Genomic DNA, 64,868 nt, shown 5'->3' with positions numbered 1-64,868 from the left:
AGTTCTTCTTGCATTGTTATACACCACTTTTCATCCATTTAGATATGTCTCCGATAATGTTGTCCAATGATAATCCTCTAGGTTGTTGCCACATTTTGTTTAGATCTTCATTTTCAGGATTGTTATCATTCTTCGCTTCATTTGTTGTCTTCGGCAAGTCTTCATCATTTCCTGCATCTGATTCATCTGACTCAAGAGGTTTTCCCTCAAGGTCCACAATTTCATCAAAGAAAACATGTACAGATTCTTCTATTGCAAAAGTTTTTCGATTAAATACTCTATAAGCTTTACTCGTTAGAGAATATCCGAGAAAAATACCTTCATCATCTTTGGAATCAAATTTTCCTAAATTTTGTTTTCCATTATTTAAGACAAAACATTTGCGTCCAAAAATTATCAAATGTGAAACATTTGGTTTTCTACTCTTAAAAATTTCATAAGGAGTCATTTCAAAATAGGCCTAATAAGCATTCTATTCAATACATAACATGCAGTACTCACAGCATCAGCCCAAAATTGTTTAGGAACATTATATTCATTTAACATAGTTCTAGCAAGTTCCTCTAAGGATCTATTCTTTCTTTCTACAACTTCATTTTGTTGAGGAGTTCTAGGTGCAAAAAAATTATGAGAAATGCCATGTTCTTCACAGAAAGTTTCAAATAATTCATTTTGAAATTCACCTCCATGGTCACTTCTAATAGCTCTTATATTTCAAATCCTTTTCATTTTGAACTAAAATTGCAAATTTTTTAAATTCTTTGAAAGCTTCACTTTTAAGAGTAAGAAAGAAAGTCCAAGTATATCTTGAATAATCATCAACAATAACTAAAAAATAATAATTACCACCAAAACTTTTTATCCTAGAATGACCAAATAAATCCATGTGCAATAGTTCTAAAGGTTTTAAACTAGAAACAACATTTTTGGAATGAAAAGATTATTTCACTTGTTTACCCTTTCGACATGCATCACACAATTTATCTTTGACAAATTTTAGTTTTGGTAAACCAATTACTAAGTCTCTAGAAATGAGTTTATTCAATTGTTACATATGAATATGAGCAACTCTCTTATGCCACAACCATGGATTTTCTTCTTTTATGACTAAACATGAAATTTTATTATTTGATGCATTTTCTAATTCTATCAAATAAATATTGTTATGCCTAATTCCTTTTAAAGCAACTTCAAAAGAATCATTTTTATAAATAGTGCAAGAGTTTTGTTCAAAGGTTACCTTGAGTCCTTTATCGCATAGTTGACTAATGCTAATTAGATTGTGCCTTAATCCTACCACATAAAACACATCTTTGATCATCAAGGTATCTTTACTTCCAATATCTCCTTTTCCAAGGATTCTTCCTTTATTGTTGTCACCATAGGTGAAAAAGCCTTGCTCCTTTTTTCAGAAGTTTGTAAATTTTTTTTTGTCTCCGGTCATGTGTTTTGAGCATCCACTGTCAAGACACCACATGAACTTCCTTGATTTTGATAACTCCTGCAAAAATAAAAAGACCAGGCTTCTTATGTACCCAACTACTTTGTATGGGTCCTTTTGGTTAGATTTAAATTATTTTGCAATCCAAACATATCTACCATTAGAAATATCATAATGCTTAATTTTACATTTGTTTGAAGTATGACCCTTTTTCATACAATAGAAGCATGATACAACATTTGTGTTCCTATAAGTTGTTCCTTTTTCTACCCAAGTTCTACGGGTTCTATTATTATGTTTATTTTTAATTTTAGGAACATACTTATTAATAGTCTTATTTTCATTTTTCTTGCTACATTCTCCTAAGGTTGTGTTATCTAGTAATTTATGATGATTCACACAAGAGGCACATTCATTACTACTAATATATTTACCTTTTTCATAAAACAAAATTTTATTTTCAAATTTTTATTCTCTTCAACAAAATTTTTAAGATCTGATTTTAAATTTTCATTTTCTTCAGAAAGATTTTCAACATTTAATTCTAAATTTTTATTTTCTTCAAGAACGTTTTTAAAGTTAAATTTTAATTCTTTAAAATCGTGTTTGAATTTCTTATGAGCTTTTTCTAATTTTTAAGATTCTACTATTAGAGCAGCATAAGTTTCATGCAATTCATCTTCACCAAATTGACTATAATTATCAGAATGGCTAGATGTACTTAGTTGGCTAATAGTGTCGTCGTCTACCATCAAACAAATGTTTGCTTCTTCATCAGATTCACTCAAATCAGAAATTGTTTCATTGTCATCCTCCCATGCAATGTAGGCCTTCTTTTTCTTGAATTTTTTCTTTTCTTTCTTTTCTTCACCCTTCTTTTGATTTGGGAAATCAGCTTTTAAGTGCCCATTTTCTCCGCAGTCGTAGCATCTGTAATTTGAGGAAGATCCTTGATTTTCTCTCTTTTCATATCTAAATCTTCCTTTGCCTTTTGATTTCATGAACCTGTTAAACCTTTTGATCACAAGACTTAAATTTTCTTCATCATTCGAGTCTTCATCTTCTATCCTGCTTTTGCTCCTTTCGACCTCGGATTTGAAAGCTAGCATCTTTTACTTAGTTTTTTCTTCTTCTTCATGTATTTTTCCAAGATCAAGCTCATGCTCTCTCAACTTTCCAAATAGTGTCGCCACAGTCATTGTGTTGAGGTTTTGTGACTCAGAAATTGCAGTCACCTTTGGTTGCCACGACCTGTCTAAAGATTTCAAAATTTTTATATTAAGTTCATCATTTTCGAAGGACTTACCTAGTCCAATGAGATGATTAACGATGTTGGTGAAGCGTTTCTGAACGTCTGAAATTGTTTCTCCTTACTTCATTATGAATATTTCGTATTCTTGAATTAGGGTATTCTTTCTCGCTCTCTTTACCTCATTTCTACCTTCATGGGTTACTCTCAGCACTTCCCACATCTCTTGAGCGATTTTACAAACAGAGATCCTATAAAACTTATTAATGGTTAAAGCAGATGAAATAATGTTTCGAGCTTTCACATCATTTTGAAATCTCTTCTTATCTTTAGCAGTCCACTGAACACGGGGCTTTGGTTCCTGCATATTGTTAGTAGGAATAAAAGGGTCAAATGCAATAGCTTCCCAAATATCAACATTAATAGACTCAATAAATATTTGCATTCTAACCTTCCAGAATGCATAATTTTCATCTGTGAATAGGGGTGGTCTATTGATAGAAGCACCCTCTGCAAATGTTTGATACGATCCTTCCATTTGAATAACTATCAAATCAAGCTCTGATGTCAATTGTTAGAGCGGTTGCCATGGAATGGTTAGTGTGAAATAACAAACCAAGAGGAGGGGAGGGTGAATTGGTTTTTAATAATAATGTGTGCCTTTTAAATTTTCTACTCAATTTAACTTACCAAAAAATATTAACGATAAATAAAAGAGTAAGGTTGAGAGAAATTTGCACAGATAATTTTATCCTGGTTCAGATCTTACAAATCCTACATCTAGTCGTTTATCTCAAATAAAGATAAATAGTTCACTACTCACAAAACAATTACAAATTACAATCACAAAGAAACAATTTGTAAAAGTTTAGAAACCACCTTTCTTGATAGCACAAGAGATGAACCTGCACCTCCTTTGAGTCTTCACAAAGGATGAAACACCTACTTTGAATACTTCACGAAGGATGACTTTCTCTTCCAAGCACTTCCTTAGATGCACCAAGGATGAACCAGCTATATCTTTGTCACCGCAGTAGCACTTCCATAGCTCCACAGACAAGAGTTTCTTTAGCTAAGGACAATCACACAATTCTCAATGATTTTTGAGTACTAGAGCACAAGGAAAGAGTTTTTTTTTAAGAAAAAACGAGAGCCTATTTATAGACTCAAGCAGATACTCTTCCGTTTTTCGTTTCCAACCATTTTAACGCTTTTAATTGATTAATATTCTTATTAATCGATAAAGATAAGTACAACAACTAGTTTTAATAGCTAGAAAGCTCCAACGACCACCTTTAATCGATTAATCCACATTTTAATCGATTAGCTAATCGATTAAAGCAAGTTTTAATCGATTATTGCATAGACAGTTTGAGTTTTCAGCTTTTACTCTGTTTTTAATTGACTAAAACAGTGCAATTTTGACTTAGGACATCAATTATATAATATGAAAGTACATGGAATCAAAACCACTAAAAAACTAAGTCCCAGATAGTGAACTACAATTATTACAAAAGCTTTTTCTATAATAATAATACAAGTCTTCAAATGATCTTCTTGAAATTTGATATTTCTTGACTTGATTTGGACATCATCAAAACTTCATCTTCATCATTTTACTAACACATAAGGCTAACTGTAACCCTTAGCCACAAGTCATGCTTTATACATCTCAATAGTTCCATCAGCTTTATGATTAATTTTAAATACTCATTTGTAGCCCACAGTTTTTTCTTCCCTCTTGGAAAGGACACAAGATCCCAAGTGTTGTTTTTTTCTAAAATTGTCATCTCCTCAACCATTGTTTTGGTCCATCTAGGATCTTCCAAAGCTTCTTGTATATTACTAGGAATAGAAACTGAAGATAATTAACATACAAATGATGCATATGACTGGGATAACCTATGAGATGACTCATATTTAATAATGAGATATTTAACTTTGGCTTGGAGGTCTGGTTCATATTTAGCTGGAGGTTGACCACGGTTAGAACGAGGTGGAAGATTACATTGAACAGTAGTAGACTCAGTGTTTGGTGTGCTGGTGGTCTTACACGGACAAGAATCAATTCCATGATTAATTTCATCTAAATTAGTATTATCAAAGATAGGATCAGAAGCTACCTCTAAAGAGTCAAACTGAACCTGTGGAGAAGATTGAGCCAAATTGGTTATGATCAGAAGACAATGTATTATCCAAAAAAGAAGTGTCCATATTTAGGATTGACTCACTTCCTGCAGAATGATCCTCACACAATAATTTATCTTCACAATATAATTTTATATCTGAGATATCAAAACATACTAACATCATGATTGTGCACTTCACTTTCATTGCCTCACTGCAGTGGAGAATCAACATAAAAAAATTCATGCTCATTAAATGTCACAACCATAGAGACATAAATTTAAAATTTCTTTCATGGTGGATGGTAAGCACAATAACCTTTTTGAGTTGATCCATACCCAACAAAAACACATTTGATCACTCGTTCTTCAAGCTTTGTACGTTGATGTGGGTGTAAGTGAACATATATAACACATCCAAAAATATGAGGTGGTAAATAAACTATGGGAGGAAGGATACAATGATCAGACAACACATCGAAAGGCCTTCGAAAGTTAAGCACACTAGAAGGGGTTCAATTAATTAAATAAACAACAAAGCTCACAGCCTCACCCCATAAATGAGATGGGACATTACCATCTATCAAAAGTGATCTTGTCACCTCTAATATATGTTTATTTTTCCTCTCAGCCACTCCATTTTGTTGTGGTGAATAATGTTGGAACAATTTTCCAAGAACTCAGGGAAACAAGATGAACAACAATGTAGACTTGATATAATCTTCTAAACGTGAATACACACTTTCCTAAAAGCAATATTTCGTCGCTTATAAAAGTAAAGGGGATCACAAAATCCGCTTTTGAGATACAAAGAAGAAATACACCAAAAATCTCACTTTTAGTATTAACGCCAAACAAGAATAAATTTATCACGAATTGATTTGTGTGTTAAGTGAATGACAGAATGTAGAGAAAAAGTCTCTTCAGTTCAATAGAGCACAGGATCCCTTTATATAGATGTTGATCAGGCATCTTTCAAATCTAAGAGATACCAGATTCTGATTAGTTACATTTCTTCATGACTGATTGTAAATTTTCATGAATGGTTGTAACTCCTCATGTAGTTACATTTCTTCATGAATGATTGTAACTTTTCACGAATGGTTGTAACTCTTCATGTAGTTACATTTCGTCTTGAATGATTGTAACTTTTCATGAATCTGAAAATTGTCTCTAATACTCTTAAAATCCAACAAATAAGGACATGCAGTTTGATGCAAGATGCCTTTAGAATTCATGAACTCTATTAATTCAGTCTTAAAATATTCCCCTCCATTGTCTGATCGAATGACCTTAATAGATGTGTTAAATTATGTAACGATCAGATGATAGAAGGAACGAACCACATCACACACATCACTTTTATGTTTAAGCAAATATACCTAGGTTACCCGAGTACAATCATCAACAAAACTAATAAACCCTTTTTTCCATTATGTGTAGATTGCGGGGCAGGACCCTAAACATTTGTGTGAATAAATGAAAAGGGAAAATCAGCTTTGTTATGGCTTAAAGGAAACACAACATGATGTTTTTTCCACAACACAAGTTTCACAAAAAAAATTTAGAAATATTGCATTTATGAAAAATGATGAAAATAATTTTTTTAAATAACCAAAAGAGGGATGTCCCAATCGTTTATGCCATAACCAAATTTCCTTTTTGTTTTTATCTTGTATGTGATCATTCGCAAGACAAGCTAACTCTCTTTTATGGGTTTGTTATGAGACATTTTCAAGATAATATAGTCCTTCACTCTCTCTACCACTGACAATCTTCTCCTTGAAATGAATGTTCAAAAAAAGACAATAGGTTGGGTAAAACAAGACAACACAATAATTTGATTTTTTTTGACTCTTGATACCATATTAAAAGGTTTAAAGAATAATTTTGATGTATTATTTCAAAGAGTAGAGTACCATATATATACATACAAGGATCCTATAATTCTTCATCTATTAAAGAAATGACAGGTGCACAAATCTCCACAAATTATAATAATATATAAATTATAACTAACACAACATTTGATTCCTTAATATCCGTTAATAGAATATTTGGCATATCTTAACAACTCCTCCCTACTTAGAAAAGGATTCTCTGTAGAAATGAAGTAACAGAACTTTTGACATTTGGAAGTGTACTTTTTGACATCAATTGATGTAAAATGGTCACTTCGAACATCAATTGACATCGAAAAGTGCACTTTTCAAAGTTCCTCGTGTGTTTTTTTAATAAAAGAATCGTTTTTACAATTTTACCAAACCTGAAGAGTAGAAAACCAGTTTTGGCATTTCATATACCCAAAACTCATTTTGAAATTTTCCTATACTAATCAAAACTATAAACTAAAATTATCATAATTCAAACTAAAAACTATAGCTATCAAAACACAAAGTATTGAAACTAAACTATTATATGTCCTAACTCCATCTCTCTAAAAGATATGTTGTCAATTTCTGTCGTATCTTCATCATTGTGGTCTTGTTATTGGTGATGGATTGTTGAACCATTGCAAAAACAAGACAAATTAGCAATATTTGCATTCTAATGTTCAAAGTTGAATGTGATTTGTAAGATGTGAAAGATATATTATTACCTCAGTCCAATCATCTTTAATTAATTATGGTCTTGATCCAAGACATGATGTAGTACCCTCATGTCCATGAATATGACTCCTTATTACACTAAACATGGAAAAGAAAATTGTCAAATATGAAGATCTAAATTTCACATTCAAAAATTAGTAAGTTAAAGATCAATGAAGCTCAACCTTTGGATACACTATTTGAATTTGTTGTGCTCTAGGCCTACCTACAACTCTAATTAAATTTGAAACATTAAACATAGGTTAATATATTAATATCATAATGAATTGATATGAAATAATGTAATATCTACATTTGTAACAAGGATTTCAAGTCAAGTTTCACCTTTTTGTAAAGGGAACAAAACCATACAACTGTGCATTGTCTTGGTATGATCACCATTAGTTGTCAATGGCTCTATCATGAATAAAAGTAAACCTTCATATAATTTTACAATCATTGACACATACCCATCAATGTTCAGTGCAAGGCACAACTCTCTTTTGGACTCATGCATCCATGTTTGCATATATGATTACTTGAATTCAACTATGTTTTCAGATAGATGAATGGTTTGAGGTTCAAAACATCCATAAATGGATGTCCAACATTGGTCCATAATGATGATCCACATAAATGCTTGAATTCAACCGTGTTATTTTCTAGGAGCATCTCCTTCAACAACTCCAAAAATTCTGTGAAACTTTTATCGGCATCCAATCCTTACTTTTAAACTAAGCAATTTCAAAGTTACTGACAAGCGTGCAAAGTTGATGCATTCTAGATACAACTCTTTCTCTGAATCGTTCTTAAGAGAATCATAAAAATGAGCTCTTCCAAAATTATCTTCACCAACATCACGTACCTTGTCCTCTAAATGATCACTCGTCCATTCGTTCACATAATTTGTTCCTTTTGATGTTGTAGGCTTGTGTAGTACTTCTCCATGCCAAGTCCAAACTATATAATTACTCATTATATCATAGATGAATGATCACACATGTTGTTCAAGTCTTGGCATATTTGATTAAGATAGCATACACAAGGACAAAAATATGTCTCGTTCACCGGGTTTGTGTGTTCTTGAACATATTGTAATTATACAATATTCATTCATTCAGTTTCGATTCATACTATTTTTAAAAAGTATATAAAAAATAAAAAAGCCAAAAATCAAATTAAAAAACTTATCTAACCTATAAGAAACATACAAATAAAAAAGACAAATACAAGAAACAACACATAAAGTATAATAAGGAAACTAAAAGTCAAGTATCGAATAATATATGACTACATTGCAATGTCTATCAAAACAATAAACTAACCTTGATAGTGGTAGTCGTTGGCAGCAATGAAGAGTGGAGAACTTCACGACATTGTTGTTAATTGAGGCGGACCTTCAATGGAGAACAAAAACACCAAATGAATTAATAAATAAAAACAAAATTGTAACCTCCACTTATGAAAACACATACATTTATGTTAAATAACAAAAAACTGACATATGTTTTTCCTTGCACTCTTGAACGAATTAGTTGGTTCACTTGGGGATAGAGTTTCAACTCGCGTAAGGACATCAATACTATGGGCAAAAACGGTATAAATAAGTCAAAAATAATAAAATAACCCAACAAAGTCAAGAACAAGAGGCAAGTGACAAAAACCTAACCTTTGTTCTTCCTCGCACTCGTCTTCGAAAGTGTAGGTTCAAGCATAATTGAAAGCACGAAGAAACAGTGTGTGTGGATTATGTTTGTGCAAAAAGAAAGTAATCTTGACATCTTATAGGTAATTGATGTCATAATCTAGGGCTCCAAACATCTTATGTAGTAATTTTTTACAACTGTCTGCCAAACGTTTTAATGAATTCACAAAATTTGAAGGACATATAATTTCTAAAAGGTAAATTTTCAATGTTTATTGATGTCGAAATTCCCCCTTTTCCAATGTCTATTTGCTACATGGACAACCTAAAGGTCATTTTAGGTTGACATGATTCATGCAACATATAACGTTTAAATGTTAAAACTCCACCACTAAATGACGTCCAAATCTACCTATTCAGACGACAATTAATCATATGACATCAGAATATGATAATTTATGACGTCTAAATAGAAGAATTATTTATAACAATGTCACTGATCATTTTTAGTGTTGACTGTTTTTAATACTAGCGTTCAACGCCAGACATGGGAGACTTATTTCACCCTAGTGAAAGATGTCAAATCTATCTATAAACAGATTACAAATTTTAAGATGTCATATGGTTATGCATCTAAATTGCAAGGTGTGAAAATCATGATAAAGGAAGTATGCACGACATGAAAAGTCATGATTTTTTATGGAGTGTGTTTACTCTCAATTGGTTTTCGGTTATTACATTCATTTGTGTGGAGTTCCATTGCTAAAATAAGTCATTTGTAAAAAAATTTATGTTGAAATACATTGAAGATGAATGATTTAATTTGAATGGTAAAAAATATACCAAGCATAGAGTGTAAGTTGGAAAGAATCTTTCCATCATACTTTTTTATTCAATGGAGCACCTTGTTCTTCATCTTCCTATGGAAGAAATGCTTGGTGGTCTTATTCAATACCGATGTGTATCCTTTTGAAAAGGTAATTTGTAGAAATCAAGATGAGTGGAAGATATAATTTGTATGATTCGTTCATCCTTTCACGGAAAGCAAGACATGTTTACTATGTCCCTTATCTGAATATATAAGAACTTCTGTGGCTGGTGCGTGGCAATCACAACAAAACCTCACACTACAAAAAAGAAGGGCATTACCGAAGGCCAGAAGCCCTCGGAAACAGCCCAAAATCGTCGGTAAAAGGTAATTACCGAAGGCTTATCGACGGCCAAAGAGCCCTCGGTAAATCCCTTGTCACTAACATTTACCGAGGGCTTTTGCCCTTCGGTAATTACCGAAGGACAAAAGCCTTCGGTAATTACCGAATAGCTGAAAAAAAAAGTATAAACTCAATTTTCGCACAGTGCTGCGTGAATGTTGTGTCAACTTGTGTGTCTTCGTTCGAGTTCAATTCTTATCCGTTTTCAATGCAATTTTTTTTCATAGTTTCGTCTGGATGTCTATTTTAATGTATAGTTTTTATTTTGCTCAAATTCCTTCTGTGTTGTTCCCAGTATTTTTTTTTACTCCCCTATGTCAGCTTAGTGCTTACTGTTTGAGTTACTTCTAATTTATTTGCATTGTTTGTAATACTTGTCATAGTTGGAATAACACACGGACAACATGTGCAAGTGTTCACGGTTTCTTAAATTATTTGGAAGATAGTTGATAGTTTGTTACATACATGCCACAGGAAAATGTATTTTGGCAAAGCATGTAGCAAAGCTACGTTGGAAATCACTCAAAGAGTTGAAGTGAAATGATGGAGGGACCACTTTGCAAGTGTTCACGGGTTATATGATGATTGGCAAAACAAATTCAGAAGAGTAGCTTGCATATGCACGTCCAAACCAAATTGAAAAGCATCCACATGAACAATTCTTTTGGCAAACATGGGAGCCACCACCTAGCATTGGATAACTTTTCTTTGGCATAAGGAAATTGTAAAATAAAATTGGGGTCAGCACTTATTAGAACCTCACCATTTTATAGCTAAAAGAAAACAAATGTGCTGCCACATTAGAATGAAGTGTATACGTGAAAATGGATGGAAAAGAGGGGACCCCATGTTGAAATCTCACATCCAAAAGAAGCTACAAAGTGCTGAATTTTATTCAAAGTTTCACGGCTGCAACTCCAACTCCTTTCTTTCAGAATTTTGCAAAGGACAAAGCTAAACACATGGAACAAAAGTTGGGGCCACCACATTCTATTGTTGGCTGGAAACGTGGTTTTCAATTGGTTTGGGAGAAAGCATTTCATTCTCTTTGGTGCTGTTATGAAAAGAGAGAAAGCTGCCACATCCTTCTTTGTTGGAACAAAAATAAATAAATGGCAGCAGAGAGCACATCCAGCTTGGTTAAAGACAGTCCAACACCTTGCAAGAAGCATCTAGCTGCGTGAAGAGAAGCCACTTGCAGCGTGAATGAAGTGAAGACAATTCCACCAGCAGCTGCAGCTACCTACATGGTCCAGTTTGCAGCAGTCCAGCCACGTAGAGAAGCTTCACTCACGGCCTTTGAAGGAGGGGAAACATGTCCATCAGCTGTAGCTACCATCACATCCAGTTGGGAAGAAGAAGGAAGCTCACGGTTTCTTTGAGAAGCATGGCAGCAGCTCACGTTCAAAAGAAAGGCTTCTATGGAGTGGAAGAGCTAAGAGAGAAAAGGAGATGAGTTCACGGCTGAATGGAGTTGGACGTGTGAAAGAAGAGGAATAGGGAAGGAAAGTCCAGCCACCACTCATGGTTGGCAAAGCTCCGGCTGCAACTCATTACTTTCAAAGTGAAGAATTTTGCAAGTTGGACAACACAAGGGCCACCACTTAGTTTGGCAAAGCTAACGTCCATGGCAGGAATTCCAAATTAGTGAAAGTGTTGACATGGCCTACATAGAAAAGAGCTACCACCTAGCATTAGATAATTTTTCTTTGGCCTAAGAAAAGTAAAACCGTAAAGTTGGATGGAGAAAGGGCCACCACATTTTATTTTTGGCTGGAAACGTGATTTAAAGAAAGCAGCAAATGGAGATGGAGAAGCCACATTCAATACGTAAAGAAGCAAGCTTCGGAGTTGAAATGAAGAAAGCACCACGCCCACATGAGAAGCAAATCACACGGTCCAGCAAGAGGGAGAGAGGTGGACAACAACGTATGCATCCAGCACATGTTTTGGAATAAAAGAGGGAGCTCACGGCTGAAGAAAAATCAAGTGGTTCATTGGCTGGAAAGAAGAGTAGCTCACGGCCATGGCAGCAGAGGAGGTGCTCACGGTGCAGCACCTTGAAGAAGAAGAAGTCCAGCAGTTTGGAGCAGCCACCATTCACGGTTTTCTTTGAAGAACATCCAGCTGCACACGGCCTATTCATTTTTCATTCACACGTCCAAGAAGAATCCAACTGCTGGTCCAAGTAGAGAAGAAGAAATTTTGAGGTGTTGTCACTTCTGGAGAAGAATCTTCACGGTCCAGCATGTAGAAGAGGGTGTCTCGGCCTAGGCAACGAAATTAAAACAGCCACCAACTTGTTTTGGAGAGTGAGGACAGGACGTGAGAAGGCAGCAGCAGAGAAAAAATTATTAGGATTTAGAATTAGATTAGGAGTAGTTAGTACCACTCATGGCTTGGAAGAGGCTTCTGCCTCTTCCTTTTTCCTTTCCCACTACCAAGCTCTCTTAGTTTCCATTTTCAACAGTGCAAAATATAGTGTTTTAAAATGCATTAGCAATCAAAATGCCAACTTTGAACAATTTTTGTATAACAAATCATATTGCACAAACTAATTCAGAGCATACATTGAACAAAGTCACAACAAAGGGCTTCTTAGCTTTTATACTTCATCAATGAAAATAACAACTTACCTCAACCATAGCCCCTTCAATAGCCTCTGAAGCAGTACTGGAAGACCTTGCCACGTAGCGACACTGCCCTAGTTACGCCGCCTCGTTTATTCCGCGTCGTCCAATATCCTCCCTCGACAATGGTAGCCTCCAACTCAGCCACCCACCACCTTCCTCAGCTCACAACACTGGAAAACGCTACAAGAAAAAAGGTTCCACCATTGACGGGTAATCGAAAACAGTAACAGGAAAACAGAATGAGATGGGAGAATGGGACACTTCACCTATAATGGAGGAGTGGGGAAGAAGCGTATCCCGATTGTGGTGAGGGTGGGAAGCAATCTGCAGAAGCCAGCCAGTGAGTTCGTCGATGAAGTTAGGGCAGAGAATGTGAAGATTGGGGAAGAATGAGTTTTCGCGAAATGAGGGCTTCGGAAATATCTCACTTTCTAATTTCATATACATTATTCACTTACCGACGGTCCTTTGCCTTCGGTAACCACTCATGTCCATTACAGACGGCCATCAGCCTTCGATAAAGTCATGTTACACAAGCCTTCGGAAAAGCCTTCGGTAAATCTAATTTACCGAAGGCCAAAAGGCCTTCGGTAATAAGCCGCCGGTAATAAATGTTTTTCCTGTAGTGTCAAGGTCATGTTGAAGTTGACGAAATTCAAAATTAATTATCATATCAAGCTTATGAAATGCCTAGTGTCTTACCAATGCCACAACTAACATATCATTAATAACCTTTATAACCGTAAAATTTTTAAATCCCGTACTCTTTTTATGCATGGACATCTAATAGTGGAACTTGTAAACATGCCTTATGCTACATTGTCATCTGGTATTAGACTAATTAAACCTAAACCCATAAAGTCACATTTCAAATGATGTTAATAACAATTTAGCAAAAATGATAACATTGATTCCATTTAACAAAAATTGAAACTCAAATAAAAAAATAATATCAAAATATCAAAATGAATTAAAGTCCTTAATATAAAAACCAAATTACTTATTAAACCAAAAATAATTTTCATATAAAAAATTCCATATTTAGAAACTAGTACCATAAGAAATGAAACAAGAATCTTTATACGTCAGAAAGGTCGAAAATGACACTTTAGAATGAACTCTTTTATTATTCGGAGCATTATATAATTTGTAACTTCTAAGCCACGTGTTACAGTAATTGTATATTGAGTTCACAAGACATATTAAGTGGTGATCATTAATTAATTAAGCAGTGTTTGACAATTAAGTACTTAAACACTGCCAATAATATTATTACTGTAACCATTTTGGAGATCACAGAATCTGCTCCATAGCATAACTCCACCATACTTTGAAGACTGTTTTATCTTAGGAAGAACCTGAGAAATCAACACATCAGAAGGGACAAAACCTCCACTTGGAGCAACTGCTTCAGCTGCAGGAAGCCCCATAAAGACTTGTGTGGCTGGCACAGTGATCATCTGGTTCCATGAACTGATCAAGTTGTCGATGTTTCCACCGGAGTATTGGCATGATGGGTTATTGTAGAACTGAACCCAGACATAGTCAAAAAGCCCAGTTTGGATGGCAGAATCCAAGCGTTCATCAGGGATTATGCACTGTGGAGCTGCAGACAAATACACCTTTCTTTGTGAACTGAACCCACTGAGTGCCCTGGCTAGTTCATCCCAATGTTCTCTACCACCAGACTCAATGTCAAAGTCAATGCCATCCAACACTGCATCACCTAATGGTCTTGACCCTGCATTACTAAGGAAACAAAATGCTGAAAACCTAATACTACCTTAATTTAACACTTATAAAGTACTGTAGAAAAACACAAACACTATACCAGATTGTCCTCCAAGGAAATGGTCCCAGAGGTAGGTTGCAAGTTGATTGGCTTCCTCAGCTGAGTTGAGGGAGTTTGGCCATTGCCAAATGTGGACAAAAAGGCTATGTTCACAAATTGGTAGTTTTTGGTGTTGCAAGTTTCTGCTAAGGAGCTTTCTCCACCGTTTTGGCCCCAGTACACAGCTATTCCTTCACCATGGGAATGACTGAGCAGGGAAAGGAACAAGAGAGGGAGTAAGAGGAGTGAGGCTTTGTTTAGAGATTCCATGTTTTTAGGGTTTCATGTGTTTGTTGTGTATGTTAGCTTGTGGTTTGGTTTGGTTTAAGATGCAAGAGATGGTACCAATTTATAGGTGCTTCAACGTGTGTGAACATAAATGTTGGGGATTACGAAAGTCTTTAGTTGACTGACGACACCCATGTATATAAATTCTAACATTATTTATAGTGCATCTTTTTTTAATATTTTTATACCTAATTTAAATTTATTAAGAAATATGAAGTAACGGAAGAAACATTTATACCTAATTTAAATTTATTAAGAAATGAGAAAAAAATTATAAAATTTAACCAATAATAATAAATATATTAAAAGAGTGATAATTTTTACATTTTTAATTAATTAAAACTTATTTAAAAAGACTCGTTATAAAATTATGGCTTATATATATATATATATATATATATATATATATATATATATATATATATATATATATATATATATATTAATTTTTTTAAAATATTTGATACAAAGTTATGATAAGTAATATATATTGTAATAATATATATATTGGTGTTAGAAAAAAATTACATCGTTTACACACACCCCATAAACTAATTTAAGTAGCATTGTGAAATTAAGATTTTGACTCTAATAAAGATGCATGACTAACTTGTTAAATTGGGATTAGGCATGATATTTTCGGGTTTTATTTTTTTAAAAGAGAAAGTAAGAAAATGAAAAAAAAAATTAGAATGAAAAGTAATTTTTTTTTTGGAGTAAGTAAAAGTAAGAACGAAAAAAGTGAAAAGTTTATTTTAATATGAGGAAACGAAAAAAGAAAAAGAGAGAGAGAGAGAGAGAGAGAGAGAGAGAGAGAGAGAGAGAGAGAGAGAGAGAGAGAGAGAGAGAGAGAGAGAGAGAGAGAGAGAAAGAGAGAGTAAATCCCAATTAGCTTTCAAAATTCGGTTTTTGGTTTTTTTCTTTTTTGCGATGTGAGTGTATAGTGGACTATATTCATTATGCTTATTAACTAACATAGATATATAGAATTTTAGTATTCACCAAATTGATTATATATACCACATATAAAAATTGTGTGAACACCATATCAAATTACAATATATTTTGTAGTAACATAATGATTTGAAACTAAATATTCATTTTTTGAACTATAGGTGATAATTAATCATCGATAATATGACAAAATAAATAAACATAGATGGGTCATAGATTGAGAGCAAAATAATTTCTTCAACATGCAAAATCCCGCGTGACTTTCACTTCATACTTCAACGTCTCTTTTAATTCTTTCATGTCCCTCCTCAATCAAAGTCAATAGATGCAAAGAAATAGAAACTTAAAGGACCCACATCCATTAAATTATGTTCCTTTTGAGTCAAGTTATTATGGAATAAAGCATTCAAAAGTTGATGAGAACTCAAAAGTTGAACGTGTCATATGGTTTTTCTTATGGTATAACGTATCCTATGGTCACATAATTATTCTCAACTACATGTTTTTCAGCAGCTAGGAAGTTTCTTTGTAGAGATTAAAATGTTTAACTTATATAAAATTAAGCTAAAGTATTTTTATTTACTATATTTAATGTAAGTTTTCTGAAAAATAGAGTATTAAAACTAAAAGCTATCTTGTAAAACCGAAAGATATTAATAAATTCTTATGAAATCAACTTAATTATAATATAATAGAAAATTGTATAAATTACTAAAATTGTATGATATGATTGTCTCATTAATTATAGATTGGACGATTAGTTGTTAGTTAGACACATAAACGAACTATCATATAGTTACGAAATCTGGTCAATGAGTTAATAGTGAGAACAATTAATTCTAATGTTGAACAACTTAAGATAAAGTATGATTACCACTAATTGGACTGTAATTAGGTCGTTCTTAATCAAAAGTCCACTTTGAAATTTATAAATATAGGTTTAAACTGTAATTAGGTCGTTCTTAATCAAAAGTCCACTTCAAAATTTATAAATATAGGTTTAAAGTAAAGAAGTATATGATTACAATTACTGCACATCATCAATATTTAAATTATCAAATGTCAAACTGACTTTGGCATTAGAATACTTTCTATAAATACTTTTCCAACGATTTGGACCATCGACAACAACAGATTTGGAGCAGAGGACAACTTTTGGACCTCTTAACTACTTTCTAAATATTGGATGTTGATATTGACCATACATCCCGAAATATGAATCTTTAGAAAAGCTAGAAATACTGATACAACAAAATATTATAGGAATGGAAGGAGTTTTGTATAGTTTGAAAATAGTATAAGAGATTTTATTATAATGTAGACTTCCGGACAAAGTACAAACATTTTTTAAGTGTTCAGTACACCATAGAAATAAAACACTGAAAATAATTATTTATGAAAACTTGAATAAAACGAAGTTTATGTTTAATTAGTAATTTAATTTTATATTTAAGTTTTTAATTTGTTGTGATTTTTAAATTTGTTTTTACTCTGTTGAGTCTCACTATATAATAAATAATAATTTTTATGTTAAATTAATGTTAAGACTGTGTCAATTTAATAAAAGACTTAGTAATTTAGTCTGTAATTTTTTTTTCAATTGATTCTTTACATTTTTTTTATAATGAAAATAATGTGATTCTTTTTCATTAACATGAATTTTGGAAATGAATCAAAAAGCCATAACTAAATTCATATGTTTATCTTGTAGTCGACAAAAACGGAAACCTTGAATCATTATGCTAGATCCGAACGAAACAATCTTGAATCTAAAAAAACAATACGATTGTATTGTCAAAGAAGAGTTTGGAGAGAAAGAAAAATATTTGAATTCACACATAGGCACTTTTTAATAATGTTAACGTTGATTTCATGAAAAAGACCATATTTTTTCTATATTAAAAATATATGAACTTAATTGATTTTAAAAAAACATAATCTAAATATAAAAATGAATTACTAATTAAGTCTTAGACACATACTCATCTTCTAAAAATATTACTCACATTTTTTAACATAAGGACCCACATTCACTTTATTTAAAAGTAGTAAGGATCAGTTGAATAAAAAATAATTATAAGAATCAAAAGAAAACAAAATCAAAATATTAATTAAGGTTTAATTTATTATTCCTACAAAATTAGGCGGAATGTCATTTTAACTATGTGAAGGATTCTAATAACATGCCTTTTATCACTTTTGTTTAAGAAAATTTTAAATGATTTTCTATATCTGTGGGATAAAAAATCATTTTCTGTATTTGTTTAAGTTTTATTGACAAAAATAGTACACTTTTTTAATAGCAAAGGTAATAAATATGAAAGAACGAGCGTAATCATCTACCTAGCTATTCGTGATACATGATACAGGCAGGGGATTACAATCCTCCGCGTGAGACGTCCTCGGGATGAATCTTTGGTTAATTCACATGTCTGGTTTTAAATTCTCTTAAACATTATTAAAAAAAATTTATAAAAAATAACATTAATAATAATATATGTAATTAAAATTTCATAACAATTATAATTGTTATTGTTTTTATAGATGTAAAAGGAAGAGTAATTGAAAGATAAGACTTACATTATGAGAAAATCCTTATATAGCAATTAATTTTAAAAATAAAAAATAATTGATTATTATAGTGATTAATTTATATATAAATGTATATTTTAAAAATTTATATTTAAAATGATCTTTATTATGATTAAAAAATTATAATTTATTTGTGAATTAGATTCTAAATTAGTATCTAACATTAGTTATCAAAGAGATTATTGTCTTAATTGTCTCTAATTAATTAGGAATTAATTTAGTCACAATTCCTTTATTAGCTTTAGCTAATATTATAGATCAATTTAAAATCTAATTTAAAAACAAATTATAATTTTTTAATCATTGAAACTATTTTAAAGCTTAAAAATTTTTAATTTATAAACTAATGTTTGAATTAGTCAATATAACAATTAATTATTTGTTGCCTCTAAATTGATTATTATTTAAAAAATTTATAGTAATGTTAGTAAATTTCCAATTGAATCATTAAAGGAGATAATGAAAAATCATCAAATAAAAGAACTGTTATTCAAATGAAATAAAATAAAAAATTAATAAAGATAACTTTGTTAAATTAACTAATAAACTAAAAACTAGAGTGATTAAATGTTTGAAATGACTATAAAATATTTTTACGTTACAAATAATTAATAAATATATAAAAAAGTTATAATTGATTAAATATGTGTTTTTAAAACAATTAAATATTGAGATTTATATTTACTTAAATTGAAATTGGATTCTATAGACATGACCCTCGGTTAATTCCTTTTGAAATTTGTAAATCAGTGTCCGTCTAATCGAAGCATGAACATTGCCTCCCTGTAAAATCTCAATGCACAAAACAGATCTTCAATATAACTATTTGAACTTCAACAACAATAAAAATCAAAACTTAAATACATATTACCTCTTTGTCTTGAACAACCAACTCCATGAAAAAAAGGAAAATTTTGTTTAGTGACACAAACCGACACCTTTGTCGCAACACTCGTATGCAAATTTGAAGAGAAGGAGTGAATGAAGAAATGTGTGAACGCATAAATATAAATATATAAATATAATAAATATAACTAGAAATAAAAATAATTAAATATAATATATGATGCAGAGATGCAGTTTTCAACATCTCAGTGAAGGCAAGAAACTCCTTTAACATATTTTCTAACACTAATTTAGAAAAGAATAATGATACTTTAACAATATTTTTTTGACAATATTTTAATAATATTTACATGTCATTCTGTGATTGGTCTATGTTGATGTTAATGATTATTATTATTGATTGTCAAGTAATTTGAGACCAATTATAAAATAATACGTAAATGATGTTAAAATATTGTCAAAGTATAGTTATTCTTTGAAAAAACTACAAATGTTAAGGAAAAAGGCAAAGGCACAATGGTATGAAAGAATGAGAAACTGGTGATGGGTTCGATGGTGTATTCATAGTGTAATAGTCAAGTTCAAATCTAAAATAAAAAAAATAATAAATTCAAAAATCATTTAAAATATATAATAATGGTGAAAAATAAACCTTAAGAGATATACATTTTACTTTCGAAACCAACAATAATAACATAACTAACTAAAAAATTTGGTTAAAATTATACGAAAATTCAAAACCCAATGATAGCCAAGTTCAGATCTTACAGAAAAAGAGCAAGAAATTCAAAAATCATTTAAAACAGTAATGGTGAAAAAATAAACCCTAAGAGTAAAAATTTTACCTTCGAAACCAACAACTATAGCATATCCAAATAAAAAGTTTGGTTAAAATGATGCAAAAATTCAAAAACCAATGACAACCAAGTTTAGAAGAGGAAGAAATTAAAAAATCATTTAAAACAGTAATGGTGGAAAATAAATCCTAAGAGAAAAACAGGATATACATTTTACCAATTATTTTGTTGCAAAGATGTAGTTGTGACCTTTTTGGGGGTTGATGGAGTCCAAAAACAACATCTAAATATTTGAAAAGTTAGAAGACCACTTTAACATGGGTTGTAACCGTTGAAGTTCGTTAATATTTATTGAGTTACTGTAGATATAAATTAAATTTAAGTCTATAGTTGGTGCTTTGAATAATCTTATCTTTTTAGGGATTTAGATAATGCTTTTGTGGTTATTCTTCATGTTAATAAGTTGTAAAATGAGGGTTTCGGTTTGTGTGTCTGTTATGAGAAAAAAAAAAGATGAAAATTGTGTATCTTATTCCATCATATTAGAAAAGAATACAATTGATATATATATATATATATATATATATATATATATATATATATATATATATATATATATATATATATATATATATATATATATATAACTGTTTAAAACAATATAAAAATAGAATATAAATATAAAAATAGAATATAAATATATGAACATAAATGCACATATATGAATGGAAAATAAATTAAATCCAATATCCCCTCAAGTTGTAGCATATATATTCTTAATGCTCAGCTTGGACAACAAATATTGAAATTGTGTTGGATGCAAAGCTTTAGTATGAATGTCTGCAAGTTGGGCTGAAGTAGAAATAGGCAGGAGCTTAATTACACCAGCTTGAACTTTATCCCATATGAGATGACAATCAATTTCAATATGTTTTGTCCTCTCATGCATGGCTAGATTTTGTGCAATTTGTATAGCAGATTGATTGTCACAAAATAGAGGAACTGGTTGTGGTAGAGGTTGTTTCAAATAATGGAGCAAATACAAAAGCCATTGAATTTCACATGTTGTGGAAGCTAAGGCTCTATATTCTGCTTCGGTTGATGATCTAGATATAGTACCTTGCTTCTTGGATTTCCAGCTGATTAAGGATACATCATAGAACACATTAAAACCAGTCACAGACAAGCCGGTTTTGTGGGGTTGAGTTAGGCTTAAAACCCACTTTCTAATATGGTATCAGAGGCATGATTAGAGTCTATCCTAGCGAGTTCTAAGTGGGCATTCTATTCTTCTATTCCATCCGCAATCGGCCGTTATCGGACCACCCAATTTCTACTATCACGCACGAGATGTCTATACCTCGGCGTGAAGGGGGTGTGTTGGAAGTCCCACATCAACTAGAGATAAGGCCAAAATATAATATATAAGTGAGGTGCAAACCTCACCTTACAAGCCGATTTTGTGGGGTTAAGTTAGGCTTAAAACCTACTTTCTAATAGTGTCTTCTTTATAAAGCTATATATGAGCCATATTAGTTAATCAATAGATGTGGCAAAAAGTGGTATAAGAGGTTCATTGAGTGTTATCATTGCCATAAATTTGGAAACTTTCAGTATGAATGTCCAATGAAGAAATTAAATTCAACAAATTATGTTGCAGGTGATGAAGAAATGTTATTGGTGACATATGTGAAGGATAAAGAAGCCAAGGAAGAATTGTGGTTTCTAGACTCTAGATGCAACAATCACACGTGGAAATCGAGAGTCTTTGCTAATGAAAGCTTTAAAACAAAAGTGACATTGGGAGACAATTCAAGCATGACGGTGATAGGAAAGGGAAGTGTTCATATAGAATTTATTAACCATTGGTCAGCTAGTTGAGAAAGGACTTTAAGATCCTTATACAACGAGAAGCATACAAAATTTACCATCATAAAAAGGGGTTCTTTTTTAAGATTTCAATGTCCCTAATAAGATGTTTAAATTATCTACTAAAACACAACCAAATGAAGAAGCTTGTTTCAATACCCTTACGAAAGATCCACCCCGACTTTGGCACTACAGATATGGCCACTCAAGCTTTACAAGTCTGAATACACTTCAATAAAAAGAAATGGTGTGAGGCTTACCTCATCTTGATACTTCATAAACAAATGTGTTGAGTGTCTTGTGGGAAAGCAATAAAAAAATTCATTTCCACTTGCAACCATAATGAGAACCTTTCAAATTCTTGAATTAGTACATGTTGATATATGTGGACCCATCAGCCCTATATCCAACAACAACAAAAGATACATGATTAACTTTATTGATGACTTTAGTAGTAGAATATTGGTGTATTTTTTGGCTAAAAAATCATAGGCTTTCATTACTTTCAAAAAATATAAGAATCAAGTTGAGAAAGAGACTTGTTTATCCATAAAAGGTCTTTGTATAGATCGTGGAGGTGAGTTCATTGGTATCTGAGGCCGCTGACATTTCCATATATCCATCAACATAATGGTGTAGTTGAGCGGAAGAATTGAATAATCATGAATATGGTTCGAAATATGCTCTCAAGACAAAAATTGCAAAAAGCATTATAGCCTGAAGTTGTTAATTGGGTAGTTCACATTCTCAATAGAAGACCAATAATAAAAATGAAGAATAAAACCCTAGAAGAAGCTTGGAGAGGATTCAAACCATCAGTTTCTTACTTCAAAGTGTTTGGTTATATATCACATGCTCACATTTCTGATTGTAAAAGAGCAAAGCTTGATAACAAAAGTGTGAGATGTATTTTTCTTGGAGTTAGTGAGGAGTTAGGCATGTAGATTGTATGATCCTATTTCTCAAAGAATTATAATAAGCAAAGATGTGGTGTTTGAAAAAGACAATAGTTGGAATTGGAGTAAACATGATGAAGAGGTTATTTTGGTTTACTTGAATTGGGCTGATAATGATAATAACAATGAAACAAATACATTAGTTGTTGAAAACGAAGATGAGGATGAAATTGATGAATATAATGATGAGGAGGAAGTAGTAAATGGATCAAGTGATGGGAATTTATCTAACTTGGGTGAAGAGCTACCTAAACAAATAATGAGACGACAACTAGCTTGGATAAGAGATTATGTTAATGGGGAAGGCTTATTAGAGGAAGAAGATATAACAAATTTTGTCTGTTTGCAACAAATGATCGAACCTGTTTTGAAGAGGCTCAAAAGGATGCAAAATGGAGAACCACAATGGATGCAAAGATTGAAGTTATAAAGAAAATTGATACTTGGGAACTAATAGAGTTACATGCAAAAACAAAGAATGTTCATTACAAGAGTTATTGAAATTACTGGCAGATTTTTATCGACAGTTGATGATCCGTCGATAAAACACATTTAATGGAAAATGTACCGATAAATTAGAGATTGGGTAGTTACAGGCGGGCTATGGTCATTGGTAACGGACTTCGTAAATTACCCATGGATATATCCGCCGATAATACCGTTGGTAAGTGCTTCGAGTTTATGAAATCAGAAATTGGGTTTCCCTTCCCCATTTTCGAAGGTGTAAACCCTTCTCCCCCAATCTCCCCCTTCTCTGTTGCTCGACGGTAGGTGCTGCGTCATGGTTTTTGCTAGCATTGAACGGTTCGTCCTTTGTTGGCACTGCGTCACCAGTGTTGCTCGACGGTTAAAGGCTTCTTCGTGAAGGGTTCTTGGTCGAGGGTTGTTCGCATGTGTTTGGAAGCTTACTTTTGAAGGTATGTGCTTGCTACAACTTCGTCGAGGGAAAGTTTGTGGTTGTCCAGAAGCCTGAAACTCTTAGCTGCGTCACGGACCATCTAGGTAAGTTCTGAGTCCTTCTTTGCTTGTATATGAATTTGTTTGTGTATCAATGTATTTGCGCTTTGTTGTTTGTGTTTGTGGTTGTTGCAATCTGTCCAAATTGAAACCCTTGTGCAATCTATCCAAATTGAATCCCCAATGTTGTATTCATTTTGCCCAAATTGAAGTCGATGTGTTGTGTTTAATGACATTAACATGAATAGGCATAGCATTTTGGGAATAGAATTGGATATGCATAATTGCATTTGAATTTAGAAAAGCTCACTTTAAGCATCATTATTGTCACTAAAGTTGTCTTCGGATGGTGGTGGCTGAGTGGGAAATGAACATGTCTTGAGAAGTTTGTATTTAACTGCTCAAGGTATAAGTTTCTATTCAACTATCGAACATGAGCTTTTTATACTTAAGTGTGTTTATAGATATTGGACTAGTAGATAGAAATTGAGCTTCACATTTTAGTAGAGCGACCCAATGAACGCAAGCGAGCAACCTGACGAGCTGCACATTTTAGTGCAACTTCACGACTAATTTTAGCCCATTAACCAGCATATGTGTCACCAACGAGCAGGGTTGTCAAAAGTATGAGAAACAACAAGCAGAGAGACTATAGTGTTTGATGTTCTATAGGAATCGTGAATGGTGTGACCTTCGTAAGTATGTTGTTAACTTGTTTAAGAAGGATCTTGAAGTCAAGAAGGTGGCTATAGAGATAGAGCTAAATGCGTAAGGTGTATGCGTCTAACGACATAAAACTACATTTAGAAGTTGAAATCAATGAAGTGACTCAATCCAGATTGAGTGAGTGTATTGGGGAGTCAATGCCCTAGTTAAGGGTATTCAAATTGATATTAAACAAAACTATTGTGAATATGATGTAGAAGTTGAAGATAACATTAACAAACATCACTTTGTCTTTGTTGGTGAAGTTATTCAACACAATCAAGACATAGGTTTAGATGCTTATACTAAATCAATATATGAAAAATTAGATTTGAATTTTATACAACAGATGTATCTTAATATATGCCTGATTGTCTGGATATGGATTGTTTATTGTTTTGTGTACGTCTGATGATTATGTGAATATGGGGTAGACAAATTACAAATTGCATTGGACTTTGTCTCACACTTACCAAAGGATATACCAAAGGATATACCGACGGATATATCCTTTGGTAATTACCGGCGGATATATCCACCGGTAATTACCGACGACCTATATCTCTTTGTAACGGTTACCAACAACGAAATTACTGACGAATTTGTGACAATCGGTAAATCGTCGAAAATTGTCCATTACCGACGGATATTGGTTGTTGTAATTTTGTGACAATCGATGGATTGTGTCTGTTGATTTTGTGTTTTTTTCACTGTTTATTTTGTAATCATTAATGGGTTTAAGGTTAGTATTTTTTATGTTTTTTGTCTTTCAATATTGTGCTTTATGTAATTTTTTATGAGAAGTGGTTGAGTTAGTAGTTTTTTATGAAATTAATTGACAATGGTGGTCTATCATTAAGTGTGAGTGTGTTGAGGTTGTGACCCCCTATTTTAAATTCATCTTTTGGTATGTTGGTGGTATGGAATGTAATATCTATTTTACTTTTGGACATTTTCATATTTGACAGGGTTATATAATAGATATATTAGTTGAGATGTATGAGTCATGTTTTGAAGTCATGTTTCACCATGGTAGGGAATTTGTGAATAATGGGTCACTAAAATATGTTAGAGAAAACTAGACCTGTCAAATAAGCCCCTATCATGGGGCTTGGCCCTAACCCACATGGGTTGGGGCCAAAAAAGCCCATAAGGCCAAAAAAAGTCCTTTATTAAAAAAGCCCACAGGACTAAATAGCCCCAAAGCCCTATGGGTCAGGGCCAGCCCATGGTCCTTTCTTTTTACAAAATTTAATATGCTGCAATTAAACTAAATCAACATTATTATACTTCACACCAGTAATAGACAAAATATAGGATAACACTAACTGATTCTAAAACTAATGAATAAACAATAACAGAACCATTTGCTGATATTACACATTACTTTTGAGAATATACAATTCAGAACACAATAAATGAGAAACAACTACACATACATTAGAAGATGCAGCAAATGTAACACAAATAAACAAACACCTATATATTTAACAATTATATGACACGAATAATAATAATTTTCCTGTAAAGTAATGGAGAACACTATGACTTGCTTTTGAATAAAAATAGAAATACAAGACTAAGCTAAAGTTGTACGCTATTTTAACATGCTTATTTAATCTTCCTTCGTACATGTTGCATAGATTATCTACACTAGTGGCTTGCTTTAGTAGATAATCTCATTGCTCTGCAATATCAATTTCTCTGCAATCCAAAGAAGGCCCAACATTAATAAAACAATTCAGTAGAAGATTTTGTGATTGCGAAAATACCCTACCTACCTGCTTTCAGAGATATCTCGACCATCAATTTTCATCTCAACCCGCCTTAATACTGACAAGGCATAAGCATTTTTACCTAGCATAAAGTTCAAATATAAACAAATGAAGAAGAGCATGTCAATTCCTTTACATTCAATCACATAAGAAATTATGATGTTTGAACGACATAGTAATCATGAGGTACTAATAGGCGTAAAAGATTACTTGGTGGTTTTAGTATTGTTTCTTATCTATTTTTTTCAAAAAATACAGTTCATGAATATCATTGGATATCAAAATAAAATCTCCATAACTTGTTTCATAGTCAAATTAAAACATTTTAGATGATTTTAACTGTGATCAAGACAAGATCTGGACAATAAATCAGTCTCTTCTGAAACGAGCAAGGAAATGAAAGGAAAAACATATCATAAAACCAGACTTCCTCCTTACTTTTTACATTTAAAAGAAGAAAAAACTCAAAGTAAGATCAAAGTAAAGAAAAAGAATCTGTCTACTCAACGACTCATTACAACTCCTTGCCAACTTAATTTTGCCCCACAAAATAATTGTGTAATCAGTATACAAGAGACAAATGGAAAATTATTAAAACAAGATGTATGAGTTTTAATCCAAGAAAAGTATTTAAAACAATTGCAAGATGCTATTGTGAAATAAGAAGGAAATAATCTTATAAGGAAAGAACCTTAGAAGCATGGTCATGAAAATAAGGAAAGTTTTTGGCAACAGTGCGCTTCATCTCCATCTCCAATCGCATGCTCTCAATCTCCCTTGTTTAAAGGCTAACCCAAATGACAGATTCATTACAATCTACTTTCACCTTTGCATATACAAGTACACATGTCACCACTCATAATAATACTAATCTATGAGGACAAAACAAAACAACCGACAACAACAATTGAATAATACCATAATCTTTTTCATCTCCCATAAATCTCTCTCTCATTTTTCATTCATCCTTTTCATAATCCAAAAAAAAAAACATGTCCATTCCTCTCTTTGCATTTTATTAACAGCTGCTTTGTCTTAGTACTAGTATTTAGAAAATGAAAGAGAAAAGACAAGAAAGTAAAAGCGAAACTTGCATTCTTGATGGAAAATTTTAAACTATGCTTTCACAGAGGGTGTTGAACCAATTTGATGAAAAGGGAACTGTCTTAAAATTGGACCCTGATGTGTACATTTCCGGGCACATATGATGCATGCATGATGAAAAGGGAACTTCACTTTTGCAATCATGGAGCGAATCCACAACCAGAAGCACAAAAGTTAACTTAGTGAAATGAATGATATGAAGATATTAACATGTGATTCCAATAGAAACTAGCAAAAGGCTTATACCTTTATTTTCAGAAGGTGGGGTTGGTGTGGGGTTTGTTGGGGCCTTCTTCCATGGAATCCATGGATTTAAAGTGAACCCAGGAGGAGGGTGAAGTGGTGATGGAGTTATTGATGAGGCGAGGGAGAGGGAGGGAGCGGAGACGTTGGATTTCGGTGCGGTAGTGTTTGCGGAGTTTTTCCATTTTGTGGCGGCACTAGACGACGGTTTTGGCAGTGGCGTAAGTGTTGGGGCACTGGGCAGTGACGACATTGGCAACCTCTTCCAGTGGGTGACTTTGAGGTTAGTGCGGCCGAGGGAGTACCACTTATCGCGGTAGGCGTCGATGATGGTGAATTTCCTCCGGGGTCTAACATGACGGGGGAGACGGCGGGAGGAGGTGGAGGGAGGAGCGGCGAGAGTGAGGGGGAGGTCGTCTTGTGCTTAGTGAAGTGAAGTGGTTGTTCAGAAGAAATTGGGACTAGGGGGCTAACCCGGCCCTACTTCATTCACAACCCATCTGATGGGGGCTGTGGGGGTTGGGGGCTTTTTGAAAGCCCCTAAGGTGTGGGTCAACAAAAATGGGGCTATTTATAAATTGGGCCAGGGCTAGCCTTGGGGCTAAAAAAGAAACTGACAGCTCTAGAGAAACCAATGCTTTATCATGTGACCCAGACAGATGGAGTCACTTTGAGATTTTAACAAATTTTGGAGGAAATGGATTATGTTAATGAGAAAGAGATGTGGTATTCGGTAGGTGGAAGTTTGGTGTTATAAGAAAGGTTAGAATTGTTGTGTAATGACAAAAGTGCATATCATATGGTGGACATTACCACACTCAATGGTCAAGTTCACTTGTATGTTGTACATAGTGTTCGAACCTCGGATAGTAAATATATTGGAATATTTTCCTCTTGAGGGTGATGAAATTGTGCAAGAAGGTGAAGTTGAAGTACATGGTAATAAAGGTGGTTGTATGAATGAGGTAAGTCATACAATCATCAATGCAAGGAGTAAGCTCATCATAACCATGATGAAAGACATTCAAATTTACCTGATGAAAAGATGGACAACAAATAAAAAGAAGATAAATTCATGTCAAGGTTCCTTTACCCGAAAATAAAATAAAAAAAGAAAGACTAGAAAAGGAATTAGAAAAGAAAAAATATTGGATCGCAAAAGAAATAATATTCCACAAGCTATTCAAGTAGTCCATTCAACTACACAACCAGTAAGCACACCTCTTACAAATCTTGAAGGAACACCACCTCCACAAACTCAGTCAACTTCAACAGACCAACAATACCACCTCCACAAATTGTCGCAACACAACCACCTCCAACAATAATACCATCACCTACAACTACAAGACCCATGAATAAACAAAAATTGTCTTATTGGGGCCCAATTTGGAAGTCATGAAACTTGATCTATGTACATTTGGTAGCTACCATATATATTTGGAACTTCACTATGTATTTTGACCCATTTTGGAAGCCATATAATTTGAAACTTCAATATGTATTGTGCATCTTATTTTTCTTAGTAGCTTATTTGTTTAAGACATGTACCTATGTTGTCTTAAATTTGAAGAACAACTTTAATCTTCATAAATGTATTATGCAACTTATTTTGCTTAGCAGTTATGTTGTCTTATATAATTTGAAGAACAATGTTGTCTTCATGAACGCATTTGAAATTAATATCATGTGTATTTGCAACAAATTTTAACTTCATTGCTTCTCTGTACATAGCTCAAACATCTCATTCATTTAATAAGATTGCATTACAAAATGATACAACCAAGTACACCACACTTACTACAACCCACAAAGTACACACGTCACTTTTACAATATTTCATGAAGAATATATATACGTCAAATAAAAATTATAACCATGGATCAATCCTTGTAGTAAGGACAATCCCAAAATTGTTTCTTACCATTCTTAATAGTTCTAGCACTCTCAACACTGTAACCTACCCCCTAGGCCAACTACCAAGAGAGTGATGTTGTGGTTTTGTATCCTCCATGCCTAACTGCAAGACATTGCAAACTTCATCAACCAACAACACCTGTTAAAGATCACACTTCATCAACCAACTTCGAAGGAGAAGATGAAAGTGGAGACCCCAAACCATTAATTAGAACAAATTTCACTCTTCTCCATTAAAAGGAAAAACTTAAACACATAAAGAACCCCATTTCCACATTACAATTTAAAATTTTAACAGGTATCTTTTATCACATAACCACCTCTTAACACTGTTTCTAAGAAGTTAACTTGATTGATATACATTAATAAATTTGTAAATGAAATTAAAACAAAGAAGTTAAAAACAAGAATCAAGTTGACACTTTTCATGAACCATATGAAAAGTTAAGCCTTATTAAAAAAGAAAATAATAGCTTTCCTTATTAAAATAGATGAATAATAGCTTGAATATAATCTATATAATATTTTATTTGTGATTTTGTGGTGGTAAAAATAATACATACAAAAAATACTATGTAAAAGCTGATCATGAGAATCACAGAAACAAAAAAACGTATCAGAACTAATTCTCTCGTACACAAATTTTATATATTTCTTACGCAAATTTATGTTTTATCCTGGTAATTTTTTTTCATTATTTTTCTTTTAATTTCTTGACTTGATTTTATTTTTCAAGCTTGTTTTATGCTCATTTTTTACAGAGTTTTTGCTTTTCTTTGTTAATTTTTATTTATTATTTTGTGTTTAAATTTTATTTTATTTAGATCATCTTGAATGGCTTTGCTTTCTATATATTTTAATTAATATATTCGATTAAAATAGTTAAAAGATATTTTCATTATAGTCAAGTCATGTTGTAATGTTTAAAACCACTTTAGTGCAATTAAATTAAAAATCACAACAAATTATTAAGTCAAACAAAGTAGAAGCAAATTGAAAAGATCATTTACTTTTAGTTCAAATAATTTATTCTCAATTATCAAAATTGTTGGATTAGAGTGTGAAACAAAAAACAGAAAAGAAAGAAGAGAAAAACACAGAGAGAAATGATTTGAATATTTCGTGATTGAAAAATTATTATGAAAAACAAAGACATGCTACAATATATAGCCAATCCAAGCAACAAGAAAAAAAAAATGAACAATCGTAAGCAGTAGAGTCCGAATGCAGGCCGAGTACAGCCAAGATCGAGCAGCACAACCAAGAGCAAAGAACGAGCATACAAGACCGAGCGTACAGAAGAGAACGTTCTGTCACAAACGACCAGAACAAACCGAACGCACACAACCCAAAAACAAATTGAGCAGTTATAAACATGAAACCGAACGATCGACAACAATAGGAGAGTCTAAACAACAAATCTCCACCTAGACTCACTATTACAAGAAACAAAAATTACCGAACGATACACAAAGAAAATTACAAATCGATCGGTAAAAAACCAATCCTGGAATACAACTTCAGAAACTTCTCTTTAGCGAGCGGCTTAGTCAGCATATCTGCAAGGTTGTCATCAGATGCAATTTTGCAGATTCGGACATCACCGGATTTCACAATGTTCCTGACAAAATGCAGCTTGACGTCAATATGCTTTGTTCTAGAATGGTAGATCTGATGGTTGGCCAAATGTATGACGCTCTGACTATTACAATGAACCTGGACGGTCGTTTGATCAATACCCAATTCCCGAATCAAGCCTTTTAACCACAGTGCCTCCTTTACCCCTTCAGCAAGCGCACAGTATTCAGCTTCAGTGGTTGACAAGGCAACGACTGATTGCAATGTAGACCTCCAGCTTACAGCAGTACCGAACAGTGTAAACACATATCCCGAACGAGATTTCCTTGTGTCCAAGCACCCGGCAAAATATGAATCAACAAATCCTTCAATATAACCTCCACCTTGAAAGTTATTTTGGAAGAGTAATCCAGTATCAAGAGACCCCCGTATGTATCTAAGCATCCACTTCAACGCCCAGTGAATTTGTCCAGGATTAAACATAAACCGACTGAGAACACTTACCCCATGCGCCAGGTCAGGTCTTGTGCAGACCATGCCATACATGATGCTCCCAATCCCACTTGAAAATGGAACAGATTCCATCTTCCTGCTTTCAGCCTCGGTCTTCAGGCATTGTTCTTTGGTGAGTTTCAAGTGTTGACTGATCGGTATGCCAATCGGTTTGGATTCAGTCATCTGATACCTTGAAATCACCTTCTGCAGATAAATCTTTTGAGATAAGAACAAGTTTCCCTTCAGTTTATCTCTCTTTATGTCAATGCCCAAGATCCGCCTTGCTTCTCCAAGCTCCTTCATTTCGAAAGCACCACCAAACTTTGCTTTCATCTCATGAATCATGCTCCTGTCACTGCTGGCAATCAGAATATCATCCACGTACAGAAGAAGAAACAGAACCTCACTGTTACGATGCAGAGTATACACGCAGTCATCATAATTACACCACTTGAAGTTCAGTTTTATCAGAAAATCATCAAATTTCCTGTACCATTGTCTTGGACTTTGCTTTAAGCCATAAAGTGACTTCTGTAACAGGCAGACCCTATCATCCACAGCAAATCCCTCTAGCTGCTTCATGTAAATTGTTTCCTCCAAGTCTCCATGCAGAAACGCAGTCCTCACATCCAACTGTTCTAGATGCAAATTGCGGTGAGTAACTATCGCCATTAAAACTCTAACCGAACAATGCTTTACAACAAGAGCAAAAATCTCATGATAATCTACACCTTCAATCTGAGTAAAGCCTTTGGCAACAAATCCTTCTTTGTACCTTTCTTTCTCACCCCCTGGTATAACTTCTTTTTTCTTGAAGATCGATTTTGAACCTACAACCTTCTTACCCTTTGGCAGATCCACCAATCTCCACGTGCTATTTTTCCTCAACGCCTCTAGCTCTTCCTCCATAGCACCCTGCCAAAGATGTCGATCGCTGTTGTGAAGAGCCTCCTTGTAACTTCTCGGTTCACCTGAGCTTTCAAGATCTTCAGCAGCATTCAAGGCATAGCAAATTAAATCTGCCTCTCCAAACCGTTTGGTTGGCTTAGAGATTCTCCTTTCCCTATCACGGACAAGCTGATAATTCCTCAATTCATCACCAGCTCCTCTTGAGTGACTCACATCACTAGATATACCATCTGTTTCATCACCAAGATATGTTCGCATTTCACCCGTTCGGTTCTCCTCTAATGACCGAACGTTTTTGTCTTGCCCTTCACCTGTTCGGTCTTCCTCAGTCAACGATCGAACGTCCCCATTAGTAGTATGTTCCACCTCAACGAGCGTTTTCTTCTCGCATCCAGGATTTTCAGCATTCATTGTCATTCTCGTTTCGTTGAAAACGACATCCCTACTAATGACTAGCTTGGATGGTTTAGAATCTAACCTCCACAACTTGTATCCCTTAACTCCTTCAGCATATCCAAGGAATACACTTCTCATCGCTCGGGCATCCAGCTTATCTCCTTTGACATGAGCGAACGTCAAAGAACCGAACACCCTCAAGTGTGAGTAGTAAGTCGGTCGTCCACTCCAAACTTTCATTGGAGTTTTGTAGTTGAGAGCCGAAGACGGACTCTTGTTAATCAGGTATACAGCTGTATTGGCAGCCTCTCTCCAGAAAGCCTTTGCCAACCTTGATCCAAGCAGCATGCACCGAACCCTCTCCAGAATTGTTTTGTTCATCCTTTCAGCCAAACCATTCTGTTGAGGAGTTCCCACCACAGTCTTGTGCCTCCTGATCCCTTTAACCTTGTAGAACTCATTAAATTCATCTGAAACAAACTCAAGATCATTGTCAGTTCTCAGACATTTCAGCCTATACCCCAATTGGTTCTCGGTTTGAGTATGCCACTCCTTGAATTTTTTAAATGTTTCAGATTTATTCTTCAGAACGTAAATCCACACTCTTCTTAGAAAATCATCAATTATGCTCAGAAAATACGCTCCTCCACCATGAGTCTGAGTTCTTGCAGGCCCCCACAAGTCAGCATGGGCGTACTCAAATGGTCGTTTGGTTAAGTGCTTCCCTTGACCGAACGGTATCCTGTGTGATTTCCCTAAGATGCAATGGTCACAGAAATCCAGCTTCTGTAGTTTATCACCCAGAAGTAAGCCTTGTTTTTCCAATTCTTCAAGACCCTTCTCACTGATATGACCCATCCTCAAGTGCCAAAGCCGAGCGGTGTTCTCAGTCTTCCCACTCGCTACCGAGACATGACCAATGACTGTGGATCCCTCCGGAATGTACAAGCCATTCTTCCTTCTACCTTTGACAACCACAGAATCTCTAGAATACACCCTCTTCACTTCATCCTCGACTTTCGTGGTGTAACCTCCAAGATCAAAGGAACTTATTGAAATTAAATTTCTCTTTAGTTCAGGCACATACCTCACATCCTGTAGTACCATCTCCCGGTTATCAAACATCTTCAGCCTTACCGACCCCACTCTTTGCACTCGGCAAGCCTTATTATTTCCCAGCAGCACGTTTCCATGCTCCTTCTGATCCAAACTCTCAAAGAACTCCTTCACCGGACACATGTGATAGTTGCAGCCAGAATCCATGACCCAACTCCTTTGAGAATCTTTAGACGAAGCCACCAGAACACCAGCAGATTCATATCCTTTAGAAGCCTCTGCCACATCAGCAGTTTCCTGTGGCCGAACGGTTTTGCGCTTCTCTGGACAATACTTCTTTATATGTCCAATCTTCTGACACTTGAAACATCTCACCTGTTTCACACCCTCCGGCTTCCTCTTCTTCCCATTTTCAGCCTGCTTCTTCCATTTCCCCTTCATCGAAAACAGCCCAGATGCCACCTCCTCGGTTGCCTTCGAATCTTGGAGCTTTTGAAACTCCTTGGTTCGGATTGATGTCACAACCTCCTCTAGCGTGATTACATGATCTTTACCATAGAGCAAGACATCCCTGAAATGCTCGAAGGTTCTTGGAAGAGCATTCAGAAGAATAACTGCTTTATCTTCATCTTCCAATTGCACGTCAATATTCTTCAGATCGTCAACGATCTTACTGAATTCTGCAAGCTGCTCCTCTATGGTTCTTGAATTTGTCATCTTGAACGAATAGAGTTATTGCTTCAAACACAACCTATGAGCCAGCGATCTCGTCATGTACAGAGATTCCAACTTCGCCCAGATTCCAGCCGCAGTCTTCTCTTTTGCAACCTCTCTCAGCGCCTTATCACCCAGACACAGTATGATTGCACTTCTTGCTTTATCAACCATTCTTTTCTTCTCTTCTTGCGACATTCCAGCACTCATGTTCAACTCACCCTTCAACGCTTCATCGCATCCCTGTTGTATCAAGATAACCTCCATCTTGATCTTCCATAGCCCGAAATCATTAGAACCATTGAACTTCTCAATGTCGAACTTGGTTGCCATCACTTCTTTGAGTCTCTTGATTCACTGTCCAACGGTGAGCGCCAATTGTTGGATTCGAGTGTGAAATAGAGAAACAGAAAACCCAAAAAAGAAAGAAGAGAAAAACACAGAGAGAAATGATCTGAATATTTCGTGATTGAAAAATTATTATGAAAAACAAAGACAGGCTACAATATGTAGCCAATCCAAGCAACAAGAAAAAAAATTAAACGATCATAAACAATAGAGGCCGAATGCAGGCCGAATACAACCAAGATCGAACAGCACAACCAAGAATAAAGAATGAACGTACAAGACCGAGCGTACAGAAGAGAACGTTCTGTCACAAACGATCAGAACAAACCGAACACACACAACCCAAAAACAAACCGAACAGTTATAAACATGAAACCGAACGGTCGGCAACAATAGGAGAGTCTAAACAACAAAAATTTCATCGAGTGCCGTCGCCTAACGTCAATGCAGAAGTTGAAAATCCAATCAAATATAATAAATGGTTTCAAGGGTGTAAACGAGAAGACCGAGAATCTCTAATGGAAGCATATGGCACAAGACTTTCATTAATAAAATTATTATATGCTGGCAGTACATTTTTTTGAAATAGTTTATTTAGGAAAAAAATTAAAAAGAATTTACACTGAAGGAATACTAACTCATCTTTCAACAAAAAAATATATTAATATTACAGTGTATTGTCAGACCACAAAAAATGTATCTATGTTATAAAGAGGAAACATAGGGTAACATTTTCTTTAGTGCTTCCTTTAAAATAGGCCATGCTGACATGAAAGTTAACGATTCAACACATAATCAAGCCATTTTTGTATATTTGACGGACAGAAAGAACAACGACTATGGTCCTCCAAGTACAGCATTCTCAATGTCTTCTCTGCTTAAAGCATAACTAAACCTCCTCTCTACATCTTTTTCAAGATTCCCTGGTCCACTCTTCAAATACCTGCACCATTTATACAGTCATAGACATTAACTTTCTAGGTAAACTTCAGTATCCACCAATACAATGGGACTACTCAATCTATAGTAACCAAATATTTCACACTCAACTTGATATTAGAAGACCAACAATTTACTCTGTAATCAAAGTTATTGATCTATACATAGTATGAACTATGAATATGACTAATAGGAGGATGCAACAGACAAACCATGCATGAATCAGAGGAAGTTCAATCCTAGCACCTGACCTTCTCTGTCCCCAACAGACAAACCAGATATCGACAACAAGCTAGTCACAGAAAAGCAGACAAAAAATCTACCTTTAATATTGTCTGTACATTTATCTTCAATGCCTTCAGCAGAATCTCCAAGAAGAATTCAATCAACATTTTCTCGTAAATTCAATAGACATTGAAGTAATATTATCAGTTATGTTTCCAAATAGTGACACCAATTATTTCCCAGATCCAAATTATGCATCACTTCAACTATTAAAATCAAAGGGCATTCATGTTTTCCGTTTGCGAGCTTTCTGATTGACACACCCTCCTAACCCTTTTAGAAAAATACAACCCTTGAGGCAGGGAAGGGAATGTTTCTCCATACACAACTGATATAATTACATCGGATCAGTGATACAAGAAAAATTAAAGAGGAAAGGAGCAAACCCCACATCATTATACTTTCATTACCATAGTTGCCCCTCTCTCTTCCCCAAAATGCACACTATCATTCTCCCTCCTTTTAATCAAAGAGAAACCTCTTATCTTTAACCATGTAACAAATTCTATGATCAATCTTTAGAAACTGTGAGGAATACATAAAAATGTGCTATGCCCATTTTAGAAAAGAACGTGACTCTTAAACACTGAAGTATGAATTCTTTACATACATTGAGAATAACATTTGGAATTTTAACTTCACTACTTTTTTTGCTGTTAAACAAAAATTTAGCTTGCCAACTGTTTTCAGTACTTAGGCTGATGTGTGTGTATGTGTTTATATATATATATATATATATATATATATATATATATATATATATATATATATATATATATATATATATATATATATATATATATATATATATATATATATATATATAATGAACAACTACTCAACTTATTCTTTACATTGAGAACAAAAAGAAAGGAAGGTTGTCACAGTTTACTTTTGCTCATCATCGTTACTACTATACATATTGTTTCTCTCTCTCTGTCTCACTAGAGCGACACATTATACTCAAACGGATAACAAATAACAAAAATGGGAGGAAAAATAAAAGAAATTTCGAGCTTTACTCGATCTACCAGTGTAATGTCAAAATTAAAAAAAAAAAAAACCAAAGCAATCACCATTAATAGTGATAATAATTAAAACAATACGTTAGAACCATTTGTGCATTTTGCAATCTCAGTGTACCATAATCAATGGCTGTAATTTACAGAAAAATTGCTCCATGCTCATAACAATGCAAAAGCAAGTTAATTTACATTGAAAAAAGAGAAATCAAGTATTGGTTGAAGTAGCAAGGTAGTGAAGGAAGCATAAAAAGAGAGGGAAGCACCTTATGTAGAGATCAGTGACATCAAGGGAGAGGTGGGCGTGCCAATCGGGCTTGTGAACGAGCCAGAGGGCCCTGTCTTCCTTGCTCTGGCAGAAGCCCAGGCTTCGGAGCCAGGCCTCAATGCAGGGCAGGCTGTGGGAGTAGAGCGGCTTCGACTTCTCCGGTAGCTTCTGCAGCCAGTGGTCCTCCGGTGGCGGCGCCTCCGCTTCCGCCTCAGGAGACTTGCAGAGAAGCGGAGAGAGGAAGGTGGGCGTTCGGAGGGAGAGGGGGTGGGGAAAGGGGAGAAGAAGAAGAAGGGGTTTGGGGAAGAGAGGGAATTTTTGAGATGATAAAGTGAGAAAGAGATTAGAGTTTGGGAAGGTTGAAGAGGAAAGTGTGGAAATGGACATAGACATGGACATGGATGAAAGTGAAAGAAAAAATGGAGAAGAAGAAGAAGAAGAAGAAGAAGAAAGAGAGAAAGAGGTTTGGTGAGAGAGACGAAGACAAAGGTGAAAGGAGAGTGTTATCCTGCTGCTGCACAAGGAGGTTTATGTCTGTTATTTGTTTTGATGAATCTTCGTTATCGGCTGCACGTGCAAGGCACGGGAAATGCTTCACACTTATTTGTGGGAATTTGGTTACACAAACACCCAAACTCTTTACTTAAGAGTAGATCATGCAGAATTCACACTTTATTTTCTTTCCAAAGAAAATAATAATAATAATTACATTCTATAATTAAATTAGTGTTATAAATTTGAATTATTTTTGTTTCTATCACATTTAATAATTTTATATCTGTTAAAGAGTCGAGTGTAAGAAGATTTAAATATATTTTTTTCTATCTTTCAGAAATACTTTTCTTTAAAGACAATCCATAACTGAGAAGACAAAAATATTTTTCTTTGATGGATAATAAACATGCAATAAACAGATTAATTTTAATTTTAAAATAAATTGGAGGTTAATTTGTCCAGTCTATTCGATTTAATTCTTTTTACTGGTCAATGACCTTTTTAAAATAATCTAATTTGTAGGATAATTATTTTCTTATTGAGTTATAACAATCTGGAAATTATATTTCATTATCTTTGACATAACTAACTGAAAAATTAGTTTTAAAATTTGTGTTCACTTTAAAGTATTTAAGAGGAAAAAAAAGAACAGACTGGGAGGATGGATGATTTATTTCATCTCTGCTACATTTGAGAAGATTTGATAATATTTATTTTAAAAAATCAATTTTGTCCTTGTAAAGCTATACCTTCTTCTTATATTTGAAAAACGCATACAGAATAATATGATAGATTGAATTTCAATAAAAAAGAATCAGTTTCAACTAAATTGAAATATTTATTTATTGATTTTATTAATAATAGTACAATAAAATAGTAATACTAATAATATTAAATAATAATAATAAAGTTACTAGCTCTATTTCTTCTCTATTTTCTTTTGCCATGATAAAATTATTTTTCATAGAAATTTTTTATTCAGATTATTAGTACAATTTAATTTTTAATTATTTATTTAAATTCAATAATTTTTTACAAAAATATTAAACTTAATTTTATTCAGAAGATTTAGTACCTTTATATGAAAATTTGAAATTGAAATTACAAAAAATAAATTGAAATTTTTATTTAAATATATTGTATTAATTATTTATTAAATATATTGTATTAAACTTAGATATTTTTTAAAATATACTGTATTAATCATTTATTAATTTTTTATTATTTTAAATTACTTTAATAAGTAGGGACATTTTGGTAATCTTTAATTTATATTAATTAAATAATTTTTTTTATCTGTTACATCAATCAAATTCTACACTAATTCTTACAAACTTTACTTTCAAATCCACTCTCACTTACCTTCAATTTGACTCAAATAAACAACAAAAAATTTACCCTCAAATTCATCCACTCACTGTCCCCAAACTCTTTTCTAAGTAAACACACCTTTAATATTGGTAACGAATAGTTAAAAGATATTAGATTAACTTACTAAAATCATAAATGTTTAATAAATGTATATAAACTAAATAAAAATGTAGAATAATAAATATATACATATTTGTGATATTTTTTATATATACTTTTTTTTTATTTTCTGGTGAAAAAAACATTGTATGGTGTCTATAGTTTTTGTTTTTGAAATTATTTGTCAACTCTTGACTTTTTATTTATTTGGAGAGTAGTTATTTTAATTTCAGTTTTTAGTTTTAATATTTATGTTTTTCACTATATATTATACTATTAATCTCATGTTGTATTTTAAAGTATTTTCAATAAGTTTACAATTAAGTAAAAATAAAGTATCCTTTAGTATTTTTTTTCTTATGTTATTTAGTTTAGCCGTTAAAATAAATAGTAAAACATCAAACTATTAAAAAATAAAAAAAAATCTATCATCACCGATTTATGGAATCATAATATTGAATTGATAAAAGAAATGTAGTGCAAATTATTGTTCAACAACCAATGATTATTATAATAATTGTGTTGTGAATTAATTTTTTTTTTTGTTATGAATTTTGATGTAGTGTGTGAGTAGAATCTAATTCTTTTGCTAGTATATTTTTTAGGTGATGTCACTTCATTAATAAACAGGCTTAAATTATAAAGAAATTTGGTAAAAGTATACTAAAAAAGTTAATACTAAATCTTTTTTAAAGTAAAAATTTTTAAAATTTAAAAACATTCTTTTAACGTGAGAGAATGGAACAAAGAAATTTAATATGTTATGTCTTTTTCTATTATATGGAGATCAAATATATATTAGATGGAGTTCAAAGTATAAAATAATTTTTGTAAAGAAAATCATGATTTTTTTATAATAGATTTGTTTTGTTACGTGCGCAATGTAATTTTTATTATGGAAAATGTGAATTCCATATTTTTCAGTCTTTCTATTTTTTTTTAATAAAAATTTCATATAATAATAACATTATGAACTTATTTGGAAAATAAATAATAAATATAAAAAAAATGTAAAACTATGTAGAAAAATCAAGTAAATAAATAACTTACCTTATTTAAAAGGAGTAACAATACGATTTAATAAATATTTAAATCATAAAAATAGAATAAACATAAATGGTGAGAAACTATAAGACAGAAGCTAACAATTTTAAAAGGCTAGTTCAAATAGTTTCTCAGAAATCACTAATTTATTTAAAGCCTTCCCAAACATAACCTAGGCTGATCCTTAAAATATTTCTTTATTTAATTTTAATTACATATTTTAAAATCCTTAATATAAATTAAATTAATTTCTATTATTTTCCAATTTCCACTTTTGTTCATCCTACATCTCTATTTCTTAATTTCAGTTCCTCTTTCAACACACCAAGCTATCGTTTAATTGATAGGATTATTATTGTTAATTCAGTGGCTAACTATAAAAATAAAAATCAATTACCCTTGTAAGGCTTCTGACAATTTTCTTAATTGATTCGAAATTATTTTTGCTTAAAGAGTACAAGTTATATTTAAAGCTGAAGTGGAGAAATACTAATTCCACATACCTACAAAGTAGCATACAATACAATTGAAAATGTAAAACTTCTCAAGATTATAGGCTAACTTTAGCAAAAGTTTGGAACTAAATTTGAACAATTGTGATGCATGGAGTAAGAAAAGTTCCATTAAACCTTGCATCTTCATAGCAAACTTCGTTTACTTTTTTTCTAGAATATAACAATAGCATCAATGGGATTCTGAAGAGTGAAAATGAGACCAATATTCTCGGACAAGTTGTCTGAACAATGACCCTTCTCTCTTCATCAAGGTGTTTGGTTCATCATACTCCACCAATTTTCCTGTAAATGGAATCATAAGGTTCTTTTTCTTTGAAGGAAAGAAACAAATGATCAAACATACTATTAACTCTTTCACAGATAAAAGTTCGAGTGTGAAAATCAAGAATTCCATATTTTATATGTTATCAATATGTGCCATGGAAATTGAAATGTTAACTTTACATTGTAAATAGGTAAATGCAACCAATTTTCGTGTTTAAAACAAACATATATTTGCTGTGTTAAATCAAGTGGTATTAAGCAACTGAACTCACTGTTTACACTATGTGAAATGAAAGAAGAGTCATGAACTAGAATGAAAAAGTGTTTGTCAAATGACATAAGGAGACTAAACGATCAATATGAAACGTACCATCACTGATCGAAAGAACCACAGTGCAGTCCATCACAGTTGGTATTCTGTGTGCTACTGTTATTACTGTACAATCAGCAAATTCAGTCCTAATGGTTTTCTGCAGAATCAAATCAGTTGCATTATCAATTGATGCTGTGGCTTCATCTAGCACCAATATCTTACTGCTTCTCAAAATAGCACGCCCCAGACAAAACAGCTGCCTCTGTCCCATGCTCCAGTTTGATCCATCTTCAACAACTGTGTAACAATTTAACATTGTTGTTCACTACTAATTGCTAACTTGGAAGAAAGTACTTCAAATGCTTGCAACATAATTATGATAAAGAAACTTGTAAGTGTACCTGAGGAGTTTAAGCCCTCTTCTTTCTCTTGGACAACTTCTCGCAACTGACACTTCCCAAGAACCTTCATGTTAAGCAACAAAATGAGTCCACCGTTTGCTATGAGAAGCAAAGACAAATAGAATGCAATAAAGTTTTACCTCCCATATCTCTTTATCAGAGTGTTGAGACAAAGGGTCCAGATTGTATCTAACAGTTCCATTAAAAAGGGTAGGATCCTGAGGTATAACACCAAAACGTGACCTCAAATCATGAAGGCCAATAGAAGATATGTCTATGCCATCCACAACAATTTTTCCACCTGCTGGCTCCACAAGACGAAATAAAGAACCAATAAGAGTGGACTTTCCACTGCCTGTTCTGCCAACAATTCCAACCTTGTGTCCTGCTTTGAATGTGCATGTGATTCCATGAAGTATAAGTGGTCCATCAGGCCTGTATCGTACCTGTCTTAGTGTGTAAACCAGTAAATTATTCAATTCACTTCAACATTACTCTTTCTAAACATTCTTAATCTAAAGTATGTACCAGTTACCTGCAAGTCATTTATTTCTATTTCACCTTTATCTGGCCAATTAAAAGGAGGGCGTTTTGTTTCTATTACTTCTGCAGCCTCACTTTGTATATGCATATACTGATTTAACCTCTCTACAGATACTATGTAATTTGCAAGGTTGCATTGACTTTGAATTGAAAATACTAAGGAAAAGCTTAGTGTAAGGCCATAAGAGAGAGCCATGCCAATAAATCCTGGGAGAAAGGTTAGTGCAAATAAGAAGCTTGTTTCAAAAGTGATAGTGCTTTTGTTCAGGATAAAAAAAAATTTAAAGATGATTAAAACACTCAAACAATTACATTATAGATGTTAGAATGACCAAGTCTCACCAGATGTAAAAGTCCCAGGTGGAAACAAGACCATGCAAAGTGCTGAGAAGGAAAGAACAACTGCAGCTACAGTTTCTAAACGTAGGATCAACCACTCATTTGAGGCAAAACTATGGAAGAAAGAACTAGCATTGATGTCAATCAAATCAAGATTCTTTACAAAATAACGATATTCCTCCTCAAAAGCCCTTATTGTCACAACTCCAGCAACAGTTTCAGCAATATGATTAGCCACAAAGGATTTTGTTGTGCCATTCATCCGCATTACTTCTTTAGCAGAGGCAAAGTAATATCTCTGTTAAAAGAAGAAACAAAACTTACCATGTTTACTTTCCAACTAATATTTTAAATACTATAAAAAAAATTAATAAGTTAACCCAAGGACAAAAGGTAGAAGGTCCAAAACATTATGAAATTAAAATATGTTGTATTTCTCATAGTTGATAAAGAACACTATTTCACTGTTTTAATGAATTCAAAGAATAATCTGTGTTACCTGCAAGCGAATTGCAATATAAACTAATAGTATTGAGATAACCAAGACTGGCCAAGTGACAACTGCTAAAACTGTCAGAGTTGAATAAGCATTTATTGTTGCTCCCACAGTAAAGGTGAGGCTATATGGAATATCAAGGTCCACAATGCTAAGATCGGATGAAACCTAATAAAGAAAATGAGAGTCAAAATACTATGTTACTTCCATCACCATCACATTTCACAGCAAGGAAAAAGATTGTTTAATATACTCACCCTACTAAGTATCCTTCCTAATGGTGTAGAGTCATAAAAAGACATTGGTGCATGAAACAGTGAGTTCATTAATTGTAGAAAAAGATACTTTGATGAAAGAAGCCCCAAAGAAACAAGACTTAGACTTCTAATGAATATGAAAAGTATGGAAATAACTCCAATCAAGAAGTAAACTACAATCAACCGCAACGTGCTGACATGATGATTATCAACATTTGTAGCCATCCATGAGTTTTGCAATATTTGGAAAATTGAAAATGCAAGGTTACTAAGAGCAGCCACAGAGAAGAGTATATAGCACTTCATTTGATTCAGATACTGTAAGTAAGGCTTCAACCCAGTGTCTCCTATCTCTCTCTCTTCCTGCTTTATTAATTTACTCTCCGCTATGTTGAATTGGTTTTTCATGAAAGCTTGTCTAATCTCTCTAACAGAAGTTGGATGTCTCTTGGAAAAAGTAACATCCACAAGCTTGTTAGAACCAGCCGTCTTCTTGTGAGCATTGACGAGGTTCTGGAATTCTTTGCTTGAGCTCAATAGATGATGATAAGGAGCAACTTCAAGGATTTCCCCCTTTGAAATTAACTATACATAAAAGAAAATTGAATTAGAAAGTCCCAGATGGAGTAATGTCATCAAAAGTATTTGAACAACACTAATTTACTTCTCAGTTAGCCACATTTACTTGAGTGTTGCACCAAACTAATAAACCAGAAATAGAGGTCAGATATCAAGGTGGAAAACTTAATGAAACCAGAAGAATCTCCTGTCTTTATTCAAGACCCTTTTGAAGAAAACTTTAAAAGAAATGAATAGATTTTTTCCTTAGTAAACTTTAAAATTTGTAGTTATGATACAAAGGCAACAATGTAGTCACACAAAACAAATTTCATTCTATAGCCTATCATGCCTTCCAAATAGGTAGGCACAAGATAAATAGAAGGGATATGGAGACAAATTATTACAAAAATGAAATAAGTAACTTTAAATGCATTACAATTTATAATCAGCAGTTACACACATACAACAAAGATGAAATATGATATAAATTTCCTATGATGAATGACATTACCAAAACATGATCAAATGCTGGGAGGAAGTCAACTTGATGGGTTACTACTAATACCGTTTTCTCTTTAAGTCCTTCCATGATGTAATCCTGCCATATTTCAAAGCCATGTTGAAGTAAAAAACGACCCTTACAATATAAATGCAGCATGAGAAAAAAGGAAGATGACATTACATTCAACAAATTTGTGGCAGTATGGGCATCAACAGCACTGAATGGATCATCCAAAAGATATATATCAGCATTCTGATAAAAAGCACGTGCAAGTTGAATTCGCTGCTTCTGACCTCCACTTAAGGTAACTCCTCTCTCACCTATTTCTGTTAGGTCACCATTGGGAAACAACTCCAGGTCCTTCACTAGTGAAGATCTATGAAGTGTTTCTTGATATCTTTCAGCATCTAATTCCGATCCAAACAAAATATTTTCCCTTACAGTACCTGTTTGTATCCATGCTGTTTGAGAAACATAAGCAAACTTCCCATAAATGTCTATCTGTAGTTCAGAAAAGAGAATCAGACACCTACTATAATGTTTTGGCTAACAACGAACAAAAGGGAAATAAATCCCTTCTTACAATAATTTGAATGTATGTGCTAAAGGCAATGATAATTTAACAAAGATTTTTTGACAACATTTTGACAGAGCATACCTTAGTACAGTAACAAATAAATAATGAACCAGTAAAAAAATGACATCAGTGTTGTGTCAAAATGTTCAAAAATCTGTGTCAAAATATATTTTCTCATGTGTTAATGATAAATCATTGTTTACAAAGTACGAATATCAAGTTATTACAGAATGGTGAATTTCAAGATTTAGTAGTTTATTCTATAAGCACATAAGGAGAAAAAAAACTTACAGTTCCTTTTGTGATAGGAACCTCTCCAAGAATCAGCGATAAGAGGGTTGATTTGCCAGAGCCAACTTCTCCACAAATAGCCACCTTCTGCCCATGTTTAATCTCCAGATTTATGTTCCTCAATGTTGGCTTTAATACATTATCTTCCCACGAAAAATTGGCATGTTTGATTAAAATTGAGTCATTAATACTGTTAACAAAGCTCTTTTTTATAAAACTGTTACTTCGTAGTTCTTGTGCCTCAAGGAACTTAATAATTCGAGTGAATGCAACCTTAGCTTGAATAACCACCCCGATAACATCTGGGATGGCTATAATTGGCTCTTGCACAATCCGTAGAGCTGCTACAAATGTGAAAACATTATTTGCATGCAATGGAATTTTAAGGAAGTAACACACCCCAAAAGAAGCAGCAGAAACCAAAACAGGCGAAGACCAAAAGATAATTACGTTGTATGCCTTTCGTAGTTGCACTGCAGCTAACAATTTGAGTTCCTCTTTTCTTAACTTCTCTATAGCATTTTTAAAATGATTTTCCCATGCATATAGCTTTAGAACTTTCATGTTCGAAAGAGCTTCAGAAATAGCCTTCAATCTCTCATCTTGTGACACCATAAGTTCGGTCTGAAACTTGTGGTGTAACTTAGCTATTGGAGTATTGCACAACACAGTGAGAACTATCACCACCAATGAGGCGATAGTTGCCATCCCAATGGCACGAAAAAGTATTACTAATGCAATACATAGTTGGACACTTGTAGTCCATGTTTGGTGAAACCAAAATGGAAATTCTCCAATTCTATAAGCATCCACAGTCACATAATTCATTATCTCACCACCAGAGTGTGTCAATCTCGCAACATTGGACAACCTCAACAGCTTTTTATAAATGGCTGCAGTAAGCAATGACCTAACTTTCATCCCAATAAGTCTACTGCGGAAGTACCACTGCCTTTGTGATAGGGACTCTATGACCTTTATAATGAAAAGTGCTATGACCAATACATAGCCTTCATACTTAAAACTTTCATTACCCTCAGCTACCAGTATAAAGGCATTTAGAAGTACAGGACCAGAAGACACAGTCACCACTTTAAGCAATGCAAAGAATCCTGATATCAAAATCTCTTTTTGATGGCATATAATTATTATCCACAAAATTGACACAGGTGACGATGGATCTTTTTCTATCTGTTTATTCAAGTGTTCTTGAAACAATAGATAACAACTTTCTGCTTGATCTGACTCTCCCAACTTTGGGATATCCTCATCCTCAAGGGTTTTCTCTTTACCCTTTTTCATAAGTGGATTCAACCACCAAAACAACATCCTACTACAGAATCCAGCTTTTGCAAATGGGGTTACATACCTATTAGAATCAACACCATTAAACTGGTCGCTTAAAGGGGCATAAAGGCCTTCTCTAGTTTCTCTGTTTGTGTCTTCAATTTTACATACATTATATGTGCATGAAAGTAGTAGAAAGGCTCCAAGAAGAGATAGAACATCTAAAACGATCTTGAAAGATAGTTCTCTACTGGTAATTAAGTAAGACATGGATAAAAGACAGACAATACCGTAAACAAAGAATGTCAATATAGAGAACAACCATAACCATACTCTTGAAAGTTGTTTCAGCTTGAGACTTACAGTTAATCCCACAAACAACCATGTCAATCCCTGAAAAAGTTCTAGCAGCCACCAGTGAAGGGGAAAAGTAGTATTGTTTTGCCTTAACTTCTCCTCCAAAACCCAAATGCCCAAACACAAATTCAACAACCCAAGAGAGCCACTGGTTATGGCAGAACACAGTTGCAATTTTGAATATCTTTCCACTTGGATTAGACCCTGACATGGTCTCGAGAAAGACTTGTAGATCATAGCGAAAGACAACATGATCAAGAGTAACGCATCAAAGGATATTATCAATAAATGATTGATGCATAAGGAAGGATCTTTCAGAAACTTGAAATCGTAACACGAAAGCTTTCCCATAGTCTTTGAACCAACAGAATCACCACAAATCATGCTCCAAAAATCTTCCATCTTCTTTGTTATTTCCCCTTAAACACTGTAACATTCAAAACAAATTTATGAATGTCAATATTGAACCAAAAAACTGGGTCACCAATAATAAGCTAACCAACCCAAGGCAAGAAGCCTTAGTGCTCAACAAGTGATCAATGATTAGGCCAATTCTATAAACAAAAGTATACTAAGTAACTTGAAGGTTAAGTTTCATGACCTCAAATGTCTTAACCTACAACACGCATTACCAAAATAGTAAGAGGGAGTTAATTTCTTGAGAGCTTATAAGTAACAAATACGAATGCTTCAACTTGAATTCTCGAGACCTTTGGCTAGAATACTAAACGATGACTTTATGTCTATTAGTAACAAACAACCGGAGCTAATTTAAAAGAGGATCACAAACACCAACGTAAGCTAAGAAAAGATTTATGGAGGCTATATCTATGAACATTAATAGCTTACTGCAACACTGCACAGAGAAATGTTTAGTTTGTGACAAAGTTGTATACACACAATAAACAAATTTTTCAGTTATGAATAAAGTGAATACATACACACCTTCTCAACTCATGCAGGGAGAACCATTCTCAAGGGTCACGCAGATACTCAATAACTCAATGATACACCAGAAAACATTTGGTTCAAGACGGTAGAGGAACACAGTGATGAAAATATGGTGGCAATGATATATATAGAAACTTAAACCGTGCAAAAAGGCCACTTTAATATAAATAATTAATTTCAGACATGAATGTCAAAGTCAGTGATATGAGCTACACATAAGCTAAAAATGAGTAATGTCAATCTAACCTTTTTAATAAGTTAAAATTTTGTAACCTAATTTCAACCACTACAGATTAGGTTGACTCAATAGATTCTCTTAATAATATTATAATCGAAATATTCTGCAATTTCATCAAAATTATTATGAAGATACTAATTCAAAATTAAAATAATAACTTACATAATTTTAACAAATTAATTAATTAATATTCAAATTATTTAATACTTAAAAATATTAAATTATCAACTTACATAATTAAAAATAATAAATAATTATAATATTTTTAATCTGATTTTAATATATAAGTTAAGTGTTTCAGTTTAATTCACGTTTAATTGAACTCGAACACATAAACTCGAAAATCATTTTAATATCACTAATTTAAGATTCACTATCAATTTAAAAACTCACACTAAATTACATGCTTATTAAAACGAAGCTCAATAAAACTCTTTGTATACTTTTGACGTTGTTTTCTGATTCAATTAAAGTTTTAGTTTAATAATTTTTATGATAAGGATATATATAGTGAAAGCGACTATTAATTGTTGACATAAAATTTAATTCTAATTAAAAAAACAACCTTAAAAACACATAGGGAATAATATTTAATTTGTATACGTAATTTTTTTTTTCATCTTACACTTTTATTTAAGATAATATAATTTTTCCCGACAACCTATTTATTGTAATTATTTTCTTAGAGATGTTAGCTTTTTACCTTTGGAAGTGTATGAGGGTCGTGGACAGTCCTTCGACAAAAGCAAGAGACAAGAAAAAAATGGTAGTGTTTTGATTCGTTAAACTTTGTACCTCTATCTCTTTACAACGATTAAATATTTTTTTATTTATCAAATGAAAAATAATACTTTCACATGTATAAATTTCTTACATTCATTTCACACTATTTTTTCTAATTTTTTACTCTCTTCTCTTTAAAATAAAATACATGTATGACCATTTTAGTTTTATAGTATGTCACTTTTATCATTACTCTTTCTCAAATAAACAATGATTATTGCATACAAATGTTTCTTATCATAACTTTCTAAATTTTGTTGTAATGCTGCATAGATTAAAAGTCAATTCAAAAGTATTTTTAACACTAACAATGTTAAACAAAATACTTATCTTAAACCAATTTAAATGTCATGAGTAGTTTTCTTTAGTTAATATACAAACCACAATGTAAATACATTGTTAAATCATTTAGTTTAATAGAAAATTTTGTTAAATAACCCTACTTAACTATAAGTAATTCATGCAATCACATTCGCTTGAGATTATCTTAAAGTACAATATATTTGGCAACTTTTAGTGTCATAAATATTTTACGCTATAGTTGGAAAAAACATGCGACAAGTGTTTATATATATATATACTCAATGGAAGCGAGTATCTTTTTAATATTAGAATATTCATAGGTTGGTCACGTGTATATATGTTGGAAGTTTCTGGAGGTATTTTATTGAATAAGAAAAAAAATCTAGTCATGACTCGGACGTTTTATTTTTGCAACCTTACGTGGTATGATAAGTCATTAGAACTTAGATGGATTTCACAAATCCTAATTTGTATAAACACTATTTGTTTGACTAGAAAGTTTCGAATAATTTTGATTATATTCGGGGCATATAAGGAGATAACAAATGAAAAAGGAGACATTAGAAAATAAATAAATAAATAAAAGAAATATATTATGACGAAAAAAAAAAGAAAAAGACTAAGTGGATTTTTTTTCGTTGTAACTACAAAATAAAGAAAATTTAAAATAAGATAAATTAGCGATCAATTAAATAAGATGAATTAAAGATTGACCTAATTTAATAATAGTTGATAAATTATTTAAATTTGGATAATTCATTAGGAACATCGATAAAATAAAATATTGAAATTCCGAAGGATGTCTCTAATTAAACATTATTAACATATTTCTTTTGAATGAAAAAAAGAAGTGAATTTGTTTTATTTTCATTTGAAACTTCTTTTCTATCACTTAAAAAAGAAATATTTCTTATTATTCATTAATACACTTAGAATGACAAAAAAATTTGTGTAGACGGGTATCTGCGGATAAAATCTGCGGCAGATAGTTATTATTCGGGGATAGTTACTATCGCGGATAATAGATAGTGGGTATTATAATACCCATTTCTAAACAGATCGGATACGGATAGTATATTTTTCAACCCACGGATACCTGTTATCCACAAAATATTAAAAAAAATTATATTTTTTAATTATATTTAATTGAAAATAAAAAAATTATATTTAATTAAGTTAAATTTAATTAAAATTAAATTTTAATTTTAATTTATATTTAATTTATATTATATTATAAATTTTTTTTTGTAATTTTATTTTAAAAATATATAAAATATTTTCTTTTATTTTTTGCAGGTATTCATTGGTATCCGAAGATTTTAAAATATGTGCGAATATTTTTTTAACGTGTACCCAGGGTAGCATATGCAGATTTTTATTTGCAGATCGAGTTGCGAGTAGACACTATCTTTGTCCAACCGAACCCGTTGTCATTCTATAGTTATATTATGTTTTTCATCTTATTTTATAAACTTAAATTTGTGTTGATATAGATTAGAAAAAGTTGGAGACATTTTTTATTTTATTTTATTTGTGTTAATGAACATGAATAAATCAGTGAAAATTTTTATAGTAAAATTGAAAATAGGACTTCTAGATGAGATAAGTCAATAAATGCCTTTAGTTGTATCTTAATAATGTATCACTCTTTAGTAACCACTAATTAAATATCACTTGAATATTATTTTCACTCAAAAAATATTTATAATCTTATAAATTAAAGTTGACATTTACCATAATTAGGATTTTGAAAAAGTTATACAATAAAATCTTCTTCGAAAATTTTAAATGTAGATTTGGAAATTCTATCCAAAATATACGTCTCTATTGATCAAATGAGTTAAAATTTATTCCTTTTGAAAGTTTCTTAAATTAAGGTATGACGGTTTCTTTAATTAATATATAACATGCGGGCCATATTATTTTTAAAAAATATTTATAATAGTTTAAGTGTTTCTATATATACATTTTTTTTCATTTCCATCTCCTTTTAATACTTTTATTTGTGGTTTAGGTTTATCATGTAAGAATATCTTATTACCCATTTCGAGTATTCAACATCATAAACCTTTAGATTTATGATAATCTAAAAATTCTTAAATTAATTTTATCTTTATATTTTAGTTTTATTTCATTTCAAAAACCGTCTTTTAATACACACTTTTCAATTATTTCTATCAAGAATTAAACTTTTTCTTATATCTACCAAGTTTTCTAGGTACTTTCAAAGTAACACATGGTGTAATTATTAACAGACTTCAATTATATATAACTTTTTATAGTTACTTAATATTTATACAATTATTATTATTACTTGATATTCTATTTTAATATTTAAGTTATTTTATTTTAACATTTAAATAAGATATTACTGTGAAAATCTAGAAAATGATATTTTAGAAATAGTAGTGAAATAAAAATAATGAGACTCTATTATTTTAATATTAAAAAGTTTTAATATAAAAAGAATTGTGTTAAGAATTTCATTATTTTAAAACGTACCATCTCTTTAGAAACTATTTTTCTAGAGTTATTTGTCTTCTCTCTAAGGGTTCTTACATCTTATTCATCTCTTTAAAGATGGAATATCGCTCGTGTGATTCTCACGGTAGAGCTTCAAGTCTACTCGATCAGTTTCTCAAAAAGAGTAAGTTATTTTTCTGCTCTTTTTCTCTAGTTTCATGTTTTCCAATGCATGTAAGGTTTTTCTCTTTCGCATGTATGGTTTGAGCTTCCTCTTAGGTTCTTTACTGATCAGTGGTTCTAATGGTATACCCTGATCATGTTTTCATGATCTATAAGTGTTGTTTTGTCTCTTTGAGCTGAGGGAGCATAGTAAAGTTCTCTAAAGTTAGTTGGAGTTTCTAAGAGGTAAAGGAAGCTAAAGTTAATTTATATTTTAGTTATTGAATATGAAAAAGTATTTGGTAGTTTATAAAACCGATGCATGTTGATAATTGTGTTATAATGGTTGTTATTAAGTTTAGAATGTTTTTGAAATGGTGGTTATTGGTTGAATGGTTGATTTTGTTTAGAACTGATTCTGGTTATGAATGTTGTTGTTGAATTGTTAGTAGTATTAAGTGAGTTGTCGTGTTGAGAAGAGATAGTTTGGTTTGGGTTGCAAGTCTTTATTTTTAGTGAAAGGAAAGGTTTTTATAGGTGTTTTTCTGCAAAACTGGTTGGATGAAGAAACCAGAGGTTTGGGGACAGTTTTTAAGTCATAAGACTTGTTGAAGTTGTAAAACCAGTAAAATCTGGTGTGGAGTTCAATAGTGGACTAATGAGTGGGTATTTGCATGTTTTTTGTCCAAATAGGAGGGTTTTGAGTGATGAATTTCTAAAGGAGTGGTTTTAGAGATAAACTTAATATTTGGGGTTGGTGTTTAGGCCATTTAAGACTTGTATAGTATTTTTGTTTAACTAAATTTGAGGTAAAATATTTAGAATATGATATATGAGTTTTAGTTGTAAATTGATTGGTTGAACCTTGATTCCTTACCAAATTGGTATCTAATTTAAGTTATAAACATGTATTTGAATCATTCTCATTGTTTATGATGTCATTTTGATCATGTGGATAGGTATTGGGGTCATTTAAAGCTAGTTTTAGAGTTGCTGATTTTCTAGTATAGGGTTGAGCGTCAAGATTGTAGGGCTAAGCGCCACCATTCTAGTGGTGTCGGGGCTAAGCGCTAGGATTGTAGGGCTAAGTGCTACCATTCCAGTGGTGCTGGGATTGAGCACTAGGAAAGTAGCGTTGAGCACCACTTTCCAGTGGGGAAAGGGTTGAGCACCAAAATGTTGGAGTTGAATGTCATGGGTGTAGTATTGGTTTGTGTTCTCTATTTTCTTGTTCTTATTTGCTTTTGAGTTTTATTTGGTACTTTGATAACTTGATTTGGACTCTTTCTGGTTCTTTTGGTGGATGTTTAGAGGATTCATGTATTTGGTATGCAACGAGGCTATATATGTATATGATTAAGTATGGAGGAAACATATGGGAAACATGTAAGATGATATTTAAATGAAATGGAAAGTGTGAATTTAAGTATGATGTGAGAAAAGAATTCCAAGAAGGAATATCCTAAGTTGGTTATATATGTTGTGTAATGTATTGAAGTAAGAGCTCTTGGATTCGGGAATAACCTTGACACTCTTAATAACCTCATCTCAAGTAGATGAGTGATTATGTCATGGAGAGTAGCTGAAGGTCCTAGTTTATGGTAACTGGTTTTGGCCATAAATATTTGACAGATTAACCTTGGTGTATGACATTATTGGTGGTGGTTGAGGTTGTGGTTATTATTATTTCTAAGTAATTAGTTGCTCCATCATACACAAGTGCAAATTTTCCATGAGTCTGACATCAATGCATCTATCCGGATAGTAAAAGTTTCAAAGTTGAAGGGATTATTTCTGTGTTGCTTGATTTATATGTGGATTGTTGGAAGTTCCACATCGACTAGAGATAAGGCCAAATTATAATATATAAGTGGGGTGCAAACCTCACCTTACAAGCCGGTTTTGCAGGATTAAGTTAGGCTTAAAACCCACCTTCTAATATGGTATCAGAGCTTGAAGAGTTGAAGCATAGCAAAGTGAGCCAAAAACTCGTAAGTAAGTAATGTCAGGTTTAACATTGTGTAACAACTGAGATGGAGAAAAATATGCCAAAACTTTGGAAGGTAAAAGATTAATGAGTTGTACAACATAACAAACAACAAAAGACCAGAAAATTATGGGCAAATGGGATTGAAACATTAAAGATCTAGCAACATTGAGAATGTGTTGATGTTTTCTCTAAAAAAGTCCATTTTGTTGAGGTGTTTCAACACAAGATAATTGATGTTGTATCCCTTTTTATCTATAAAAATCTGTCATTGCAAACTCATTACCATTATCTGATATAATAGCTTTTACATCAATGCCAAATTGTATTTTGATATAAGAAACAAAGTCAATAAGTTGTGATCTTGTATCTGACTTACTTGCCATCAATTTAATCCATGTGAATCTAGACCTATCATCCACTATAGTTAAAAAATATTTGAAACCATCAACAGAAGAAGTACAATAGGGCCCTCAAATATCAACATGAATTAAATCAAAAGGAGCTTTTGAAACAGTAGTACTTAATTGAAAAGGAAATTTTCTTTGCTTAGAATGGTGACAAGTATCACAATGAGTGTATTTTGTATCAGGTAAAGTGGCATACATGGTGCGTAATTTGATATAACAAGAAGAAGAAGGATGCCCTAGTCTAGAGTGTCAAATATCTATAGAGTTATGTCTTATTGTAGAATAAGCAATAAAATTCTCAGGAGTAATAGCAGCAGGTGAACCAAGGGGTGCGGATGCAAGAACTATCATGACATACAAGTCATCTCTTGCTTCAGCTTTCCCAATTATCTGCATGGTTGACTTGTCTTGTATTTCACATGAAAATTCAGAAATGATAATTTTACAAGAGAGAGATTTAGTTAACTTTATGATTGAAATAAGATTGACTAAAAAATTAGGAACAAACAAGACATTATGTAAAGTAAGGTATGAGCCAAGAGAAACTGTGCCATAAAAATGAGCAAATGAAGAGTTCTTATTGGGTAGAGATACTATAATTGGTGAGATTCTATGATAAGAAATAAAATGAGACAAAGAACTGGATATATGATTAGTAACACCTGTGTCTAGATACCATTGGGAATAGATATTATCTTGATCTTGAGAAGAAGTGGAAACATTATGATAACTCACTAGACCGATAAAATGTGTAACTGTGGGATTAGATTGAGGAAGAAGTGCCAATAGACCATGAATTTGCTCTTGAGAAAGTCCTAGAGTTGAGGAATGTGACTGCGCTTGAGAATTGTTAGAAGAAGGAGCAACTGCAGAAGCCATTGAATTTTACAACCTCAAATTGGACAAAAATGGCAGAACCCGAATCTCCGAAAACTCCTTCAAATTCCTCAAAAATCAATCTAGGGCTACAAGTGATTAAAGCACCCAATTGTTTCTCATTGAAAACCCTAAAAAGCAAAGTCAAAACATAAAACATAACAATGCGAGAGTACTAGAGGGAGTAGCCATAGATGGAGAATAAATTGTAGGAAAGCCAAGAACGAAAGGTAGAAGATGAAGATCTTGGCAGTAAGGTCACCCATCCCAGAATTGCTCCAGGCTAAGCACGCTTAACCATGGAGTTCTTATGGATCAGGCTACCGAAAAGCAAATGCATTTTTGTGATATGAGTAGCCAAATCAATCCCTTTAAGCTATCCTTCAACTGTATAGTCCCATACCTATACAGTCTCCAGATCCCTCTCATTCCGGTGTATGTTCGATTCGTCCATGTGCCCCTCCCACTGGAAGCCTGGCAGGAGCCGGTCCTTGTCTGTGCCCCCTGCACCATGCTCCTTGCACCAGCGTCACTCCCCGCCCTCGTCAGTGCCCGGGTGTCACAATTTCCTTTGTAGAGTAGTAGTGGCAGGTTCAACAGAAACAGGTTGAGAAGGAGAAGATGTAGGTGGTAAAGAGGGTTGATCAATAACTTCTGAGAAAAGAGGGGGTGGAGAGGAAATGATTTTGGTGACAAAATCCAAGGAATTTTGTGTATCAATAGGTGAGTGTTTGTCACTAGTAAGAAAAGGAAATATGTTTTCATAAAATACTACATCCCTTGATAGAAAAATTTCCCTTGAGTTGAAATCTAACAAAAGGTAGCCTTTCACTCCTGTTTTAAAACCAAGTAAAACACATTTCTATTTCACCCGTTGTCGGGCCGCTATCAGACCACCCAATTTCTACTATCACGCACGAGATGTCTATACCTCGGCGTGAAGGGGGTGTGTTGGAAGTCCCACATTGACTAGAGATAAGGCCAAATTATAATATATAAGTGGGATGCAAATCTCAACTTACAAGTCGATTTTGTAGGGTTGAGTTAGGCTTAAAACCCACCTTCCAATATGGGTGTTTGTTATTGTTTTAAAAAGGCATGTATATTCTTTTGATATTTTAGCTTATCCTTGATTTTGTGTTGTCTGTCTATGTGTTGTTTTCTCTTTTGCGATGATCACCTAAATGATGTGAGCTTAGGAAAACATTCTTTTCAATTGCTATAGTGAAAAGTGAGGGTGAAACAGATGAAAAGTCATATGGTTCTACAGGTGTAAAATCTTGTCCTTGTGGAAAGTTCAGTTTTATGTAATTATTTTATCATCATTTATGTAACATTTTATTTTAGTAGTATTATACTATTAAAATGAGATGTTAGATTAATTTATCATAATAAAATTTATTTATTAAAATAAAATATATAATTAATATTTATCACAGTACAACAAGAAAAAAAATAGATGTTGCTATGCTTTCTAACAATGCGAAACATGAAAAGTAAATCTTATATCGAAGGAGAATGAATCTATATATAGCGTAGAAGCTTTATCTCTTTGTGGTTTTATTGGTTGAAAATACCACTTATCCTACTGACCAACGTCAGAAGCTTCTTGAGCTCAACCCGTTTACTCTTTTAGTGGGAAACCAACGTCTGTAGGATATGCTAAGAACTTGCATGCTCAGGTAATATTTAACGCATTCTCTGGTTCTAAGAAGTTATTTTTGGCGGTAGAAACAATATTATTAACATATATAAAGACAAGTAATCGGTATCCTTAAAATAATTTTATTAAATTCATGGATTTTAGAATTTTAAAAATTAAAATATCAAATACGTTTTTAAATTTTTAATAGTAAAAAATAAGTTTCATCAATTACCACACTTTTAAAACCACTTTTATTCTATTTATAACATTTTATCATAAATGTATATGGAATAAATGTCTTTGTTAATTTAATTTAAACTTTAAAAGAAAATATAAACATAGTGAAGATGAAAAAATAAAATACAGTACAATTGTTATCAGCGAAACACGTTTTCGTATTTTCAGTTTAAAATATTTTATAGCCAATTAAAGTGGCGGTGGTTAAAACTATTTACTAAAAAATTCACGAAAAAAAATGAAAATATTCAAATATGCATTGTGATTTAAATTTTTGTATTTTTTATCACCAAACATTCTTTTTATATACACTTGTCTTTACATCAATTAGAGATAATAAATAAATTTATTTTGTAAGTATGGTTTAAGCTAAATCCCAAAAATACAGTCATCAACCATATAATAGAATGATCTCATTAATAATAATCCAGTACAATTTTTCAAATAAAGGAACGAACGCCTAAAGACGAACGTCCTTTCAGAAGAGTTACAAAATCAAAGCCGATCGCAAATAGAAACATGACCGAACGGTTTACACAGGAAAATACCGAACGGTCGAATCATAACCAAGAAGGAAACTAAGGTGGTCGAACGACCACTCCAACAAACACCTACACTACTAGTCGAACATCCTACTGTTCGGTCTTAACTTCAACTTCTACCAAATTCTCTTCTTCCAGCGCATCTTCCAGCCGCTCGTCTCCCTCTGCTCACATCCACACGGATGATCATTGCAACGATAGGACGAACGTACAAAACGAGACAACACAAGGAAAAACGCAGGGTAATCTTATGTAATTTAATTCATGCATCAACATACAAATTCAAGTAACCAATTCATCACACATGCACATTTCAACGCACGCATTACATAAAGCTGAATACTAGATTGACCGTCCGGACTGTATGAATTCTGCGTAGTTACAGACGTTCGCGCACCCGGGTGGTGTGGTAACTGGCATCCTCATCAGCTGCCACCCGAGGTTAGTCCGTTCCGTCCAAAGTACCCCTAAGGACGAGGACCTCCTGCCGTTCCCACGCATGACCTACCCCCTCTACTTGAGGACGAGTACTCACGGAACATCAGGATCGAACAGCCAGCACTAACTTCCCACAGTCATACTTTACCAATTTCCACATTCATCCATGAGTCGTTCCTACCCGGAACGCTCGTTTAAAAGTCACAACTTTCTTTCCACCTCAAATACTTTTCATCATTCACTATTCATCATTCCACATTCATTTTCATCATCAATAGGAAGGCCATAAAATACCGAACGTTCTGTCCCCAATAAGAACGAGGACGAACACTGTGGACGGGACCAAGGAGACGCCCGTTTTAGATCAGAGTACGAACGATAGAGTTACTATCAGATTGGAGTAATATCAGGTTCCAAAGGACGAACGTTATTTACATCGTGAATCAGTTAAATGAACTGACCCTCGGGAGTTCAAACTCATACTCCAACAATAATTCAAGTACAGAGGCTCTAAGCCGGATCCAAGGAATGTAGACACATTAAAGAACCTTATATGGTTCAGGTCGGTTGGGAAGGATGGTCGACACGAAATGTCAATCTGGATGGGTGTTTGGTTCAGGAAATGTCGACCTTGGAGGATCATCTGGTTCATGTGTAGTCGGACAATGTTAACATGGATGTTCGACATTGTCGATCAACATATATGGACGACATGGGTGTTCGACATAGTCGGTCAATATAGATGAACGACATGGGTGTTCGACATTATCGGTCAACATAGAGGTACGACATGGGTATTCGACATTGTCGGTCAACTTAGATGGACAACATGGGTGTTCGACATTGTCGGTCAACACAGATGGACAACATGGGTGTTCGACATTGAAATGTAAGGTTGGCCAACATGTCGGGAGGACCGGTCGGTACAGTTCTCATATAGAAATCAAATGCTAGTGAATGACCGAGCACTTCTTAATACGAGCGCTTGGTATATGACCGAGCACTTCTTAATACGAGCGCTAGGTATAAGACCGAGCACCATTTAACTAATAAATACAGACTTGATAAATGTACTAAGAGGTTGTCGCGGTAGCGTTTATGAACGGGTAAAATATACTATTACATATATATATATATATATATATAAGAATGAAGGTTATCAAAGAATACCATATACAACAGTGCTTGGCCGAACGCTCAAGCATAGTATTTTAACACGAGGACACTCGCCCTCGACTAGGACTCTATCCGGATGACAGAATCCCATTTCCATTATGTACACCAAGAAAACCGAACGGTCAATGACCGTTCAGTAACGAACGTACAGTATCATTGGGAAGGTTCATATACATTTTTCATTTACATTCCAGTTCATTTCTCTTCATAAACTTTTATAGTTCCATTCTTTCATATAAAAATCAACTTCCACATTTTATAAAATCCATATCATGTAAATTCATATATTTCATTTCAAGTCATCAAATCAACGAACGTTCATGCCATTCAATCACATCACACATCATGCATTATACTCATGTAGTCAAATAACGAACGTTCATACAAAGCACAACATACGAATTAAATCAAATAAGCTTCCCTTACATCTAAAATAATCGATCGTTCCCAGACACAGAAGTACACTTCTCCACTACCGATTCTCCTATCGTCAACGCTCGTTAATCCAAACTACAACAAATGAATCTCGACACCATCAGATCTACTCATTTTTAAGAATGGTGATCAACGTATGAACCCAGAACTGAGTTTGCATGGTTGGAAAACAAACGACAGCATGAAGGGAAGGACTTACCAACCCAGCTTCACAAACCGAACGTTTTCTCTGGAAGCCCTTGACGCCGTGAGTCCTTCTATGGAACCGGAATACTGATCGGAGGAGATGAAACGGGTGTTTCTCTTGGAGAGAAGGAGCAGAGAATGTAGAGAGAAGGAGGAGAGAAAGGATTCTTCAGAAACGTGAAAACGAGGGTGTGCGCAGAGAGTGGAGAATATTTCAGAAATTCTCAGTTTTGCTTCCCACTCTCGCCGAACGCACCTCCTCTCTTTGACAGCCACGTGCCTTCCACTACCGGCTTCTGACTTCCCTCGGCGTGCGACACCTGGCGTCCGTTAGTGGAGTGTCAGGCTCTGCGGTCGCCACGTGCACCGCTGAGGTGTCTCGCTCTCTGACTGCCACGCGTACTCCACCAGCGCTCGTCATTTCCGAGGCCTGACAAAGCTCGCCTCAATTTTAATAGAAAATCATTAAATTGCTTGAGTATAAGTATAGATGTGAATAATGCTCACATATTTAAATTGGACTCAAAATGAAAATGATTATATATATATATATATATATATATATATATATATATCGCCTATATTTCTAGAATTGTATAAGTATAGGTAAGTACTCTAGTCATTCCACATCGATCTAATTTTTCATCCGTGAATAAATTCCATAAATAACAAATATTTTCAAAAGAGTAATTTAAGTTCTTTTTTTTTGTAATGTTTTTGCTTGTCTTAGTCTCTATCCTTAGTTATCATACTCATTCTCATTTTAAAATGCTAAAATATCTTTAATTTATTAAATAATCTAGAAAAACTTATATTAATTTTTTTTCTAATTCTTACTTTATTTGATACTCTAATATATTATTTATATCTTTCTATGTTTATTATTAAAGAAAAAAATATGTTTGAGATTGAATACCTACTAATATCATGTGTTTTTATTATATTTACTTTTTATTAAAATATTATTTAATTAATATTTAGAATAATACATGACATGTAGGAATAGGTTTTTCTCTGAAGACGAAGACAAAAATTGCATACTGGGCAGATATACGAAGACAAAAATTGCATTCTGAGCAGGATGAAAATGTTTCTTTAACATTTTATTTTTAAAACTTTTTAATAATAACTTATACGATAGTTTGTAATTGATCCGTTTTAAATATATGGACCAATAAAATAATAACATATATTATTAAAAGATTATTAAAAAGTTGTTAAAATATTGTTAAAATATGATTATATCGTGAAAATATGATAAAAGTTCCGTAAGATGAGACATCAGAACGACACCCCGCCTGTTATAATACCTATTAGAAGGAAGAAAAATATTCTGTGAAACATATAAACCTTTTACATTTGACATTTACAATACCTCTTAAGAATTCAACTAAACTTGAGACGATCGACAAACGACAAAAGACGTGAACATATATGAATATAAACTGAGGAAATAACGCCAAAATTACCTAAAATATCAAGGTTACATTCATAATAAATAGTATCGACAGTTATATTAGTATTATATACGTCGGTGAAACTTCCTCCCCATTATAACCTAAACATCCTACGAATTGGATCAGCTGCATTCACGAAACCATGCAGACAATAACCAATATTATTAAAATGAAGATCGGATGGTTCAAATTTTGTATGCATGTTTCAGCTATAATTTATGAATAAAATAAATGGTCATGATTATCTGATTATGTGATGCTTTCAATTTCTGACTTCAGACAATCGGATCCATTATTCTTTTCAACTTCACCGCTTCTCACTTGTCTTTATAAGCCAACACTTTTAGGTGTGGTACTACAAAATTTTGGAATCGTACTTGGTCCTACCTCAGTTGGCGATTGAAGCAAAGAAATGTATATATATATATCTGCAAATAGTAGCTTAGCTACCAGCTTTTATTTATCTGCAGTTTTCTCTTGATATTGTGCACTTTTAGGTGTGGTACTACAAAATTTTGGAATCGTACTTGGTCCCTACCTGATCAGTTGGCGATTGAAACAAAGAAATGTGTGTGTATTCATATATATATATATATATATATATCTGCAAATAGTAGCTTAGCTACCAGCTTTTATTTATCTGCAGTTTTCTCTTGATTGTGTTTGCATCAACAGAATGAAGCAGAAAGCTTATAGTATTCTGATGGCCCTTTTGTTAAATTGTATAGGAATAAAGTATGAAGGGTCAAACAAGAATCCCTTCCAAGATGCAAGCCCCAGTAAAATGATTTTTGTTACAGCTGCGTGTTGTCATGTCCTTGTATATGCTGTGGAAATGAGCTTGCCAACCACTGATTTCATATTCCACTTGTCTGGGATTGTTGGATGTGAAGCACTGTGGTGGATTCTGGTGGATGAGTTTCTATGGTGGTATCTCACCAACGTGCTTCTCTTATTGGTCGCCTCATTCTGCTTTACCAACTACAACCACGTTATTCACTTCATTTCTGGGACAAGAGCCCACGTGCCAAATTTGGAAGCACAAGAAGCTCAAACGTGATACTATAATGGAACATAAAATGTCTATGCATGTCTTTTAATAGAAAATAAAATTAAAAGGAAGAATGTTCAAAACAACAGTATAACTAAGCGAGAGATTAAAGGAATAATGTTTATAAAATAATATAAATGTTCCTAATAAAAATGAAGTTGTAGAAGTAAGAGTTTCCTTCAGTCTTCTACTATGGTATAACCAAATAATATTTTTCCTCTTCTTTCTCAATCTGATGGATTGGGTTTCACTGTGGGTCCCACCGAGTTTCTTTTGTTCTTTTACACTTTCATTCCTTATGTCTATGATCATTCTGTTGAAAGTCATGCGTTCAAAACAATAAGGTTGTGCTTCTGCAGAAATTTCCTTAGTAATGATATTTTGTTCTGTTTTATCTAAATTGGAAGAATGTTACTCTGGACTAGCTCACTAAATAATAAATATACTGTGTTATTCTGGACCAGAATCATGAAAATTATTATGACAAGTTACAGAGTTCTCAGATAAATTTTACATTTTGGTCTGTTTCATATCCAGAAACTGCTTTAAATTTTACATTTGGATCTAAAAGTTGACAGGGTAAGTGTCCTGTTTATAATTGTACTTAAGAACCTTGTGGAGGATTTTCATAAAGGTGGTGAAGGGAGGAATACAAATGGTGATATTTTGATTAAATGACCCTTCCTCATCATCATACCAAATAGTAGAGAAATTAGATATTGTTTCTTTATCATCACAAGAAAATAAGTTAATATTTCTTTTTCTAGCATGGAAGAACTCGAGTTAACTTTATAAGGGTTGAGGAAGTGAATTTTCAAGAATTATTTTTATTTTTATTTTATTTGATAAATTATCTCTAAAACATCATGACTGGTGTTGGTTTTGGAAGAGAGGAAAACAGGGGAGAAAAAAACAAAAGAAAAACACACGCACATAGGGAATGGGTGTATGGTAAGAAGTTTTATTCTCTTACTGTCTAAGTATATAAGAAATAGAATGACTCTTATTTATAGTTTATAAGAGTTTAAGTTCATAACATATTAAAAAGTTAAAAGAAGTAAAAACATACTTGAATTAATACAACACTTCCCCTTAATTCAAGTACTAAAATCAATCAAGCCTAACTCAGATCTTAGACTACCAAATTTATCCTTTTTCAAAGGTTTAGTAAAAACATTTGTTAGTTGTAATTGAGTGGGACAATAGATCAGTTTTATCCTTCCATTGTTAACTTGTTCCCTCAAAAAATGAAATCTAGCCTCTATGTGTTTGCTCCTTCCATGTGAAACTGGATTAAAAACCAAGTTGATTATTGATTTGTTATCCATAAACAATTGGATGAGTCTCCTAAATTCCACCTTTATTGCTGTCAAAATAGAAGCAAGCCACATAGCTTGGCATGCAGTGGCAGATCCAACAATATATTCTGCCTCACAGGTGGACAAAGCCACCACTTGCTACTTTTTACTGCACCAGGAGATCGGTGCATCCATAAACTTGAAAAGGAAACTAGTAGTGTTTTTCTTGTCACTGTTGTCCCTACACCAATCAAAATCAGACCAGCCCTCTAAGATATCTTGCATTTCACAGTTTTTAGGAAACAAAACTCCAAGCTCTAATGTTCCCTTTATATATCTTAACACTCTCTTTGCAGTTAACAAATGCAATTTCTTTGGTTGATGCATGAATATGCTAAGGATCCCAACTGCAAAACAAATATCAGGTATGCTATTACATAGATATCGAAGTGAACCCACCATTTGTTTATACAGTGGGTTGTTCACTTCGTCTTCATCATTTTCTAAAGCAGTAACATTTCTCTCTATTGGAGTTGTTGTTGCATTACAAGTCTCCATACTAATTTTCTTCAAGACCTCTATTGAATATTTTCTTTGATGGAGAATCTGCTGGATTTAACAAATTCAAGCCCAAGAAAATACCTCAACTTACCCAAATCAGTCATTTCAAATTCAGCCATCAACAATCCTTTAAATTTCTCAATTTCTGAAATATTACTCCTTGTGATCAATAGGTCATCCACATAAATGCACATTAGGAGTAAATTTGGGTCACCTTGGA

General features: G+C 33.1%; 4 protein-coding genes across 7 annotated transcripts; all 4 read right to left on the bottom strand.

Annotated features, from left to right (window-relative positions):
* Positions 1 to 14,063: 14,063 nt before the first annotated feature.
* LOC108345358 (acidic endochitinase-like) lies at positions 14,064 to 15,015 on the bottom strand. The gene is given in 3 exon segments (XM_017583956.2): positions 14,064 to 14,634; positions 14,725 to 14,799; positions 14,802 to 15,015. Coding segments are annotated over 3 exon segments (759 nt in total). The 5' UTR covers positions 14,995 to 15,015; the 3' UTR covers positions 14,064 to 14,143.
* Positions 15,016 to 26,039: 11,024 nt separating this feature from the next.
* On the bottom strand, positions 26,040 to 28,351 carry LOC108345196 (extensin). 3 transcript variants are annotated; one of them, XR_001833646.2, is made up of 4 exons: positions 27,814 to 28,351; positions 27,155 to 27,251; positions 26,470 to 26,545; positions 26,040 to 26,392 (listed from the first exon to the last, which is right to left on the bottom strand). XR_001833646.2 is itself a non-coding variant. In XM_017583776.2 (3 exons), exons 1-3 carry the CDS (start codon positions 28,061 to 28,063, stop codon positions 26,368 to 26,370), a joined length of 351 nt encoding a protein of 116 aa, XP_017439265.1. In that variant the 5' UTR covers positions 28,064 to 28,316; the 3' UTR covers positions 26,040 to 26,367. The 3 variants fall into 3 exon arrangements, 1 of the variants encoding a protein (XP_017439265.1); XR_001833645.2 differs by having other exon boundaries at positions 27,155 to 27,289; positions 27,814 to 28,319; XM_017583776.2 differs by lacking the exon at positions 27,155 to 27,251 and having other exon boundaries at positions 27,814 to 28,316.
* Positions 28,352 to 35,866: 7,515 nt separating this feature from the next.
* Positions 35,867 to 38,270, bottom strand: LOC108345026 (uncharacterized). Its single transcript, XM_017583582.2, has 2 exons — positions 37,736 to 38,270; positions 35,867 to 36,166 (listed from the first exon to the last, which is right to left on the bottom strand). The coding sequence occupies exons 1-2, from the start codon at positions 38,134 to 38,136 to the stop codon at positions 36,061 to 36,063; spliced, it is 507 nt and encodes a 168-aa protein (XP_017439071.1). The 5' UTR covers positions 38,137 to 38,270; the 3' UTR covers positions 35,867 to 36,060.
* A 2,911-nt stretch (positions 38,271 to 41,181) lies between these two features.
* On the bottom strand, positions 41,182 to 48,503 carry LOC108345044 (ABC transporter C family member 10-like). Of its 2 annotated transcripts, XM_017583602.2 has the most exons (12): positions 48,395 to 48,503; positions 45,806 to 47,876; positions 45,118 to 45,438; positions 44,947 to 45,033; positions 43,875 to 44,459; positions 43,621 to 43,785; positions 43,125 to 43,419; positions 42,775 to 42,989; positions 42,380 to 42,685; positions 42,240 to 42,303; positions 41,896 to 42,135; positions 41,182 to 41,543 (listed from the first exon to the last, which is right to left on the bottom strand). In XM_017583602.2, the coding sequence occupies exons 2-12, from the start codon at positions 47,849 to 47,851 to the stop codon at positions 41,431 to 41,433; spliced, it is 4,437 nt and encodes a 1,478-aa protein (XP_017439091.1). In that variant the 5' UTR covers positions 47,852 to 47,876; positions 48,395 to 48,503; the 3' UTR covers positions 41,182 to 41,430. The 2 variants fall into 2 exon arrangements, with proteins under 2 accessions (XP_017439091.1, XP_017439090.1); XM_017583601.2 differs by having other exon boundaries at positions 44,947 to 45,438.
* Positions 48,504 to 64,868: the final 16,365 nt, after the last annotated feature.

The sequence above is a fragment of the Vigna angularis genome, chromosome 8, assembly GCF_016808095.1.
Source record: "Vigna angularis cultivar LongXiaoDou No.4 chromosome 8, ASM1680809v1, whole genome shotgun sequence".
NCBI classification, from domain to species: Eukaryota; Viridiplantae; Streptophyta; class Magnoliopsida; order Fabales; family Fabaceae; genus Vigna; species Vigna angularis.
The sequence above is the reverse complement of the archived record's forward strand: the minus strand, read 5'-3'. Positions and strand labels throughout refer to the sequence as shown.

Bases quoted from the DNA above. Each gene is read 5' to 3' on its own strand.
- LOC108345196 (XM_017583776.2), bottom strand. From the start codon at position 28,063: ATGTCGTCACTGCCCAGTGCCCCAACACTTACGCCACTGCCAAAACCG. The intron at 26,546-27,813 runs GTATAAGCCTTT...ACTTTATGCTAG, and splicing joins CCCACCTTCTGAAAATAAAG to GTAAAAATGCTTATGCCTTG. The intron at 26,393-26,469 runs GTAGGTAGGGTA...TTTGGATTGCAG, and splicing joins CGAGATATCTCTGAAAGCAG to AGAAATTGATATTGCAGAGC.
- LOC108345026 (XM_017583582.2), bottom strand. From the start codon at position 38,136: ATGTCCATGTCTATGTCCATTTCCACACTTTCCTCTTCAACCTTCCCA. The intron at 36,167-37,735 runs GTGCTTCCCTCT...TAAATGGTGCAG, and splicing joins GTCACTGATCTCTACATAAG to GTATTTGAAGAGTGGACCAG.
- LOC108345044 (XM_017583601.2), bottom strand. From the start codon at position 47,851: ATGGAAGATTTTTGGAGCATGATTTGTGGTGATTCTGTTGGTTCAAAG. The intron at 45,439-45,805 runs GTAAGTTTTTTT...TCTGAACTACAG, and splicing joins TTCCTATCACAAAAGGAACT to ATAGACATTTATGGGAAGTT. The intron at 42,686-42,774 runs GTAACTGGTACA...ACACTAAGACAG, and splicing joins TAGAAATAAATGACTTGCAG to GTACGATACAGGCCTGATGG.